The following is a 72089-nucleotide window of genomic DNA, read 5'->3' as shown; positions in this document are numbered from 1 at the left end:
GAGATTGCATGAGGAGGTTTGTGTATCTTAGCCTTATGGTTTTTTTCAAAAAAAAAGTCAAGAATCAAAAGTATGCAAATTGAAGAAAGCTTTATATGGTCTTAAGAAGGCTCCTAGAGCATGGTATGAAAAGATAAATGTATACTTGGTTGCACAGGGTTTTTGCAGATAGCTCAACTGACAATACCCTCTATATTAAGGGGACTCAGGATGTTTTATTGGTCATCATGTTATACATTGATAACATGCTGCTCAAAGGCCCTAATGATGATCATATTTCAACTTTTATGGCTGATTTAGAGAAGTCTTTTGAGATGTCAGATCTTGGACCATTGCACTATTACTTGGGCATTGAGTTTTGGTAGCGTAATGATGGCATTGTTATTCTGCAGATGAAATACATAGATGTATTGTTGAAGAGGTTCAAACTTGAAGACTGCAAACTTGTGGCTACACCTATGGAGCCAAGTTTACTACTAAGTCTTGACACGTGACTCTTTTAATGCTGGCTTATATAAAGAAGTTGTTAGATGCCTTATCTTTTTGTGTAACCCCAGGCTTGACAATCATTGTGGTCTCAATATTGAGCAAGATTTATGCATAACCCAAGCAAAAAGCATTGAGAGAGAGAGAGCTTGAGTTTCTTGTAAGCACACACACACACACACACACAAGAGAGTGCAAGACACGAGAGAGAGATGGATGGCTGATTTTTCTTCTATCTTCTTCTCTCCTCTACAACCATATAACTAAAAGATAAGAGTACATACATAAAGGTAAAGTACTCTCCTATAACATACAAAGTGGTCGGTCTATCATGTGAACTCAACTATATGAGCTGGCTCTATAACTATGCCATAACTCTAGTACTCTCCTATAACATACAAAGTGGTCGGTCTATCATGTGAACTCAACTATATGAGCTGGCTCTATAACTATGCCATAACTCTAGTACTCCAAAGTGACTATCATAAAAGCTATCATCCACTCGCGGTATATCAACCATAATCTCACCAACCATGCCAGTGACATAAGTGCAGAATTTATCACCCAAGCAGGTCATCAATGTCCGTCATCATCATAGCACTAGTTGAGCTCGATATCTCAACACTTCCCCTTGAACTCAACTCCACACACTGCACTCCAGGTAAGCTCCTAGCCCTGTGGAGCTTCTTCGTGCCTAATGCCTTCATGAAGATGGTAGCCACCTGATCCTTTGTGCTAACATATACCAGATCTACATCACCTGCTAGAACCTTCTCCCTCTCATCACAAAGTGATAGTGCACCACAATGTGCTTCGTTTTAGCATGGTATACTCATGTTATCACAATAAATGACAACTTCCCTATCCATGGACTCACCTATATCACCAGTAGCTTCTTCTGAAACTAAGTTACCTCACAAGCTGCCATAGCAGCACCCTTGTACTCTACCTCTGTACTCGATAAGGCAACTGTTGGTTGCTTCTTACTGCTCCAACTCACAACAACACTCCCAAATGAGAACATAAAACTGTTGGTAGATCTCCTATCTACAACACTTCCAATCCAATCAGCATCTGTGTACCCATGTAGTTGTATCTCTATACCAGCCTCCTAGAAAAGTCCATAATCAAAATTGGACTTTATGTACTTGAGAATCCATCTAGCCGCATCCAGGTGTGGCCTCCTAGGGGCCTGCATAAACTAACTCACAAGTCCAACATTATAACTCAAGTCTGGCCTAGTAATGGGCATGTAGATCAAGCTACCCACTATGCGCTTGTATGTAGATCAAGCTACCCACTATGCGATTGTATGTAGTGGGGTCCTCCAAAAGCTCATTTGTATCTCCAGAAAGCTTTGTATTCTGCTCCAATGGTACTGAATATAGGCTTACAACATATCAGACCATACGTGGACAACATGTCCAAGCCATATTAAATCTGCAATAACAAAATGCCATGAGGTGATCTCACCACCTCTATGCCCAAGAAATACCTATAGTTATAGTGCCACTTTTACAATGTGCCTATTTTTTCTTCTATAACACCATTCTATTGTGGAGTGTACCTGCATGTAAATTGTCTCTTGATTCCATGCTTCCTTAAGAAATTGTTGAACTCATTGGAGAAATATTCCCTCCCTATACCATCTGATCTCAGGCATTTTTATTTGCATGCCTTTTTCCTTTATGACCAAGGCTTTAAATCTCTAAAAGTGGGCAAACACCTCAATTTTCTCCTTTATGAAGTAAACCGACACTTTCCTAGTGTAGTCATCAATGAATGTAACATAATACTTGCAATGAATGTAACATAATACTTGCAACCTGCAATTGTTGTAGTCTTAGTCGGTTCCCATACATCTGAATGTATAACATCTAATGGTCTTGCACTTTCATGTAGGAAAGCATGTTTAGCATGCTTACTGAGTTGGCATGTTTCACATACTTTGTGCATACCATCAACCTTAAACTTTGGCAAACCTGCAATAATATTTGGGCTTGCATAGACTTCAGTCGTTGTACATTCATATGACCAATGCACTTGTGCCATATGTCAATATCTACAGTGACACATGTTCCATGCGACACAAACATGGCTGCCTTTACTTCAGGCATGTTCACATATCCAAAGTAAACATCCTGCCATTTTTGTTACCCTTTGTGACCAAGCGACACTGATTTATTGAAGTATTCCACAAAACATCCTTGAGGATTAAACCTCACTTGTAGACCCTGGATCAACCATCTGTCCACAATAGAAACCAGGTTCTTTGTAATATTTGGAACATGAAGTACATTTGCCAAGTACGTCATTTTGCAATCCTACAGGTTTTTTCATTTTCTGTATATTTCTAAACCACTTAGCATGACTGGTCATGTGGTTAGAGACACCAAAATCCATATACCATGTTTCTTGAGATCTTGACACATCTCCTCTTATGGAACTGAGTATGTGCTGCATCACAAACAATTACTCACGTCTGTCCATCACGTCCTTGTTTACTAGATGATGCATAGTTGCCTTGCTGCAACTTTTCACTTTTAATGTCATTCTGCTTTTTATAGCAATCCTTTGCCACGTGCCTTGGTTTGCCACAATAATAACACTCTATGCTATTTGCATTTTGATTTCTTTGCCAACCACCTCGGCCTCTTTGGCTTCCCCTACCTTGAGACTGGTCTCTTCCACCTGTGTAAGATTACTATTTGCATTTTGATTTCTTTGCCAACCACCTCGGCCTCTTTAGCTTCCCCTACCTTTAGACTGGTCTCTTCCACCTGTGTATGATTACTGCTGCTGCTGTGAATCATTGGACTGTTGTTATCCATACTTTTGATTTCCTTGTCGGCCAACACCTTGGCCTCAACCACAACCTCTACCTCTACCTGAAGTAGTGTAAAAGGCCTGTTTTGATGTGTTCTTACTTTGTGAACAAGAGTCCTCACCTAGTGACTTTCCTTCTATTATCAGCATAAACACCAAGTCCCGAGCTCAATCAGAGATGTGTAGTTCCCGGAGCTAGCGAGGATTATTGTACCTAAACCAAGAAGGGAAAGAGATGGTGATGCTCTTACCTATGTGCCACTTCCTTCCTTGCGTGTTCTTGCCTCCTTAGCTCTCACACAAACCAGAGCTATGATACCATAAAGAGAATGTGGGGGAGAGAGAGAGAGCTTGAGTTTCTTGTAAGCACACACACAAGAGAGTGCAAGACACAAGAGAGAGATAGATGGCTGAATTTTTCTGCTATCTTCTTCTCTTCTCTACAACCATATAACTAAAATATAAGAGTACATACATAAAGGGAAAATACTCTCCTACAACATACAAAGTGATTGGTCTATAGTGTAAACCCGACTATATGAGTTGGCTCTATAACTATGCCATAACTCTAGTACTCCAAAGTGGTTGTCACATAGCTTGTCATCCACTAGTGGCATATCAACCATAATCGTACCAACTGTGCTAGTGATATAAGTGCAGAAGCTACCACCCACGGGTTATCAATGTCCGCCGGCACCACTAGTTGACTAGTTGAGCTCGATATCTCAACAAACACTTTGGGTTATTTTATCCCAAGGAGGTAAATCACAACTATATACATTTACAGACTCGGACTGGGCTAGATGTTACGACACACGCACGTGTCCACCATGAGTGGTTTTTGCTTTTACCTTGGTGATTCATGTATATCATGGCTTAGCAAGAAGCAACCCACTGTGGCCACTTCTAGTTGTGAAGCTGAGTACACGGCAGTGTTTATTACAACTATAGTTGAGTGTGTTTGGCTCGGGCGCCTTATTGTTAATTTAGGTATTGGTGAGTCCTTAGCCACTACCATCTTCACTGATAGTCAGAGCGCTATGGTAGTTGTGAGGAATCTAGTTTTTCATGCTCGCACAAAGCACATTGAGGTGCACTATCATTATGTCAGGGAGAGATGCTCCACATAGGGGGAATTAGCTTGGCTTATGTGCCAACGCAGACAACTTGGTAGATTTATCATGCGAAGGCTCTCCCACCACGAGAGAAGTTTGAAGCTTCTCGCAAAGCTTTAAGCTTAGTTCCCTTTGGGGACTAGTCTGGGCTCCCTATCAGAGTCCAAAGAACCTGGCACATCTCTGTGCCAGCTCACCCCTTGTTCACATCATCACTCCTAGGGGAGATTTATAGCCATATTTGGTAGTGATGTGTGTGAATACACTAGGACCAATAGGGCCACTTTTTCCCTCTTTTTGAGGTTTTTTCCCTTGCGCTAGTATACACCCGTCTTGGGGCTTATTTGCATTAGGGCATTCTACTTTCATCTCTTAGAAGGGCGAAACTTTGATTTCGTTGGTTAATTGTATGAGCCCAAGAGGCTTAATTTGAGCTAAGAAATAGTAAAGAATGTTGGAAAATTGGGTTGCAAGAATGCACACTCACGCACACACAATGGAGAAGCTTAAGAGAGCACACAATGAGATAATAGATAAATAATGAATGTGTGCTGTACAAAACAAAGCAAATTAAAAGCCTATAACTAAAAATATCTAATGACTAAAATTACATGTTTTTTAGAGTGTGACCTCCTTAAGGATTATGATGTGATGAGATGTGGATATGGGTAGATGCGAGTGGATGAGATCTGATGCGGATAAATGAGAAAAGATGTGATGAGATGGAAAATGATGTTATTAGAATGGGAATACATATGAAATAAATGAGAATTGATGTGGAACAATATGGAAAGACGAGGCTTTGTTATAAAATGACTATTTTATGTCAAGAATGCTGGGGAAGCATTTTGACCCTCTTGTGAATGAGGTCGTGGGAGACCTAATCTGATAAAGTTGCAACAGCTGGACAGAGAGTCAATGGAGGACATCTCGCGTAGCAAGGTTGGCTGAGGTCTTGACCCAGCCTTGGTTTGACTTAAATGGTGAGCTTCTGGTACGGTGGATTAGGGACCAACGAAGCGGCCTATGAGTGAAGCACTAGGTGACCTGCGAAGGATCCTAGAGGGTGCTGACCATACGGTGCTCGGGCTCTGGGTCGCCGAAGATACCCACACATGCATCGGGGAAGATATTGGAACAAGGAGTAAGAATTGTTTTCTGAATTCGGGCATGGATCTGGTTGATTGACCTTGCTAGTCCTCCTCAATGGATGAGTCCATGGCTCTTTTATATGGATCTGTTGGTTGATCTTGCTGATCTTCAACAGAGATTCCATTTTGATTTTTATAAGTGAAAATATTGCTGGTTACTATGAGCTAGGAACTATCGAAAAGGCCCTTGAGTGGACAGGTGGTGAGCGTTGTTCTGGTTGCCAGTAATGCCGTAGGTACACCGATGAAGGAAAATTTGAAAATTAGGATTCAACCGGATATTTTGGAGGATTATGATCAGTGACACTATGGTTTCATTAAATGATTGTTTTAAAGATAGTTGATTCTGTGAAAAAGGCAATTTCATATTGGGTGTGTAAGTGGTGTGACTAGTTTTAATTTTGCATGAATATCCGGCTAGGGGGCCTGGGAACTCTTTTCCCTGGTACCCGGGACAAAACCTAACCAAATTCTTGTTGAAAATACAAGTGAATAGGGTGTGTGTGGGAACAAGCTCTTGGATAGAGGCTGTAAAAGAGAAGATGTAATTGTGAAAGAACCTGTGAAAAGGTGAGAAGAATCTACTGGGAGAGAATAATGGGTAGCATGAGGGAATTTAGGAGTGTGGAGTTATTCTGGGAGATAATCAGGGAAAAGAGAAGAGGTGGAGAGAATCAGGAAAAAGGTGGAGATATTCTGGGAGTGAATCATGGAGAAATCAATGGGATTTGATGCTTGATGTAAACTCTATAAATTGAGGCATAGCCCTAATGAGAATTTGCTGGTTTTTGAGTATCCATGCCTACATTAATCTATTTCCTAATTATTCACTAATTACGTCTTAATTATTTCTTAATCACTTTGTTAATCATGTTGATTCTAGTGTTTGATCCACCATAGCTCATCATTTTGCTCAAATTTCAACATGGTATCAGAGCCATGCCTAGAATCAATCAGATTTATGAGCCCATTAGTGAATTAATTAGGATTAGTAGGTAATTAGCAAAAAAAATCAATTTTTAGTGAGTTTTTCATCTTCCCCTTCACCCCCAGTCAGTGGAGGACTCCATTCTCTTTGCACACATAACATTAGGCTAAGCCCTTTTAGGCACTTATAGTAGACTCATAGGGCTACACTCAACTCAATTCTTGTGGGCCAATTCAGCGCAGAAATGCAGATTTTCGCAGAATGAAGGGCGCCGTTTTTCTGAGGGATTTTTGCCATTACTACTTGCTCAAATCAAATTACTTCAATTCCTCCTAGCCCAAGGGGTAATCAAGCATGCTCTACAAGCTGGTGAAGACAGAAATCAATTTCATCAAGTCTACAGTGAGATCCAAGCTCTTCATCAAATCTGCAGGTGACTTTGGTAAAACAGAGATTAAACTTTCATTATTTGGTCAAATCTTGTGTTTCTTGGCTTAATCCTCTACTAGACTCATTGCTATTGATGCCTTTGAAAGCATTTGAGCTCATTTAAAGTGGAAGGCACCAGATCTGGACTCCCCGCATACTCTATTTTTTGCACACAAAACAGAGCATTAATTTGCTAATCAGTGATTAATCAGTGCTAATCACTGTATTTTGGTGCAATTGAGGGTTCAAATTAACCATTAGGTACTTGATACAGATCCCTATAACTTCAGATTGCAAATCGGAGTTGGTTTGATACTCCAACCATCCCGTACAAATTGGTTACCCTTGATTTAATGTAATTTCTGGTAAAATTGTGCTGATAAAATTGTGAAAATCATCATTCTGCATTTAACCCTTGGTTAATGCCTGTAAATCTCACTCAAATTCAAGATTATTCACAGCCAGAGTTGCATTTGGAATGTGCATGAGAATGAATGCTATACGCATTATGTATTGGGCACATTTCATCAGTGTAAAAATGGGAACAGACACTGCCCTTGTCCAGATTAAGGCAAGAGGTAAGACCTCCCGCATAAATTTGGGTTTGCATTGCATAATGATACAAAATAAACATAAAAAGCCCAAAGGAACTGTCAGCAAAACATTGAAACATGTTGCTCACATGGAGCAAAATGACCTGACGGACAAGCTCATGGCCCCAGCCATGAAAGAAGAAGAATATCTCTTCCCAAGAAGAGGATCCACACCAAGAAGAAAAGCTGAAGGAAGACATGGACACGAGAAGAGAAGCTGCCACGAGAAGAGAAGCTGCCCCAAGAAGACTGAAAGAAGAGACGGACGCGTGGAGAGATGCTGCCACGAGAAGAAGACTGAAGAAAAGAGAAGATGTGAGGCTCTAAAGAGTGAGGAGCCATGTGAAAATCTCTGAGAGAGAGAGAGAGAGAGAGAGAGCCCACAACCCAATGTAACCTGCCCCAATAAAGTAAAACCACCTCTTAGCCACCGATGATGTAGGCCACGTGGTAGATGTATGTGTGAGCACTTTAGTCAAGGTCGCGGGCACTTATAGTAGCCTTGGACACATAGAGAGAGAGAGTGTCAAGGACTATGGAGTTTAGGGACTTGAGGCACTGGTCGCGGACTGTCAAGTAAGAGAGAAACTTGATACAGGGTCCAGGTGTGCTGAGATAACTTGAGGGGAGGAGTAGACACTGGTCGCGGACTGCCAAGTAAAGGGAGGCAAACTTGGTATAGGGTCTAGGTGTACTAGGAGTATTCACTTGAGGGGAGGTGTTGAAAATACAAGTGAATAGGGTGTGTGTGGGAACAAGCTCTTGGATAGAGGCTGTAAAAGAGAAGATGTAATTGTGAAAGAACCTGTGAAAAGGTGAGAAGAATCTACTGGGAGAGAATAATGGGTAGCATGAGGGAATTTAGGAGTGTGGAGTTATTCTGGGAGATAATCAGGGAAAAGAGAAGAGGTGGAGAGAATCAGGCAAAAGGTGGAGATATTCTGGGAGTGAATCATGGAGAAATCAATGGGATTTGATGCTTGATGTAAACTCTATAAATTGAGACATAGCCCTAATGAGAATTTGCTGGTTTTTGAGTATCCATGCCTACATTAATCTATTTTCTAATTATTCACTAATTACGTCTTAATTATTTCTTAATCACTTTATTAATCATGTTGATTCTAGTGTTTGATCCACCATAGCTCATCATTTTGCTCAAATTTCAACAATTCTTAAATGGATCCCATCACTACAGTGCTTGGGCGGTTGGCTAACCCACGGGACTAGATGGGGTTAGGCTGGTTTGATGGGTCCCTAAAATGAGACTCAATTTTGTTATGGTACGATAGATGAAGTAAATCTCGAATAAAAATTATTCTATGGAAAAGAATCAACCGCTATGCCTCTCAATGAGGAAAAAAGCATTGGTCTCTATGATCCAAGTGCAATCTTTTCCTTGATCTGACTATGGGGCTTATGGGTTTGGTCAGATCAGTTCAATTAGTTAAGGCTTTTGACTTCGCTAGAGTAAAATCATCCTGGAGGAATCGCCCATGCTTTTCGAGCAAGGGAAGTTTTTTCGGGTTCGGTTTTGGAAGAGCCAAGGGATTAGTCTCTTATCCGGATATCCGTGTGGGCGAGGCCCCGAGTGAGGGACCCTGCCCCACGCAAGAAGTGCTACTTCCGCTGCTAACACCCCTGAATTTGTTGCGCGGTGGGGACATGGATCTTTCAGCTGGTATCAGAGCAAATTGGCTAATGTGGATCAACCGAGAAGCCAAAAATGTCAAAAATTTATGAAGTAGCAGTAAAAGGTTGTAATTGTGTGATGAAATTCATACAAATTGACATTCAGACTAAAATTCATAAATTAGTAATTGGGTCTTCAGATGGAAGTACCGCAATTGCATGGAATCCTTGACTTGCTTGAGGCCTAGACATGATGGTATTTACCTTATAATTCCAAGGACCGTGACTACCCGTATATACCGAGGGTATAACTGCAGCTCTTTACTGGCAGTATATACGAGTAAATCTAAGACTTAAAATTATAAGCATAAATGCTATCCAGATGATGAATTCGAATGTGGTTGATATGATTTTAAAAACTCTGGTTGAGAATTGATGAGTTGATTTGGAAAATGATGATTCCTGAATTTTGGTTGAAAAGCGATAAGCTAAGCAAAACCACAATGAGATGAATGGGACGAGTCCCTGGTGATGATGCTCGTATAAATGGAATGATGATAATGACTTCAGCAAATCACTATGAGATTAGTGGATTGTGCTGATAGATTGCTATTGTTAACACTTGACCCAGTGGATCTAGTTAAGGGATGTCAAATTAAATCTGTATAATTGAAAATTTTCATGGAGGACTGTTCAGATGGAAATTCGGTCTAATGGATCATTATTGTGTTAAAGATATGAATGATATAATCTAAAAGAATTGTTATCTAATGATGAGTTCTATATAAGGGATCTTTTTCCTTGGATTCTGTTGGGTTCTCCACACTATAAGGAACCCCAGAATTAGTGGGATCTTAAGGGAAAGAGTTGTCCTCTAGTTGCGAGATAAGGACATCTCGCATTTTTTAAGTGGGGTAAGATGTAAGATTCTTCCTTGGATTCTGTTGGGTTCTCCACACTATAAGGAACCCCAGAATTAGTGGGATCTTAAGGGAAAGAGTTGTCCTCTAGTTGCGAGATAAGGACATCTTGCATTTTTTAAGTGGGGTAAGATGTAAGATTCCTCCCTCCAGCTTTTGAGGTGTGCAGGTGTAAGAACCTACCCTTCTGATCTTATAATTATTCCCCTCTCAAAGATCCTGTTTTACCTTGTTTTGGCTTAGAGCGAGAAAATATCTAGAGGGAGGTAATCCAAAATTGAGATATTTTTGGATATAAAAATCCTCCTAGTGTCTAAAATGGTTTCCCTTTAAACATAAATTCAAATAGAACTTTCCAATGTGCAATTGGAATGAATTGAAAATAGGTTAAAAAGGACCTTAGCCTAAGGATCTAGATTTTCAGAAATTTTTGGATTAAGGTTCTTATGGACCAATAAGATTAACCCAAATGTAGGGAGGAGATAAATTGAAGAATAAAAGAAAAACCCCCAAAAATTAGTAAATGCTCACATAAGATGAAGAGTTGACTGAGTATAAGGTTTATTAGTTAAAAATTAAGAGATATTTAAAGGAAATGATGCATTTTTGACACCTTAGTGTGGGGATCTCCCCTCATGAAGGAGGCACCTATTTCACATGTGTGGAGGAGTTTTAAACTAAAAAATAATGAGATATTTTTATCTCTCCTCTCTCCTATTTCAACTAGATCCAAAAAGTAAGCTAAACTGACCCGAAAATGGTCATAAATTGACCAAACTAATCTAGAAAATTCTAGAATCTGTTTGCTTGGTTAGAGGCTCACTTTTTCCTATAAATAGAAGCCTCCCCCTTTGTAAAAGCTTAATGGTGTTTATGCACTGTTACCCATCCTGAGCCATTTACATTGAATTTTTTTAATAATTCAATTGTTTTTGGCCTAATCCTCTCCAAAGTGAATTGGTGGCCACTCTTGCTTCAAACAAGAGTAGAACCCTCAATCCCTCAAGCCAAAGGAAAGCTTAGAACTCCATGTAAGCTAAATTTTCTTACTTTTTTAATTTTAAATCTATGGTTTTCTTGATTTTATTGTTTTACAGTTGCTATGCCTTTTAGGGAAAGGCCACCCCCTTCTCTTCTTTACAATTTAGCCTTTCTTAATCCTAGAAAGATTAGTTAAATGATTAATTAAACTTTTCTTATTGTTTACTCTCTTGAATTCTAAAAATTGAGTAGATTAGAGTCCTATACATCTAGATTGGGTTAATTTAAGTTGAAATTAGAATGATAAAAATGAGAAATGGTCAGCCATACAAAGGAGGCTATGTAAAATTTTTACAGAATTTTGTGGAAAAGAAAGTTGTTTTTTATGTTATTCCAAAAGAGCAACTCCCACCATTTGTGCATTCTAAAAGAAATATTCTAATTACTCCATGTACATATTCACCTATAAATATGCATGGATATCGCTGATATTAATTATTAAAATTGATTTTATGCATAGAAAGATGCATAAAGGATTTATTTTTATTGGATAATCCCAATAGCTCTTAGAATGGATGGATGAAGCTTTTGTTTTATCAAAATGTTAAAGTTAAGAGAGTTAAATTATCGAGAGCTCTCTAACCTTTGGATTTGCCACAAATGAAATGGAAATATATTAGTATGGATTTTGTCATAGGACTTCCCAAGGTACAAGTTGGATATGACTCGATCATGGTTGTGGTGGATAAGATGACCAAGGTAGTTCATCTTATTTCTATTAAGAAGACTTTTACAGATGTTGATATTGCCAGACTATTCCTTAGGGAGATTGTGCTTTTGCATGGTCTTTCTCATTGTGTAGTCAGTGTGATCGAGATTCTAAGTTTACACATAACTTTTGGACCACTTTATTTAAATCTATTGGCACTCATGAGTATGACTTATTATCCCGAAAATAAATGGCCAAGCTAAGCGTGAATGTGCTTCAAGCTTACTGCAGAACCTCGCAAGTGGATGAATTTTATTATCTCGAAAATAAATGGCCAAGCTAAGCGTGTGAATCACGTAATCAAGAATGTGCTTCAAGCTTACTGCAGAACCTCGCAAGTGGATGAATTTTACTGCAGAACCTCGCAAGTGGATGAATTTTATTCATTTAGTGGAGTTTGATTATAACGCTTCTTTTAATCAAAGTCTAGGAATGTCCCCATTTAAGACTTTGTATGGTCAAGAATGTGTTACTCCATTAACTTGGTTAGTCCTCTAATAAAGGTTGAGGTTGCAAGGTAAATGTTAGATGAAATACAAGCATAAGTCAAACTTATTCGGCACAATTTGAAGATGGTTCAAGATCGCCAAGAAGTAGGATATAGCCTAAGAGAAGTTCCTTAACATTAAGAAAATACAAAAAGTTAGCAAACAGGTATTGTGGCCCATATGTGATAATAAGGACGTAGGAGAACATGCATACAAACTCTTATTACCACCTCATTTACAAATTCATAATGTGTCTCGTGTTAGTCTTCTTAAGAAGTACATTCCAGGCTGATCCACATGTTTTGCATAATGTACTTCTTAAGAAGTACATTCCAGGCTGATCCACATGAATACATAGAATTTCATATAGAACATGAGAAGATATTGGATATTTGAGAAATACCTTTGAGAAATCAGGTTATCTGTGAAGCTATTGTTAAGTGGAAATTTTACCTAGTCGAGGATGCTACATGGGAACGACTTGACAAGGTTCATCAAAATTACCCTACGTTCTCGTGATGAGCACACCTTAATTTCTTTTAGTGGGGGACCTTGTAACACCCTGGTAGCGTCACTGGGCAAAAATATGGGTGTTACAAAACAACACCACTAATGACACATTCAAACATAAAATTACAAGTGTTGTTACGTGACATAATTAATGTCGCTAAGGTTTCACTACTTTTGTGTTGTTTAATGATATGCCTAGCAACACCTGCATCATGGATTACTATGTTCTCAAGGAGTACAAACCTGCCTTTTTTTCATATTTGCATGCTATTGTACCTCCTTGCAGCATTGAGCTATCTTGTGCTTAAGCATTGTTACACCAACTATCTCTCTCTTTCCATGCTTACATTTACTCATAGATCATATGTGGAATCATCTCTCTAGCTTCCACTTCCATCTCCTACATTTACTCATAGACTGATGGTGGAATCTACTCTAAGTGTTGTTGGAGGACATATCATGGTGGATGCCTAGTTCATTATTAGGAAGACATTAGAGGATGTGTGGTTACGATGGAGGGCACCACAATGGCTAAGATATAGGAGACTCTCAAGCCCCTATAGCAAAGCCCTGTTATTATAGGAGACAACTGGAGGTGCCAATCATGATCTTAGAGACTACCTTGGACTCTTAATACCTTGTGGGGCAAGGGGAAGAAGCCAGTGGTAGAGAGGTCGAGATGGAAGATGACACCAAAACACGGATAAGTAGAATTAAGAAATTATTTTTTTAATAATGTGTGTGTGAGAGAGAGAGAGAGAGAGAGAGAGAGAGAGAGAGAGAGAGAGAGAGAGAGAGAGAGAGAGAGAGAGAGAGAGAGAGAGAGAGAGTTATATTACCATGTGCATGAGACTAAAAGTAGAGCCGTGGAGAAGACTCTATGCATAGAGCATGCGTTGATTCTATGCATCCATAGAGCTAAATACATTGAGTTTATGCATGCATAATAGAGCTAAATACGTTGAGTTTATGCATGCATAGAGCTAAATGCATGCTCTATGCGCACAAGCATATAGCTGGCTTTTATGCACAAATGCATCTTTTTAAATCATTCCTTGAATTTGAAAACCAGATGATAAACAAGTCAAACATTCTTTTCAAAATTAATTCATCTTAGTCAAATCTCACACTTGAGATAGATATCTTACCATCAATGGATTCATTGGTTTCCCTAGGCCCTGTCACCTTAGTTGTTCACAATATCTTACCATCAATGGATTCATTGGTTTCCCCTGTGTAGGAACCATCCCTTGGGACTCCTTGTATAAATTCATGAGGGTTCATTTTTAGTCCTTAGATCCATTCTTCATTTCATGCAAACCAAAAGGAACCCCCTTTAATCCTCTTCTTATCATCATGGATCTAAATCATACTATTAATGTCTAAATCTCTTTTTTTGTAGGGATTTACACCTTTAAAAACTCATTTAATATTATTAAAGGATTGGTAATCATACATACCCAATTCATTCTTTGTAGGGATTTACACCTAAAGAAACTCATTTAATATTATTGAAGGATTGGAGCTCATTTAATATATAATTAAAGGATTGGCAATCATACATACCCAATTTGAAACATAGAATATAGAAAGTTCCCTAAAACTGCATCTTCAAATTGTGCTAAACAAGTTTGACTTGTGCTTATATTTTATCTAACATTTACCTTGAATCTCAACTATAATTAGAGGATCTGATCAAGTTAATGGAGTAACACATTCTTGACCATACAAAGCCTTGAATGGGGACATTCTTAGACTTCGATTAGAAAAAGCATTGTAAGCAAAGTCCAATAAATGAATTAAATTCATCCACCTGTGAGGTTCCTGCCTGCCAATAAGCTCTAAGTATATCCTCGATCACTTGATTCACATGCTCAGCTTGGCCATGCATTTTCAGGATGATAAGTGGTACTCATGTCCAAATGTCAATAGATTAAAAAAAAGTGGTCCAAAACTTAGAATCTCGGTCTCGTTGACTATACGATGGTGGGGAAGACCATGTAAACGCACAATCTCCCTAAGGAATAGTTTGGCAATATCAACAGACTTGGATCACTAGAAAACGCACAATCTCCATGGTGGGGAAGACCATGTAAACGCACAATCTCCCTAAGGAATAGTTTGGCAATATCAACAGACTTGGATCACTAGAAATTTAGATCAAAATCCCTGTCACCAGGTCATAGCCCGAGCTAAATTTAATAATGTAAACTAGTACTCAACTCGCGCGTTGCTGCGGTATGTAAAAGATAATGAGAAGAAAATGTAGGAATGGTAGCCGGAATATAAAGGGTCAAATCAGGAATACAAAGGATCAAATCGATGGGATTTTTTCCTCTTATTTTTTAGAAATCTAAGATTGATTTTGTCTATCCTCTCCTTGTGCCTTGGTTGTCCATGGTATGTAATGTAATGTAATAGATTTAATAATTGATACCCCATTTCCATCTGCCTTGCAAATTATACAAACAAGTCTTGTCGAAGAAAACAGGGTGGTCCTATGCCATGGCTCCGACAGTCCTGATGGTATGTTCAGAAACCGAGCTCATGGAGGGACACTGGTTTTATTTTCTCACCCATTTTCTTGGTATGTATGTATGTTTCAGGTGGCAGAGAAGCCAAGCATCGCTACTTCTGTCGCATCAATCCTGTCATCTGGTCGGGTATGTACCTTTTTTCCTGCATCATGAATGAAAACCCTAAACGCTAAACCCTAAGCCTAGAAGTTAAATCTACATCATGATTGGAAACCCTAAACCTTAAGCAAGGCTAAGCAAGTGAGCTTCAAACAAACACAGGCTTTTGTAGTAAGTCAATAATCAAGTGGAAGCCCTAAACCCCTCTTACGTGAAACAGGTGAACCGCTTCCCTGTTCAAAGAAAAGCTGTTTTGAGTGTGCCAGGATAAGAAAACTCTCAAACGTAAACATGCTTGCGAAGAACCAATCGATCCATTTCTTAAATTCAAGGGGACATCTCCTTAGTTCTGATTCATGTGGGTTTGTAAGGTTTATCCAATGTCCGTCCATAATGGGGTCCAGTACTTTGCACAGTCCTTGAGTACGAGGAACTTGCATTAGATTAGTAGGTGTGTAGAGACCTCCTGGGATAACACGCTTGTAGGAGACATGAAGACCCAACCGAGACACATTCTTTTTTCTCTTTTGAAGAGTTTAATTGTATGCTATGAGGGGCTAGGGTTCGAACCTTGAACTTACACAACATCGGCATGCCAGGGTGTTACCATGTGGGCTAGAGCCCATTGGAAATCCAAAAACACTTCTCACTTCTTACACTTTAATAATTGGTCAACATGCAGTTCAAGCATTAGTTACATATTGAGGTTTTTTAGAATTACATCCACCACGGAGAGGAGATATAGAGCCAGAAGGAGGTACCAACTATGCGGATATGGGCTGCCTTTGTAATCCCATTGCTATGACAGTTGCAGTCCTTATAGAGAAAGGGGGTACCTGTAAACGAAAGGGCAACTGAACACGGAAAATTTAATCAATCATGAAATTTGAAAATACACATAAGCATGCCAGATAAAACAAGATGACAAATCTGCACATTACACCACACTAGGGGCCAGAAGATGGGCTGACACCCCCCCCCCCACCCCCCTTATGGTTAGATTACCAAAAAGGAGTCTGCTTCTTCCAATACAACTTTGCGGGTGCCCAAGGTTCACCACTGGCTGCACCTGTCTTTTCCAATACAATATGAAAACAAGAAAACATAACATAAACTGAATTTAGTGACAATTCTCAGCACAAGCGAGTATTCCCGGCATCAAGCACATGTCGGACAACTATGGATAGCCCATAGCACTCCCACATCAGCCCGAGACAACTCAACATCATTGTCTTCTTCCTGTTTGGCTCATAGAGCAAGACGACTAGCCCTCAAAGGCTGTTTTCAGCAGTCAACCAACCCTCAGTAGCCTCAGAAGAAAGCGACCAGCAGTTGTACACAAGCCTGCAAGCCCCCGATCAGAAGGAAAACTGTCTAGATGCCCACGACTAGCTCTTCCTCTTTGTTTTTATCCTCTGTCCTGCCTCTATTCAAGCTGTAAATCAGCCAGCCAGCAGTGGAGAACATGCAGAAGGAGTCGGCTAGCACCTCCCATGCACTTGATGGTTTTTGCAATAGAAGGCTGTAAACAGCTTGTAGGAGCAGTCGACCAGCTCCTATGCACCCGGAAAAGCAGGCGCCTACCCTAGAACTGGAGTTTTCTCCCATAATAGGGCTTCCCTCTTGAAAATAGCCCACACGTGTGCTTTTCTGGTCCAAAAAGGGGGCACCTACTTGAAGGAGGTCCAAATAATGTCTAGTGCCCAATTTTTTTTCCGCCACGTGTATTAAATAAGTCTTGCTCAATGTGTACTCACTTATAAGTTGTCCGGTCACTTATAAGTGTGTGAACCTGCACCAATAATTATTAACATGTAAACTCATAAAGCTCTAAATCGAGTTTTTGGGAATACTTACCACCTGCAAAACATATGTAGACCACCGGTGAGTCCCAAACAGGTGTGCATATACATGTCTACAGGGTGCCCAGGAGTCCCCGGCCCCATTGACAACACAGGCAGAAATCTCAGGCATTGTCCAGGCAAAGAAGACAAGTCATCCAAAGATAAAATCTGTATCCGATAAAATGTCTAGGACTCATGATCCTTCCGGAACTTTCCCATAACATAATACAAAAGATCTCCAAGATAGCTAGTCCCAGAGAATTTCATCATGTCAGACTCCATGGACCATACATGTACACCATGTCAGGTCCCACAAGCCACACATGTACTATCATGTCAGGCTACACCAGCCATACATGTACTGTCATGTCAGGCTCCATATGCCACACAGACAGAGACACCATGTCAGGCTACTTTAGCCATACATGTATGTCATGTTAGGCTCCACATGCCACACATGAACCGTTGAAAAATAGAAGCTATAAGGAATTTTGTGACATTCCCCCCGGCTTCTAAGCAGTTGACCGCAATTGAAAAGCTTCCAAGCACGCCTTCAGAAGTTCTGGATAATCCACAAAATAATGCTCGTCCATCCATTTTGCATCCAGAGCCGAATAGTTTTTAAACTTCACAAAATACCTGCGCACTAGCTTGCCACCTGCATGCTTGTGCTCTTTATGAAAAACTATTTGCTCAGGTTGCAATACCTCCTCAAGTTCATCCACTTCTGGTGGATCTTCTAAAAGTGGTTCCATAGGAGGTGGTCCCACATAAGGCCTCAGCAAACTGACATGAAAGGCATTGTGTATTTTGAAGTGATCGGGTAATACCAATCTATATGCCACTTCATTTATTTTCTGCAAAATTTGGAATGGCCTGCAATACCTGTTTGAAAGGTTCGAAAAGCTGTTTTGTGTACATCATGAGGTACCACTCGAATTTGATGGTCAATGCGACTGAAACAAGCAGCTCCCTCAAGTTTATCAAGAATATCATCGATTTGAGGAATCGGAAATATATTAGTGCGGGCTGCATGTCCTCTCACAACATCATCAAAGTTCCCTTCACGGGATAGTTTACGAGCCTGCCGTGTAAAGACCCACTTGCCCTCATCATCGGAAACAACTTTGCCACGGCTTTATAAGCAACAGCCAACTCTCGAGGTTTGTCGATTCCCATCTATTGCTCAATTGCATCAAAAGTGACCACATCAGCCTTGCCATGAGACTTTGATTCAATGACTCTCTGTACATCAGGATCTCTTTGCAAAGCACGGAGCTCTTCAAGGTCATTCATCAAGGCATCAATATTCTGTTGATCCTTAGCCTTGGCAGACAACGGTGGATCGTTATCCGCCAAAGCTCCAACATGAGCCCTGTCTCTATCTTCTTCCCGCATGCGGTGAGTATGGGTGATAAGAGTCCTCCACTGAATGATCTGACTGGCTGGCCATAATGTATCTTCCAGTGTTTCAGAAAGAAAAGAATTTTTATGTGCCCGGAATCGCTCTCTACCAGTTTGTCAAATCCCCACCGGATCTCCTCGTGGAACGCTCCTGGTACGAGACTCGAATCCTGCAAACAAATAAACAAACAAGGGGGTGCAGGCCTGACTCACCTCCCAACCATGACAGCCGTGGGCAAGCTCACAGTCTTGGCTGTCCCCACCGAGCCACGAGCTGAGCTAACTAGCCTTACGTACCGACCAATCTCCTCCTCGCGACGTCCCATACCACCACGAAGCCACCCTTGCGGGCCTTGAGATTGTTGCCGGCCTCGGTTGCGTAAAGCAGGTGCATGTCTGCACTAGATCCAGGATCCAAGACAATAGAGCTCTCACAAATCTCGCGAGACTCTATATCACTAATGACTAACCTTGGCCACCCTTTTATAGGCTCTTGGCCGGTCATCGGGCGTCCACACTTGGGCGCCTACTCGTCCATACTTGGGTGCCGGCCCGTTAGTCTATCCCTAACTCAGCTCGCCAATCAGCCTGCCTAGCTCCAAGCTTCCCCAAACCTCGAAGCTAGTCTTGTGTGCGTGTAGCACACGGTAGATACACATTGTGCAATGACATACTCCCCTTCCTCTAAGAGCTCACTCCTGAGCTCACTAAAAAGCCAGGGTAATCTCTCTGAAGAGTAGTCAATGTCTCCCATGTAGTGTTCTCCTCAACACGATCCTTCCACTTGATCTTGTATTCCGTAGGGAGAAAAGAATATTTAAGAATATTTCTATGTGAATATTTTAATAAAATGATGTATGCATATTTATTAAAGGATAATTTAGAAAAAGAAATATGCCTTCCCATCCCTTGAATCATAAATTAAGTCAAGACTTGTGAGCATTTGAGCACTTCTAATAGATTCCTTCGCAACTTGTAACATTTCTTGCATATCTTGCAAAAAATTACGTGATGCATCATGTTGAAGTCCTGAGAATCCTACTTTAACAGGTGATCTAGGTTGAAAACCATAAGCATGAAAGGACTAAAACCTGTACTCGTATGCTTAGTACTGTTATATGCAAATTCTAACATAGGAATACATATGCTCGAAGCATATCCTCCAAAATCTGATTCACTCTTTCAGTCTGGCCATCAGATTGAGGATGATCTGAGGAACTCAAATTCAAAGTTGTTTCCAACTTCTCAAAAACAAGTTTCCAAAAATCACTCGTAAACTTAGAGTCTCTATCACTGACTATGTTCTGCGGTAACCCGTACAGTCTAAACAATTGCTCGATAAACTGCCGTGCTAATTGCGTAGCTGTAATAGTCTTCCGGGTTAAAAATCTAGCCATTTTTGTCAAGCGATCTACCACAACCCAAATAGAATCGTGGCCTTGATGTGTTCTTGGCAATCCGGTAATAAAATCCATGGAAATACTTTCCCATTTATTACCTGGGATTTGCAAAGGATGCAACAACCCAGCCTGTCTAAAGCGTTCAGCTTTATTTGCCTGACAAATTTGACACTTGAGAACATAATCTTCTACATACCCTTTCATCTTGGGTCAATAAAAAGTGTGTTTCACTAACGATAGTGGTCCTGTGTACCCTAGGGTGTCCAGCAAAAGGGGCGTCGTGACACTCCTTAAGAATCTTGGACCTAATGTCCGGGATCTGTGATACACAAATTTTGTCATTACGGAATAGTAAACCATTCCGAATCATCCATTGGCCTCCTGCAGCTTGAATGGTAGACTGCTCAGTCATTGAGTCTTGGTCAATCAATGAGCTCCCGTCCTAGATCTTCTGCCAAAATGGACCAAAATAACTATCAGTCCTGCAAAGCCCTCTCAATAACTGAAATAAGTTAGTAGAAATCTCGGTGAACGACAACGTATTCACCTCTCTAATTCGACTAAGCGCATCTGCAACACTATTCATGGACCCTTTCCGATAACGGATCTCAAAATCAGAATCTTGCATTAACTCAGCCCAACGAGCTTTCCTTCCTCTCAAATCATCCGCATCACACACATACTTGATTGACTGATGATCAGTCAATACCACAAACTTGGAGCCATATAAATAATGTCTCCAAACCTTGAGAGCATGTATCACAGCATAAAGCACCTTCTCAAGGGTTGGCCAACGAGATTGAGTGTCGTCTAGCTTTTTACTTTCAAAAGCAACCGGTCTACCATCTTGAAATAGAGCAGCCCCGATGGCATAGTCACTGGCATCAGGTTCAAGAACATAAGGCCGACTAGGATCGGGTAATGCTAAGATAGGTGCTTCCTTGACTTTATCTTTCGAAAGTCTGAAGGCCATATCCAAATCGTTATTCCAAGTGATAGGCTGATTTGACTTATGTCCACGACCTTTCAATAAGTCGGTCATCGCGGTAGTGTGAGCTGAGAGTACTCCCGCACAGATTTCCGAAGAAAAACAACAAAACCGAGCAAAGAACAAAGTTGTTTCACTGTTCGCGGTATAGGCCAATCCAGAACCTTCTGAACTCGGTCATAGTCATTGCTCAATCCATCTCTAGTGATGTTGTGTCCCAAGTAAATGATGTCTGTCATAAAAAACTCACATTTACTTAACTTAGTATATAGTCGATTCTGTCTTAAAATAGATAAGACAATCGTGAGGTGTCTAACATGATCCTCAAGAGTACGACTATATATCAAAATATCAACCAGGGACACCACCACAAATTTTTCCAAATGTTCACGAAAAAGATCGTTCATCATTTGCTGGAAAGTGGTTGGAGCATTGGTTAACCCAAAAGGTAATACGAGAAACTCGTAATGGCCATACCTAGTCCGAAAGGCGGTTCTTTCGACATGCCTTTTATGAATACGTATCTGGTGATAGCCAGTACATAAATCTATCTTCGTGAAATATTTCGCTCCTGCTAACCGGTCAATCAGGTCATCTGATCTAGGGAGAGGATAACGGTTCTTAATTGTTAGCTTGTTCAATCTCTTGTAATCTATACACATTCTCCAGGTGTTATCCTTCTTTCTCCCAAGCAACACAGGTGCACCCCAAGGTGATTTACTTGGACGGATCTGGCCCATCCTCAAATAATCTTCGAGTTGATTAGCCAACTCATCTTCCTCAGCTTGGCTCATCCTGTAAGGTGGAATGACTCACCTCCCAACCATGACAGCCGTGGGCAAGCCCACAGTCTTGGCTGTCCCCACCGAGCCACGAGCTGAGCTAACTAGGTTGACGTACCGACCAATCTCCTCCTCGCGACGTCCCATACCACCACGAAGCTACCCTTGCGGGCCTCGAGATTGCTGCCGGCCTCGGTTGCGTAAAGCAGGTGCATGTCTGCACTAGATCCAGGCTCCAAGACCATAGAGCTCTCACAAATCTCGTGAGACTCTATATCACTAATGACTAACTTTGGCCACCCTTTTATAGGCTCTTGGCTGGTCATCGGGCGTCCACACTTGGGCGCCCGCCCGTCCATACTTGGGTGCCCGCTCGTTAGTCTATCCCTAACTCAGCTCGCCAATCAGCCTGCTTCCCCAAACCTCGAAGCTAGTCTTGTGTGCGTGTAGCACGGTAGATACACACTGTGCACATGACACAGTTCCCCAAGTATCCGAATAGATTGCAAGGGTGTAACAATGCCCCTACACAGATAGGAGGGCCACGAAGTCTTTCCACATGCTCACTGCCGCTTAAACCAAAGGTAACCTCTTTCGAGGCGCGATAATAAAACGAGGCTTATCTCAGAATCCCAACCTTCTCTCACGGATAATGACTCCTTACAGCCATATCCAGCATCATATTAGGCACAATTGTGTAGAAAGCCAGGCTCTGATACCAATGTAAACGGAAGGGCAACTGAACACGAGCATGCTAGATAAAACAAGATGACAAATCTGCATAGTACACCACACTAGGGGCCAGAAGATGGGCTGACCCCCCCCCCCCCCCCCCCCCCCCCCCCCGCCTTTATGGTTAGATTACCAAAAAGGAGTCTGCTTCCAATACAACTTTGCGGGTGCCCAGGGTTCACAACTGGCTGCACCTGTTTCTTCCAATACAATATGAAAACAAGAAAACATAACATAAATTGAATTTGCTGACAATTCTCAGCACAAGCGAGTATTCCCGGCATCAAGCACATGTCAGACAACTATGGATAGCCAATAGCACTCCCACATCAACCCGGGACAGCTCAACATCATTGTCTTCTTCCTGTTTGGCACATAGAGCAAGACGACCAGCCCTCAAAGGCTGTTTTCAGCAGTCAACCAGCCCTCAGTAGCTTCAGAAGAAAGCGACCAGCAGTTGTACACAAGCCTGCAAGCCCCCGGTCAGAAGGAAAACTGTTTAGATGCCCACGACTAGCTCTTCCTCTTTGTTTTTATCCTCTGTCCAGCCTCTGTTCAAGCTGTAAATCAGCCGGCCAGCAGTGGAGAACATGCAGAAGGAGTCGGCTAGCACCTCCCATGCACTTGTTAGGTTTTTGCGATAGAAGGCTGTAAACAGCTTGTAGGAGCAGTCGACCAGCTCCTATGCACCCGGAAAAGCAGGCGCCTACCCCAGAACTGGAGTTTTCTCCCATAATAGGGCTTCCTTGTTGAAAATAGCCCACACGTGTGCTTTTCTGGTCCAAAAAGGGGGCGCCTACTTGAAGGAGGTCCAAATAATGTCGAGTGCCCAGTTTTTTTTCGCCACGTGTATTGAATAAGTCCTGCTCAATGGGTACTCACTTATAAGTTATCCGGCCACTTATAAGTGAGTGTGAACCTGCACCAATAATTATTAACATGTGAACTCATAAAGTTGTAAATTGAGTTTTTGGGAATACTTACCACGTGCAAAACACATGTGGACCACCTGTCAGTCCCAAATAGGTGTGCATATACACGTCCACAAGGTGCCCAGGCATCCCCGGCCCCATGGACAACACAGGCAGAAATCTCAGGCATTGTCCAGGCAAAGAAGACAAGTCATCCAAAGATAAAATCAAGGTCATGCACACACGAGTGCAGTTATATTCGAAGAAACACTCATCTGCTCAGTTGTATCCGATAAAATGTCTAGGGCTCATGATCCTTCCGGAACCTTCGCATAACATAAATACAAAAGATCTCCAAGATAGCTAGTCCCAGAGAATTTCATCATGTTAGGCTCCATGGACCACACATGTACACCATGTCAGGTCCCACAAGCCACACATGTACTATCATGTCAGGCTACACCAACCATACATGTACTGTCATGTCAGGCTCCATATGCCACACAGAGTCACCATGTCAGGCCACACCAGCCATACATGTATGTCATGTGAGGCTCCACATGCCACACATGAACCGTAGAAAAATAGAAGCTGTAAGGAATTTTGTGACATTCCCCCCGGCTTCTAAGCAGTTGACTGCAACTGAAAAGCTTCCAAGTAGGCCTTCAGAAGTTCCGGATAATGTGCAAGATAATGCTCGTCCATCCATTTTGCATCCATAGCCGAATAGTTTTTAAACTTCACAAAATACCTACGCACTAGCTTGCCACCTGCATGCTTGCGCTCTTTATGAAAAACTATCTGCTCAGGTCGCAATACCTCCTCAAGTTCATCCACTTCTGGTGGATCTTCTAACAGTGGTTCCATCAGAGGTGGTCCCACATAAGGCCTCAGCAAACTGACATGAAAGACATTGTGTATTTTGAAGTGATCGGGCAATACCAATCTATATGCCGCTTCATTTATTTTTTGCAAAATTTGGAATGGCCCGTAATACTTGTTTGAAAGCTTAGAAAACCGGCCTTCCTTACCTAGCCGCTTCTGAAGACGTGCTTTCTCAAACTCAAGTAATACCCAATCACCTTCCTTGAAAACCACCTCTCGCTTGTGTTTGTCAGCTGCCTTTTTCTGCTTAGCTTTAGATCTTTCTATGGTTGTCCGAACCTGTGCAAATGCAGTATCCAAATCTAGAACATACTCATCTGGTGCAAAGATTTCATCTTTTGTTTGTAAGATAGGTGGAAGCACCACCTTGCCATAGACTATCTCAAATGGAGCCTTATTAGTTGAAGAATGTACTGTGTTATTGTATGCAAACTCAACCAATGGCAAATACTTTTCCCTATCTGACTTTTGCTTAGATACATAACACTTGAGCAAGTCAAGCACAGCTGAATTTGCTATTTCACTCTAACCATTCGTCTGAGGATGATAGGCTGATGAAAAACTCAACTTTGTGCCCATATTATCAAATAATGCCCGCCAAAATAAACTGGTAGTCCGAGGATCTCTATACCCCACAATAGACTTGGGCATGTCTTGATGTTTGAAAATCCGAGCTAAGAACAACTTTGCCATGTGCTCTGGCTTGATTGTTTTCCTCACAGGAATAAAGTGTGCCTGTTTGCTAAAACGATCTATAATAGTCCATATAGCATCATTTCCATGTGCCGATTTCAGCAGATCCATAATGAAATCCATAGCAATGCTTTTCCATTTTTCCTGTGGAATGGGTAAGGGCTGAAGTAAACCAGGTGTCTTGTGTCTGTCAAACTTGACTTTCTGACACACTATGCACTCTGGCACAAAAGTTTCAATATCCCTGCGTAGAGGTGGCCAAAAGAAATATCTTTCCAAAGCTTGTGTAGTAGCCAGAATATCACGATGACCAGCATATGGTGGAGCATGACACTCTTCCATAACCTTTTGGCGTAATTCACGCACTACACAAATACGATTCTACATCATACCCATCTCTAATCGAATAAGCTGGAACAGCAGTACCATGAATAAGCTGAAAATCTGTGTCTAAAGCATACATATCTCGCATCCTTGATAAGTTCTGATGGTAGGCGTTAGTTACGGCATGCACTTGTGGCCTGCGTGACAAAGCATCCGCCACCAAATTCTTCTTGCCCGGGGTATGCAAAATCTGAAAATGGAACATGGACAAGAATTTTGCTCACCTTAGATGCTTTTCCGAGAGTTTAGGCTGTGTAAGAAAGTGCTGCAAACTCTGGTGATCTGTTTTTACCATAAATTCAGCCCCCAAAAGATAATGCTTCCATGTTTGAAGGGTATGAATAACGGCCAACAACTCTTTCTCATAAACCTGCAAATACAATTCCGCATGTTGCAAGCGGCGGCTTTCAAAAGCCACTGCATGTTCCTCTTGGTTCAAAACAGTCCCCAACCAATCTCCACATGCATCACACTCGACCACAAAAGGTCTATGCAAATCTGGAATAATAAGAACTGGCCCTGATATGATGGCATCCTTTAACTTCTGAAAAGCTGTCTTTTTGGGTTCCAACCAACGGAATGCTACTTTCTTCTTCGTTAGATCATGTAACGGTGAAGCTAAGAAAGCAAAGTGTCGAATAAATCGACGATAATACGAGCATAAACCAAAAAGCTCCTAACTTGATGCACATTCTGTAGTTCTGGTCAATCCTTGATTGCTTGAATCTTTGCGGGATCCATGCGTACTCCATCCTTGGAAACAATATGCCCTAAATAGTGAATTTTTGACAAGAAGAATTCACTCTTCTTCCCATTGATGAAAAGCTTATGTTTCCTTAGCTCTTCAAAAACAATGGCAAGATGCTCTTTACGTTCAGCCTCACTCTTTGAAAAAAATGATAATATTATCAAAGAAAGTTCTTGTGAATTTGCGGCGGTGAGGTCTAAAAATTATGTCCATCATTCTATTGAAAGTAGCGGGAGTATTCGTAAGTCCAAATGGCACAACCAAATACACGTATAATCCAAATGATGTTCGAAAAGCCGTTTTGTGTACATCTTGAGGTACCACTCGAATTTGATGGTAACCACTCTTAAGATCAATGCGACTGAAACAAGCAGCTTCGTCAAGTTTATCAAGAATATCATCGATTCGAGGAATCGGAAATCTGCAGGAGTATTCGTAAGTCCAAATGGCACAACCAAATACTCATATAATCCAAATGATGTTCGAAAAGCCGTTTTGTGTACATCATGAGGTACCACTCGAATTTGATGGTCAATGCGACTGAAACAAGCAGCTCCCTCAAGTTTATCAAGAATATCATCGATTCTAGGAATCGGAAATATACTAGTGCGGGCTGCATGCCCTCTCACAACATCATCAAAGTTCCCTTCACGGGATAGCGTGTGAGCCTGCCGTGTGAAGACCCACTTGTCCTCATCATTGGAAACAACTTCGCCACGGCTTTTTAACTAAGCAACAACCAACTCTCAAGGTTTGTCGATTCCCATCTATTGCGCAATTACAACAAAAGTGACCACATCAGCCTTGACATGAGACTTTGATTCAATGACTCTGTACATCAGATCTCTTTGCAAAGCACGGAGCTCTTCAAGCTCATTCATCAAGGCATCAATATCCTGCTGATCCTCAGCCTTGGCAGACAACGGTGGATCGTTATCCGCCAAAGCCCCCAACATGATCCTTGTCTCTATCTTCTTCCCACATGCGGCGAGTATGGGTGATAGACTCCTCCACAGAATGATCCGACTCGCTGGCCATAATGTATCTTCCAGCTTTTTAGAAAGAAAAGAATTTTACGTGCCCGGAATCGTTCTCTACAAGTTCCCCAAGTATGATACCTAATAGATTGCAAGGGTGCAACAGTGTCCCTACACAGACAGGAGGGCCACGAAGTCTTTCCACACGCTCACTGCCGCTTAAATCAAAGGTAACCTCTTTCGAGGCGCGACAATAAGACGATGGCTACCTTAGAATCCCAACCTTCTCTCATGGATAATGACTTCTTACAGCCATATCCAGCATCATATTAGGCACAATTGTGTAGAAAGCCGGCTCTGATACCAATGTAAACGGAAGGGCAAGTGAACACGAGCATGTCATATAAAACATGACATCTGCACAGTACACCACACTAGGGGCCAGAAGATGGGCTGTGAGGATTATGTTGTTAATCCTGCATATTGTGTACTAATTACTACTTAAGTAATTAACTTAGAACAAGAACCTTCAAGAGAACACTTGAGACAAGATTGAATTGACTTGTTGTTATTAAACTGAGTACAATAGGTCTCTTATATAGCAGATGAAGAGACACATTTGAAGAGGCATGTCCTTTGATGAAAGGACATGACCTTAGACGAAAGGGTACAACTTTTAGGCTAAGGGATGTGTCCAGTCGATGTAGAGGCACAACCATTCACTAAGGGATACAACCATTCGTCGAAGAGATGTGGCTATTCGATGAAGAGGTACATCCTTTGACGAAGAGTCGCAACCAGTCGAGGGTAGGGGTTCCCTTTGGCTGGTAACTCTTTGCATCTGCAACAGTAATCAGCAATGAAGAGAGAATCTGATATATAAACACGTCACAATCGTGACATTCCCTCCCATTTAAAATAAAACCCAGGGGTGGTTGTTGAGACTCTGGAAGAAGGGAAATGATTGAATTGCTTCTGCATCCAAAGCTCTAGCTGCTAGATCCCATGTCATGGCATTATTGTTGACCATAACAATCTTGCATATACCAAACTGAATATTAACTGCATCTGCAACTTGTCTCATCTTTACCGAAAGTATGAGAATCATATCTGGAACTCTTTTGTTAACATCATTGGTAACTTCGAGCTTTGTCCAAGAAAAGACTGAATCTTCATCTGCCTTTAGAGAAACCATAAGCAAACTGTCTTGATTTTCCAATATCAGGGTTGTGTCACCAAACTTTGCATTTGGTTAGTGACCATCATTTGGAAATCTGAAAGGGATTCCATTGGCTTGTCTGTAACACGGATGTCTTCAAGGGTTGTCGTAGATGAAGAAGAGGTATTGTTTAAAGGCTCTTTCATCTGCAAAGATAGTGCATCGAGACTAGGACAAGTATTGTCCAAAGAGGCAGTGACTGAAGTCATACTGCAAGAGTCTGTATGAGAATTATTCTTTGTACCATTCAAGGTAAGAACTGGAGCCTTCAGACTTGAAGAATCTTCATTCACCATTGCAATTGCATCGGTTATTGTGTAAGAGACAAAGACTTCATTCTGCAGGGGCGGTGACAAGGCTTTTGTTTTTGCCTGGACCACAGCCAAAGAAGTTGTGTGCATTTGGGATGCCACACATGAACCAGAACCTCTTGAATCGTCAGCTTTATCAGCGGGTATTAAGGCTTCCAGAGTAGGAGGAGCATGGCATGGCTCGCAAGGGGGAACTTGTCCAGCGTTGCGGCATTCACGACCGAGTACTCGACTAGGGTCGCAAATATGTGCCACTATGTGAGCCCACTGCGAAGAGATTGATGACTCTTCAAGGGGAGATCTTCTGAAAGCTTCATATTGCTGCTTTGGCTTCTGCTGCTAGTGATTCAAAGACGGATCTTTCTCATAACTGTTGTAATGTTGAGAATGTTTGCGACGAGCATGCAGAGGCTCGAACGAAGTTATTTCATGTCTGGTGGTCTCCACAAAACTGTGTTGAGGACAAGAAACCTGTTGTGGGTGTTGTACGCCGAGAAGTTGCTTGTCGGGAGCTTGAGGAGGCTTTGGCTCTCCAGGGATCAAGTGTGACGAAAAAGGAGCCAGAGAAGGCTTCAAGAGTAGTTGAAATGCCTTCATTTCATGCCCGAGAAGGAAAATCGGTGAAGAAAATGAGGATTTGAGGCCGCTTTCAACACTTTATGCTTGTTGTAATTTCTGGACAGCAACAAAATTCTGCACTGCAGGGTTTGGTGGAAGCCTTACATGCCAAGAAAGTCATTGCCAAGACAAGAGGGGCATACATGAAGAGGGCTGCATCCGGGGGGTTGGGGGTGCCGGTTCACATTAGCGTACGCCCGTTGGGTTTTTTTTTTTTAAGATTGTGCTGATCGCTGGCCGTGGGGTACTCCTTTGTTTTTTTTTTAAAAAATAATCGCTGGCCGGCGGCTTGGGCTTCCTTGCGCTGGCGGGTTTCCTTGCGTGCGCTAGCGCTAGTTGCCGTTGGGTGGCTGCTTTACGTGGCTGGTGGAAGCCACGTATATTAAAAGGCTTAATGTAAGCCTTAAGTTATAAGGCTTTTGGTTTCGTTTTTTTTATATATATGAAACGTCACGTTTTTAAAAGAAAACGTGAAGAGGCAGGATCGAAAGGTGGCGACCGTGCGTGGAGAGAAATGCAGCCCGAAAAGACGCGATGAGGGCCTCCAGTAGAATACAGGCATACTACAAGCACTTTGATGTGAGTTTCTGCTTCTCTGCTTCCCATCGTTTTTTTTTTGATAGAAAATTGGGAAAATGCTTAATCAAGCAAAATTGGCAAAATTGGGTAGAATTAAATGGGGCATTCTCTCCTGCTCTTCCATTCAACACTTGCTACACCCAATTTTAGGGTTTGGACGGGCTGATTTTAGGGTTAGGGTTTGGACTGATTTTAGGGTTTGGGTTTGGGCATCTCACAGGGCGGAAAAAAGTTTGCTGCTTGTTTACATTACTGCGAGCAAGGATTCACGCCAAGTCCACCATCGCTCTGCTTCTTCCATACAACACCGAGAGGAGAGTAGAGCGGAGAGGGTGAGAGGCTCACAACCGTAGGCCCGGGAAAATTTTTTGCTCTGATACCACTGTGAGGATTATGTTGTTAATCCTGCATATTGTGTACTAATTACTACTTAAGTAATTAACTTAGAACAAGAACCTTCAGGAGAACACTTGAGACAAGATTGAATTGACTTGTTGTTATTAAACTGAGTACAATAGGTCTCTTATATAGGAGATGAAGAGACACATTTGAAGAGGCATGTCCTTTGATGAAAGGACATGACCTTAGACGAAAGGGTACAACTTTTAGGCTAAGGGATATGTCCAGTCGATGTAGAGGCACAACCATTCACTAAGGGATACAACCATTCGTCGAAGAGATGTGGCTATTCGATGAAGAGGTACATCCTTCGACGAAGAGTCGCAACCAGTCGAGGGTAGGGGTTCCCTTTGGCTGGTAACTCTTTGCATCTGCAACAGTAATCAGCAATGAAGAGAGAATCTGATATATAAACACGTCACAATCGTGACATGGGCTGACACCCCCCCCCCCCCGCCTTTATGGTTAGATTACCAAAAAGGAGTCTGCTTCCAATACAACTTTGCGGGTGCCCAGGGTTCACAACTGGCTGCACCTGTTTCTTCCAATACAATATGAAAACAAGAAAACATAACATAAATTGAATTTGCTGACAATTCTCAGCACAAGCGAGTATTCCCGGCATCAAGCACATGTCAGACAACTATGGATAGCCAATAGCGCTCCCACATCAACCCGGGACAACTCAACATCATTGTCTTCTTCCTGTTTGGCACATAGAGCAAGACGACCAGCCCTCAAAGGCTGTTTTCAGCAGTCAACCAGCCCTCAGTAGCTTCAGAAGAAAGCGACCAGCAGTTGTACACAAGCCTGCAAGCCCCCGGTCAGAAGGAAAACTGTTTAGATGCCCACGACTAGCTCTTCCTCTTTGTTTTTATCCTCTGTCCAGCCTCTGTTCAAGCTGTAAATCAGCTGGCCAGCAGTGGAGAACATGCAGAAGGAGTCGGCTAGCACCTCCCATGCACTTGTTAGGTTTTTGCGATAGAAGGCTGTAAACAGCTTGTAGGAGCAGTCGACCAGCTCCTATGCACCCGGAAAAGCAGGCGCCTACCCCAGAACTGGAGTTTTCTCCCATAATAGGGCTTCCTTGTTGAAAATAGCCCACACGTGTGCTTTTCTGGTCCAAAAAGGCGCCTACCTGAAGGAGGTCCAAATAATGTCGAGTGCCCAGTTTTTTTCCGCCACGTGTATTGAATAAGTCCTGCTCAACGGGTACTCACTTATAAGTTATCCGGCCACTTATAAGTGAGTGTGAACCTGCACCAATAATTATTAACATGTGAACTTATAAAGCTGGAAATTGAGTTTTTGGGAATACTTACCACCTGCAAAACACATGTAGACCACCAGTCAGTCCCAAACAGGTGTGCATATACATGTCCACAGGGTGCCCAGGCGTCCCCGGCCCCATTGATAACACAGGCAGAAATCTCAGGCATTGTCCAGGCAAACAAGACAAGTCATTCAAAGATAAAATCAAGGTCATGCACACACATGAGTGCAATTATATTGGAAGAAACACTCATCTGCGCAGTTGTATCCGATAAAATGTCTAGGGCTCATGATCCTTCCGAAACCTTCCCATAACATAAATACAAAAGATCTCCAAGATAGCTAGTCGCAGAGAATTTCATCATGTCAGGCTCCATGGGCCATACATGTACACCATGTCAGGTCCCACAAGCCACACATGTACTATCATGTCAGGCTACACCAGCCATACATGTATGTCATGTCAGGCTCCACATGCCACACATGAACCGTAGAAAAATAGAAGTTGTAAGGAATTTTGTGACAGTACCTGGTCAAAACTCGCTAGTGTTTATTTTGCTTCTTTAAGGTTTTCTATGTTACCATTGTCTATTTGTTTGATTTGTCTTGTGAGAATAACTTTTAGGGGACGCTCTAGTTATATTCTATGTTAGTTGGTAGGCCATTTTGGCCTTATGCACAAGGTTTTTTATTTTCTAGATAAAGCACAATCTAGAGATATGATCAAAGTGTCTGACTTGTGTAGTTGGCGTTATCCATTTCCATGATTTATAGGATTTATAGGCATTTATCAATATTTTATCAGATTTATTGGATTTATGGACTTTTGAACAAGCTTTGGGAATGGAAGGTTAATTAAATATGGGTTTCGCGCACCTTGGACATCTTGACAGGCACTTGAGAACAAGATAGTCCTTGGATTATGGAGGGCGTGTGTCCTCCATGTCATGGTACTCACAGGAAAACCCGTCGTGTGGAAAACATGCTTAAAACATGTTATTCTATTCGTTGATATCATTATTTTTAATGGTCGATATGTTTATTACTAAAGGCCAGACTTTTGATTAATTGGGCACCGTGTGAGTAAAAGCATTCACACATTGTTTTTTTGAGCACTTGGGAGATTTTGGACATTACACATTATTGAGGTTTTAAACCTTAGTTTGGTGAAAAGCATTTACAAAAAAGTGTGTAGATGAAAAGCATGTGCATGTGTATATAATGTTGTGTAGCCTCTTGTGCAAAGGAGGATCATCATCGTGATTATGGGAGAACTTCCATCACCATGTCGTTCTCCTACAAGCTCCTACAAGCTATTGCACATTTGATTCTGTTACTATTGTACGACCAAACCCAAACCCTAAGTGTATGGACATGTATAGACGTGCTCACTGCACACATACATCATGTACAGATTGGGTAGAAACCGTGAAATTGTGCACAAATCCTAAAACTGCTTTCTAGAAGATTTGATTACCCTAAAATCAATAAAACAAGTTGTTATATGAGTTTTATTGTTAAAAGCTCTTTCTCATGACCTTCATCATCGACATGGCCATGTGAGGAGTGGAGGTTACCCATACATACCTTTTGTACTGTTGATGTATCAAATGTACTTGGTGTACTTGCAATTATTCCATGTGTACTTGCTGTTTTGGCTTTTGGATATGGCTTTGGCCTTTCCCTTGGGGCTGATTTTGTTGGATTATATCATCTCTAGAGGGTCTACATCACCTTTTTTCATGCTTGTATTGGCCATTTATGAGGCCCTGCATTGCCATTTCTGAGCAAGGATTATTCAACATTTTTTCTACCATTTTTTTGGGTATTTTTAGACATCTTTTGTAGCATTTTATGCTATTGCCATGCTGTCGGCTTGCTACAGCTGGCCGACCAGCATTCTGGGGGAATATAAAAGGGTTGACTCCCTTTCCCCCGAGTTCATCTCATTTTTCAGCATTTAGTTGAGGTCATTAGCAATTGTTACTGCTTCTTACCATTGTACAGTACCTACGGGCTTCCCTCGTGCTCAGATTTCAGCAATAAACATCAGTTTCCAGTATTTACAGGTCTTGTAGCTGGGCCTACATCTATGTTTTATATTTGCTTCACTTTCTCTCAGATTTCTATGCCTCTTTGGTGGATAGCCTTGGCTCTTGGCTTGAGGCCAGGTGGCCTTGTTCGCGCTACGTGCCAAGTCGAGACTCCAGATTATTGGATATCTTCTTGGCTGGCACCTGAGACTGTGTGGGAGCTTGGGGATCGTGCCTGGCACGCTTGGACTGATTTATGGCTTCATGCTTATATATGCTGTTGAGGTTCAGGTTGGCCTGTTGCTAAAGCTGTCGGCCTGTTATTGGACATGATTTATGCCTTATATATTCATTTACATAGTTGCGTTGAATATTTTGGTGCCCACACCTTGTGTCATGCCTCCTTGCTGGTTGCCCACAGGGTGCCAAGCCCTCATGGTGCTATTGATGATGTTGATAATGTTATGGCTGATGATGATAATGGTTCTATTGACGATGATGATGGTACTGTTGATGCTACTGATGCTATTTATAGTAATGAAGATGATGCTATTGATGCTAAATGTTGACTTAATCAAGGATAAATGCTGTTCATGCCGAAGATTAGCCATGGGACGGGCGTGCACATGACATCCCCTCATGCTAAACTTGATGACGGGGTGGACACTGTGTCATCCTTCCTCCTTGGACTACTGCCTTTGACTTTGACATGCTACTTTAACTAACTTTTGACTTTGATTGATATTTTTGTGTGAACCCCTTCCACTCTTGATCTCCACTTCCAAGTCTTGCTGAAGGACCGAGCATATGTTCCATTGCTATCCCTATGTCTGCTTTTCCCTTACCCTTAACATAGTGGTGGGTCACCTACCAGAACTGATCATGCTTGTTGCTAGGCCTTTGGAATTGATTTGAGAGCTCAATGATGTACTGGTTGTGCGTACACACCCTCGGGGAATTCTGCATCTAGCTTTGCTTGTTGTTGCAGACCACTCCATTTGCTACCTTGCTGCATTCTTTGCATCCCATGAAGCTGTGTTGAAGCCTGGCACAACCTGTATCTGGTCCATCTCAAGGAATCCCATGAAGTATGGCTGAGATTTGCTGTAATTCAGTACAGCCAGCTAAAAGAGAATCAATATAGAAAGTCGACCAGCCCTATGGAGCTTATGTGCAACTTGTCTGGTCCTGTAGCGCGTGTACAACCCGGCCAGCACTAAAGAGGAGAGAAGTAGTCGGCGAGCTTTGCCATAGGTACATCAACAGTCGACTTGTACTCTGTTCCAGCACTAAAGAGAAGTAGTCGGCCAGCTTCATATCTCCCTTCTTTGCTGTCCACAGCCCATGTGCTCTCTAGAGAAGCAGTCGACCAGCTCTCTTGGCTGCCCTTAGTTTGCTCCACACCCCAAGCATCCAGAAAAGCAACTCGTGGATGTCAAAATAAACTCCTTGGTCTCTTTTAGTAATTCATGGACTTTTGGTCCAGTGCCCAGGTGCCCAAACCTCATAATTGGTCCCGGTTCATTAAAATAGTCAAGTCCGATGTGAACACTCTTATAAAATATAAGTTTGTCCGCCCAAACTTTAATGAATGTGAACTTGCAACCATAGACTTTAGTAAACAAAGAAATAATAATAAAATAAGGTTGAGTGTGTACACATACCACTTGCAAAACACACAAAATTCACTGCCTTAGTCCGAAACAGGTGTGCACACGCGCGTCCAGGCGTCCTCGATACCCGTGGACATTCACAAGCAAAATACCATACAATGTCCAAGCAAACAAAACAAGTTACACATGCAAGTGCACTTTACAGGCAAATGCTTGTGCGCGACGATTTGGATTAAATCTCCCAACTTGCCATCTTGTACACAAAAATTGTCGTGACCATGGGGACCACCCATGCTAGATCCAAATGCTGTACTCACTAGAGCCATTGCCCTTGCATGAGCCCAGCTAAATCACCAGGATCACCAACCCTTCCATGAGTTAATATACTCACTGAATAGAGTCACCAACTCTTTCATGAGTTTATGTAGACACTAGGGTCACCAACCCTTGCATAAATGCATAACTACAGTAGTTAGAGTCACCAACTCTTCTTAGTGACTTAGAGTAAAGAACTTTAATCACTCATTAAAGTCACCAACTTTTACATGAGTGAATCATCATGCTCCAATAAATCCTTCGGCATGGCACAGATTTCTGGAGGATGGTGACAGACGCACATATGCTGGTGGCATGTTGAAGATGCTATTCGTGGAAGCCTTGGGAATGCTGACGAAAGTATGCACAAGGGAGCCGATGGCTGTAGGCACACTTGGACTGTTGGAAAATGCTGTGAACTGATTTGTGTGATGGATGATTTAGGCTGAATGGAAAGGGCTGCTTTTATATGGCCTATTTATGGTCGGTCCAGACAGCCCTGAGATAGGGGCATATGTAGGCTGCCGACTGGCTGCCTATGCCCTCTATGGCCAAGATATTGCCCTTATGGGCTGGCCTTTGGCTGGCCCATAGACCTATCGATGCACGTAAATGCAGCTACTGCAAGACCTATGCTATGGATCTGACTTCTACATGCCCTTTTCGATGAATTCTCCAAGTGGGTAAGAGGGTTGACACATGCAGACTGTCTATGGATGTGGAGACTTACCTATGTAGCTCGTATCTGACATGTCTTGGATTGGGGCTCACAATGGGGTTACGGCATACAAACTAAAAAAAGGTAAAATTCTAGTGATGAATGTTGCATTGATGTAGAGCTAGTGTGTCACATAACACTCCAATGTAGGGTGCGAGGCCAACCACTTCAAAAAGCTAGAGAAAGAGCAAGAAAAACACCAAGTAAAGCTTGTTGCTAAAGATGAAGAAGAACCTACTACTGAGGAGGAGATCGTTGCAACAGCCCAAGTCTCCCTTGATGAGGTAGACGATGAGTCGGCATTCTAGTTGTCCTTACGCGTGGGTGAGTCAATAAGGGTTCTATGCCCCGGGTAGTCCCCCGAAAATCTGATTGTATCTATGTTTCGGTGTGTTTTTCCTTCCTGTGTGTAGCAAGGGCCTTGATGCTATAAAGAGCTCCTTTTTCTCATTTATCCCAGTTAGGAGCGAGGGGGGTGACTAAAGTGCTGGACTTGCTACCTCGGTCGCATTATGTAATTGGAGCGCTATCATGGCACGGGAGGTGTGCACGATGAGTGGACTGAATACCCGTATATATCGAGGGTATAACTTGTAGTACCTACATTGAATCTTCTTGTTGGTCCTCCACTTCTGTTCTTCTACAAAAGCTTTGTCATAGTCCACACTGCTGCTTGCTTGACTCTCTTTGTTTCTTCTGTCTTTTCCAAGTAGTAGCAAGGCCACCATGTCTTCAAATGATGATTCAATGGTTTGCTAAAACCGGGTAACATCTGCATACTCTTTGTGAGAACTTCCACCTTGTCTTGATAATCAGGCTCACACTTAAGACTATTGAGGTGTTGAACTAGCTAGTGAGTAGAACTTGGCAAGGTGATCACTTAATTCTTCATTATCAAGCATTTTCAAATCGTAGAACTTCAACTTCAAGAAGACCTTAGAGTTAGTGATTTTGTTACCAAAAAGAGTCTCTTGTTTGTCCCAAATTTGCTTGGTGGTTTGCTTGAAGTCTATGTGATGAACGACAATGTCTGCCATAGTGAGGTCGATTAGTGCAATAGCTCTCTCGTTGTGTTGTCGCCACAACTTTTACTTTTCTGGCTTGATGGCACCCGCATCTTGTACAAGAGAACACTCTAGAGATTATGCTCCAGACACCCTCCCTCATCAAGAGGGTCTGCATCTTGGTTTGCCAGGTAGGGAACCCAGCGTCGGAGAACTTGTCGATTGTACTGGTTTATAGAGCCATAATGTTGTAGGCTGTAGCACAGAAAATGGTAGTGTCTCAATGATGTTGAGACAATATTAATGTAAAGAGGAGCTTTTGTTAGCAAGCTGTTGTGAAGCTGTTATGGATGGTGTGAAGATGAGCAGATGAGGGAGGTAGCGAGGGAATCATAGAGCAAAAGGCTGGGCACGGCAGGTTTGATTAATATATTTGATTGAGGAGTACAATGCCTTGTTGTAGGTATAAGACCTTATGTTATGACTCAACACACACACACACAGGTGTGTTGCCAAATCTCCTCATAAGAGGTGGTTCACACGCATACACACACAATAACACATATAAGGGTTGTATCACATGTCCCAACAATGCAAGTCTGATGTGGTTAGTCTCATCCACCTGGTCAGCGTGCTGTCTGATCTGCTGGCTGCTGCTTAGGGGGCCTGCGAGCGCCACACTTGGGTGTTTTTGCCTCTTTGCTATCCCATAGGCTGCTGAAAATTGCCCTCACATGGCCTCCTCTTCTCCTGCTCTTCATCCGCTTGTGTCTGTATGTAGCAAGGACATTACAAGTGCTTCAACTTCAACAACACAGAACGAATATGATTTGATGTTGACTTGGAGGCAAGAAGAGCCTAGACCCACCCCCCTCAACGAGTATGATTTGATGTTGACTTGGAGGCAATCAGGGAAGAGTCTAGACAGCAAAACATCCCCCTGCCCCCCCCCCCCCCCCCCCCCCCCCTCCCTCCTGGCGGCCCCAGTCCTCCTCCTCCTGCAGACATTCCAGTTGATGCTCACAGTTTTGGCATCATCCCAGGTGTTGAGGATGCTCAAAGTAATGTTGCTATTTTTCTGTCACATTCCTTTTTTTTTTCACATCCTTCATCACAAGCTCCACTTTTGCATGTAGTAGCCTTGCTATAATGTGGCAATCATAATTTCTTTCCCTCGGAACCTTGAACCCTTTTATATAGCGGACTGGTGAAAGAGTTTTCAATACGCATCACTTTTTTCTATGATCTTTCCTGTTTATGAGGGACTTGTTGTAAATATGATAGTGGAATTTAGTTGCAAATGAAGTGCCCTTTAAATTGGGGTGCATGAAAGGCTTAGCTTGCAGTGAGATTCATCTCTTTGTCTAATGATGGTTTTTTTGTGGCAGGCTGTAGTGAAACGATCTTATTTGGATGTCCATGAATTTAATGGAAATTTCAAGGGCATGCCAGTGCGTTACAAAGTCACTTCAGTTATTGGACATGTTTTCAGGTACCCCATGAAAGCTTAATCAAGGTTTTGGGAGATTTCACCAGTTAGAAAATGCTAAGAGGTAGCTTTAAATTTCTGGATATGCTTCTTGCCAGGGTTGTAAGGAGCTTAAGATATGTATAGTGCCTTTATTGCCCCCCTTTTTGATTTCCAGGGGCAATAAATTTCTGGATATGCTTCTTGCCAGGGTTGTAAGGAGCTTAAGATATGTATATTGCCTTTATTGCCCTGTTTGTATGCAGTGCCCTACTTATCAGGGCAAAGGATTTTAAGGACCTTTGGGGTTTCATCTTTCCTCACATATCCAATAATCTAAGACTCCAGATTGATTCTCTTCTTGAGCACTGCTGGCATTTTTATGTTGCTCAACCTCCATTTTCTCCACCCAATGTAATCAAAGGCGTCGTTAACTTCGAAATTGGCAGCTACTCATGATGTTAGCATAGCTCTCTAATGAAACTGTATGCCAAGGCTTTTCACACTTATGGACCACAAACACGATCATATTTAAGTTTCAGTATGTAAAAAATTAGGTAAATACTGCCTGAGTTTTTTCTTGAACCTTTGGAGACAACCAATTCTGGAATGAAGATTTCCTCATGCTGTATAAAGTCTAGCTGCTCTTCAATTGTATGTTAACAGCATTGATCATCTTTGTAATTGAAAAATGTCCAAAATTTTGGAATGATGAGTTTGAGCACTTCTTTCCCATGTGTGAAGCCTCTGTTTGGTAATGGGAAGACGAGCTGTCACCCTCTTTCTTTTGATGCTACTGTTCCTGATGTTTCTAATTGGCCTATTATAACCGATTCCTTTTTTGATGAACTCCAAAGCATTCTCACAGGACACTGTGATACTATCTGAACGATCCATTTGATTGGGTAACTGAGGACAGGAGCTGTGTGGTTGTTGCGAAGCTGCCTCATATGTTTTTAGGTTTTGTAGTGGATGATCTCATGTTGTTCAAAGTCGCCTATACCAATGAAGATTACTCTTCTCACTTGACTTCCTTGCCATGGATACACCATTTCAGCACATCAAATGCCAGCTGATTGTATATCTCTGTTTGTCCATCTGGATTCTGACTGCGGGTTCAACTTGGAAGTGACCTCTTTAAAAATGTGTGGGTGGAGTGTCTCTAACTGATGCAATATTCTTGCAATGGTTGCTACCTTTTGTTTTTGCGTGAGATCAATATATTCACTGAGTCTGTCTACAATGGTGAGGCATTGGATATTCTGCTTTCTGCACTGGGTGGCAAGTAAGTGACCAAGTAATCCACACTTTCTGGCCCATTTGAGGCCAAGAACAGATTTCTTCCAGGTTTTCTAATGTCCCTTGTGAACCCTTGTCCTCTCTGAATAGAGATTTTATATTTGTTGCGATGGAGTGTATAACTAGCACGATATGATTGCTACAACCACTTCACCATTGCTGGCAAGAGTTTTGTTGTAAGAGATTGTCTATGACAACCTGATCTTGCTTGATAATCAATTCTGAACACATTTTGGTATACTTATGTTTTTTCTGTGTAAGATTTTGTTGGCCTACACATTCTAATGATTTTATAATGTGGTAGGGCCTAATCTTGTTATAGGTGCACATCTTTATTGTTTCTTATACGTTATGTTTTTGATTCCCTTTTTAGTATTTTTATTTTTTGTTGTCTGCTTTTCTTTGTCGATCTTCGGTATTAACTCAATGTTCAATTTTTTTTTGTGGTAGTGTGGACTTTCCCCCGAGGTTTCAAAACTGGGAGACTACAGATCCAAAAGATCTGTTTCAAGCTCCTGTAATAAAATCGGAAGCAAATCCCAAGGTATTGGCCATTTACACAAGGAAAATGTGTTGAAACTGTAGTTTGGGTGCGTATGAGTGGTGTATGTGCATACTCACCCTTGTGATTGCATGAAAAAGGTGTTCAATTGGTAGTGTGCTTGTGATTGCACGTGTATGGTGCATGTGTGTGCATCTAGGTATTTTCCTTGTTTTAATTATTTTGATGGCCAAAGATTGAACGATGCCTTACCTTTAGGAACCTGGTATAAGCATGGAGTGGATGCGTATGAGCGTCGTGTGGCATGGTAACGAAAAACACGTTTTGTGCTTAGAAACCTGCGAAATGGTTTACCTTGAAACGTTTCTGAAACCTCCAAATTTTTTTTTTTGGTGCCCAACTTTTTAGGTTATCATGCAGCTTTTTTAAAAAGCCTTGTTTCAGCCCCCTCTATGGAGCTTGTTGCAAGGTCGTTTTAGTCTGTTTATTTAACATCATTTTCACCAAAATTGAAGGGAAGTTGCATTTGGGAATTTCCCCTCAATTTGGTGAAAATGAAGTGAAATTGCAAAAACCCCAAAATTGGATTGTGGGGATTTTTTAAATGCCACTTCATTTTTTGGGAAATAGATGTGATATTTCTAAAATTTTTAAATCCAACTTTGGCATTTTTGAAATGTCACTTCAATCTCTAAAAGCTCGAAACATTTTTGAAATTTGATTGATATTTTGACTTTTTAAAACGTATTGTCGCCTTTTTTCAAAATGTTTCTCTGTGGTAGATATTCATGTCTTCAAACTTGATGACCTCTACTTTGATTAATCTACTTGGCATGTGGTGTTTGCATATGCAAAAGGCACATGTGTGCAAACATCTACAACAGGAAGCACGCGGATGCGATTATCTTGTTCTTTGGCTTGATTGCGATCGCGAAGGTGAAAACATATGTTTTGAAGGTAAATGTACATTTTCTTACTTCCGACTGTGAGACCATTAATTAGTTTTTGTTGCATCGTGGTTATTATGTTTTTAGCTTCCCAACAGCTAGAGGATCTTAACATCATAGTTACAGGAATTTCAGAAATGCCTGATTTGAAATGGGTTTCAGAAACGTTTCAAAAGTTTCATATTTTTTTGAAACGACAAAAAAAAGTTTCAAACAAAAATGCAAAAATACATACACACACACACACACACGCACACGCACACACACATATATATATTCTTTCTATCTCTAGCGGTGCATTTACCCTATCAACTACTTATTTGCTGTACTAATTCTTTCTATTTGCTACTTCCCTTAGTGCTAGGCTTCATTATGTGTGAGTCTACCTTGCATCTCCAGAGGTTTGACAGAAACTTAGTACGAAGGGCTTTGTGTGAATATATGCTCTTATGTGTGTGTGTGTGTGGAGTGCATGTGTGAGAGCATATCTTGATACAGTGTTCTACACCCACTATTGGGCACTGATGACGTTAGTGGGGATGTCGTAGTTTCTAGTCCATACTATATGCATAATGGAGTTGATAGTTATATAGTGTTGTGGGTTGACTACCATGAGTATATAACATGCACGTTCCTAAAAGGTGAATTTGGGCATGTTCTTGGGTTCATCTAGGTATATATATATATATATATATATATATATATATATATATATATAAACATAGAATGTACAACAATAATATATATAAACATAGAATATACAACAGAACAAGAAATAAGTTTTTAGGCCTTAGCCTATTTCAGTAAGCAAAATACTTGAAAAACATGACTCATGAGAAAACACATTGGATTCATTATTATTCAATGTAAACAGTGATTCAATGCTAGAAAACAACACCCATATTCATCTCTCTAGAAAACACATTGGATTCATTATTATTCATTGTAAACAGTGATTCAATGCTAGAAAGCAACACCCATATTCATCTCTCTAGAATCCACATTCCATACATGATACTAGGCAGCCAAGAGTATGGTACTTCACTTAACACAAAGATAAAAAACATCTTAATAAAGATAAATCATGATGACTCCCAAGAGTCATGACAATCACACACTGTCCCACCAAATCCAAAAAAGTACATAGATGAATGACTCAAGGCTCATGAGAGTTCAAGACTCATCATCCTGCTCATCATCCTCATTATCCTCTCCATCACGCTCATCCTCACTCTCACTACCACTGGCCTAGTCCTCCTCAAATGCCTCATCCTCATGATCTGCTAGTGTCGCATTGGTACTAGCAAGTGCTTGGGATCGTGTGCCATGAGATGTAGCTATAATCTCCTTATTCAAAATGGAATCGATATCTCTCTCTTGCTGAGGGATGTCGGGGATCTCTTTGCACTTTATGATATCAATCTTGTCAGGATTGACTTGGCGAGGCTCGATGGGGCTGCCTTTCTGCTCTATTAATCGCAAGTTGCAATGATAGAACACAAGCCTCTCCAAGTGTGCAGTTGAGAGCCTATTCCTCTTCTTGGTGTGGAAAAGTGTCCATGTACTCCAGTTTCTATCACAAGGTCGTGAACTAGTCTTGTGAGAGAACTCTCATGGCAATGCGTGTCTACAAATAAAAATCAACATTTATCATTGAATAGAAGTATAAGATTGTCGATATTCGTAGAAAAGTTATACTTAGTAACTTGTTACATACCAAGTCTGGAGTACCAATGCCATATTTCTCCCACTAAGACACACGCTCCAATTGTGTGTCCCTCCTGACTTCACGCCATGCAGGAATACCTTATGTAGCCCGTGAAGGATACAATGTTTATGGTAGTGGTCAAAATGTATGTCAAATGCCATTGCCAGTTGAAAATGTGCATGCACAACACATGCAACATGGGTTGCAATTTTCTGTTGGTGCAGGTATTCCGTATATCTCTCATGCCACTCATGCCTTCGAGTGTGCTCGTGAGGGAGAAGCTATGGTTGAAAATGTATCAATGCATGTTGAGGGGCCAGCCATGTCTCATGCTTACAGGGCACATGTATCTATGCCTTATGCATCTCCTTTTGGTTCTAAAATGATGCCAGTCATAGGGGCTGTCCCAATGGACAAACATGGGGGAAAACATGTTGAGATGCAGGCACATGCATCAAAGTCTCGAGACTTCAAAGCCGGAGACAAATCTGTGAAGTTTGACGCATATCATGGGAAATATGATGCATCATTGCCCAGTTTGATATTGCTTTCAGTGATGAGGATTTCACTCAGAAATCCATGATCCGGCATGTAAGCATGTTTATGAAAGGCATTGCTGCCCATTGGCGGCTCACGGAGAAGCTCTCACCGAATCCTGTTAGATCATGGGAAGAGTTCAAGGAGAGGTTCTATGCTCAATTCTTGCCTCCCAATGCATTGAATGAGATAACAATGAAGTGGGATTGGGTGAAGCAAAATGAGGAAGAAACAGTGAATGCATATGTACAAAAGTTTTGGAAAGTGCTTTTGGAGGTGTCTCCATTTATGCATGTCACTGAGGTGGAAAGGAAGAGAAGGTTTCAATCGGGATTGCAACTCGTGTACAAAGCGGGATTACAAATGTATCCTGGTCACACCTTACATCAACTAATCGCAACCTCCACTACCATCGAGCAATTGGAACTCAAATTGAGTCCATCCAATAAGGCTAAACCCTCATTTCAAGGCAAAGAGAGGGCTGTCCAAAACCTGCAAAATAATGGACAACCACCTAAAAAGGACCAAAACCAAGATAAAAATGGTCCAAAGACTGAAAATAACACTACCAAGAAGCGTCCCTTCAAATTGAGAGACTATGGTCTCACTTCGGAGGAGAAAAAGCAATATATGAGCGAGGGGGAATGCTTTACTTGTGGTAGCACCGAGCATATTGCAAACGCATGCCCAAACAAGAAGAAGCGTGATAATGTAAATGCATCAAAGCCTAATGTGCATATGGTTTCGAATTTGCAGGGCAACACTTCACATGATAGCAAAGACAGGGTTGTATGTAAAGCTTGGGGACAGCTTAAGGATCAGTCCGCTTTGTTCATGTTTGATGATTGTGCTTCTGAGAATTTCTTATCTACACATATGGCAGCTGATTTGGGTATTGAAGTGGAGGACATGGGTCCTCAAATTGAAGCAAGGGCTGCCTTTGTTGGTAGAGAAGTGCAAGTCATGTCTATCATTGACAAGTTGCGCATACACATTTAAGGCTATGTGGATCATGAGGATTTTCTTGTGGCGCCTTTGAATGGCTGTGATGTATTGCTTGGAAAGCCTTGGCATACACGTATTGATCCAAGCAAGGCTTACAAGACCAACAGGATCACCTTCATGCATAAAGGCCGAGAGCATGTAATTGATGCTGGTGAAGAGGGTGATACCCTTCCCCTTGTATCTTATGTACAAATTAAGAAAGTAATGAAAAAGAGTGTTTTTGCGTACTTGATTTTTGTACGGGGTCATGTTGAGGAAAATAATGTACATGTAAATACTCTTAGTAATGATAGGCTGAAATTCTTGCAAGAGTACAATGATTGTTTTGTTGATGACTTACCAAATGAGTTGCCACCCGTACGACCGGAAGATCATTGCATTGATCTTGTTACAAGACTAAGTATTTTATCTCTTTTTCTTAAGCATTGTGATTATGTTTAAGCATGTTTGATCATGTTTTACTCTGTATGTGCATGTGTAAGTTTGTACACACGTGTGGGTGCAGATACATGCTTGGTGTGTGTGTGTGTACATGTGTGTGCATGCTCATATGTTCGTAGTACAACTGCATGTATGTGTTTTTGGATATCTCTCTCTTACTGTGTTGCAAGTACAGCAGCTGAGAACTCTCTTTCTTTTGGGGGCAGCATAGGAGTGGCCAAGGGGGACAGCCGGGTAACAAACCCTGCAGCAGCAGCCGTCTAGGTGACGTGGTGTTGCCACGTGGCACCTGACTGCAGCCAACTAGCAGTCCTGCAAGCATAGCCGAGTCGAAGCCAACGCAGCCCGTTAGCAGCCAGCGCAGCATGTACGGTTGACGTGGCAGAGGCGGCTGCCAGGTGACGTGGTGTGAAGTGGTGGCTGACATGGCACAGGTGCTACCACGTGGCAGAGGTGGAAGGACTATAGGCAAAGTAGCGCACTCGCGAATCCCCAAAAAGCAAGAGAAAAAGCCACCGAGCAGCTAAACGCAAGAGAAAAAGGCATCGAGGAGCAAATCGCGAAGAGAGAGGAGCAGCGTGGAATCGAAAAAAAACGCTAAGTGCCATGCGTTGTATTTTTTTAAAATAAAGTAGAAAAAAATATCCCACAACACAAATTGGGTGAAAACTTCAAGGAGATCTTCTCTACATGGAGCAAGGGGATTTCTTCTCGAGATTGTACAAGGGCTGCGCCGACCTCGAGTGATAAATAAATACCTGTGTGGACGCCACACTTTGGGGCCAATTGGTCTTTTGTGGAGGAGCACTCTAGCTCCACTTATTCTTTTTCTTCTTCTTCCAAATACCTTCCGATATGCCAGAAGCTGAAGATGACGATGCAACCTATGAAGCAAAGATGCAGAGCTTGATGGAGGGATTATTGGAACTCGTGAAGGACTCATGTTTTCCACAAAACTTCAAAGCTGATTCTAAACCATGGAAGCAGGGGTCTGAGAAGAAAGCTAAGCCTCAACATTTGGCTCCCATCCACCCAAATTTTCAGCCATACCCCGATTCTTCTTCTTCTTTTCCCCCACCTATCCATGCAAACCCTTTTAATACTTCTCATCCTGGTTACTTTGGCGGAGGCTTTGTCTTTCATCCATGACGGGTGTACCCAACATGGGCATGACTGGGAGCTATGGTATGCAACCAGGTATGAATGGAGGTATGCCAAGAGGTATGTATGGAACTTTTGGTGGTGGTGGTGGAAGTGCTTTTGGTATGCCTGGTATGGGAGGTGGTATGATGGGCATGGGATTTAATGCTGTGGGCAACTCTTTTCTCAAACCACATCCATATGATAATCTTGTTCAGGGCGAGAAGCCAAAAGATTATAAAGAGGGTGGTGTTGCAGTAAAGTTTGATACTTTTAGTGGTGCAAAGGATCGTTTGAAGGCTCTCACCTTCATTCAACAGTTTGATGCGGCATTTTCTGGTGGTAGCTTCACAGAGGCATCTAAGGTACGAAAGGCAGCTTCTTTCCTATAGGGAAATGCTCTTCAATGGTGGTCGACACTTCTTCATCAAGGAATAGCACCTAGCACTTGGGTGGAGTTCAAGCAAATCTTCTCTTCTTTATGGTTGACACTGACTTTTGAGGTGGATGTTATGACAGCTTGGCATCGATTAGATTCCAGAGATTGTAGCAATCTGGAAGAATATAACAAGAAATTTTGGGATGCTCTGCTATGCCCACATCTATTGTCAGTGAACAGAGATCCTCAAATGACGAGTTTATTTTGGGGAGAATTGTTCGAGAACATGAAGACTTCGTTGAAATTCTCATCGTCTTTTCATCCACAAACAGATGGGCAATCGGAAATTGCCAACTCACTTGTATTGGATCTTCTAAAGTGTTATGTTTCGGATCATAAGGAGTAGTGGGAAAAGTATCTTCCTTTGGTGGAGTTTGCTTACAACAACACCATTCACACTTCGACAGGTAAGGTAAGGCACCTTTCGAGATTGTGGAAGGCGGGAAGAAAGTACCTCCGATCCTACGTACAAAAGATAAGATCTTTGAGGCAGATCGTTTTGTGGAGAATATGGATGAGGCTTACAAGAAGGTCAAGGTGGCTCTTCAAAGGACTCAAGAGAAACAGAGGAAAGCAGCAAACCTTCACCATCAATCAGTGGTTTTTGATTTGGGTGATTGGGTGCTTTTGAAATTCGAGAAGGCTAGACTCAAGAAAATGAAAGGTAAACAAAGCTTATATCCTAAATTGAGTATGCGGTACTATGGGCCTTTTCAGGTGATTGAGAAGATGAGTGATGTTTCTTATCGTCTTCAGTTTCCGGATCTTTGGAGGATTCATAATGCATTCCATGTGAGTCTTCTTAAACCTTTTAGAGGTGAGGTGCCTATACATTAGGTTGATGAGCAACAACCAGAAGTCGACGAACTAGATGAGATTCTTCAACCAGAATAGATTTTGGCACATAACGAAAGAAAAGTCAAGAGGAAAAGTTTCACGTCGATATCTGGTGAAGTTTGTGAACTATTCACCTATGGATTCGAAGTGGATGGAGGAGGGTGACTTGGCAGTTTCACCGAGGATGCTACAACTTTACCTCGAGGCTTTTGGTTTGGAGCCTACCTTAGAAAGTGCTTCAACAAGTTCAGCTGTGGATTCCGGAGTACTACCTGTTACTCAAGAGGGGGGTGACTCTGATCCCTTGTCACAGAGTTCGCTTGGATGAGATCTGGAAGTCGCTTGGTGTTCTTATCAGCACACCCGAGATACTGAACTGATAGTATATCTGCCTATGGGATTTCTATGATATATGTGTACTAGTCGCACGGTTTGATTCATGGATATACGAATCTTTTGAGAGAATGGGGATGCCTATTCTAGACTTTCATTTGATAAGCATCAATGTTTACTCATGTTCATGATGTATTGCTGATCGTGGGTCTTGTGGGATGGCCATGAGCGGAGCAGGTAAAGCATCCAGGGGGACATGACTATTTCACGAGGTGGATGCTCTTGATTTATGTTATTCATATGTTCTGTTTTTGTTGGCAGGACATAGCTTTCTCGTTGTGCTCTTAGGTTCTGTTTCAGTTTGGCAGATCCTTTGAATAAACAATCGAGGACGATTGCTTTGTTTTAAGAGGGGGTATGTTACAAGACTGAGTATTTTACCTCTTTTCTTAAGCACTGTGATTATGTTTAAGCATGTTTAACATTCACTGATCATGTTTTACTTTGTATGTGTATGTGTAAGTTTGTACACGTGTGTGGGTGCATATACATGCTTGGTGTGTGTGTGTGTGTACATGTATGTGCATGCTCATATGTTTGTACATCTGCATGTATGTGTTTTTGGGTATCTCTCTCTTATTGTGTTGCAGGTACAGCAACTAAGAACTCTCTTTCTTTTGGGGGCAGCATAGGGGTGGCCAAAGGGGGCAGCCAGGTAGTAACAAACCCTGCAATAGCCGTCTAGGTGACGTGGCGTTGACTGCAGCCAACTAGCAGCCCTGCAAGCATAGCCGAGTAGAAGCCAGCGCAGCCCGTCAGCAGCCAGCGCAGCATGTACGGTTGACGTGGCAGAGGCGGCTGCCAGGTGACGTGGTGTGAAGTGGCGGTTGACATGGCACAGGTGCTACCACGTGGCAGAGGCGGAAGGATTATAGGCGAATTGGCGCACTCGCGAATCCCCAAAGAGCAAGAGAAAAAGCCGCCGAGCAGCTAAACACAAGAGAAAAAGGCATCGGGCAGCAAAACGCGAAGAGAGAGAATAGTGTCATTAGAGAGAGATACACCACCATCTTCAGTGGACATCCCTTACTCCGCTAGATCATGGAGTCCGCATACCAGCGCAGATTTGGCCAGTTCTTGCTAGACACACAGCGCCATAGAGAGACACTGCTAGGACTCGTACCACAGGGAGAGGTGGGCGACAGCTCCAGCTCATTGATTTTTTCCAGAGATCTATCCCAGTGCCTACCCTGACACAGGAGGGGGTTACACTTCAGCGCGCTGCGGACCTCCGAGCCAGACGGAGACCAAGAGCACTTGGCTACCAGACTCCTAGACTACATCATAGGGAGATCACAGAGATACGGGCTCGACATCAGCACCATATCCAGGAGTGGCTAGCTCACTTACACTCACACCCGGAGATCATGCTCCGAGGTATTTTTGCCTCGCCATCGCCTATGTATCACATATTACACCCCCATTATGGTATTGGTTGGAGCTAGACAGATCTGCATTGCATTCTTGTATACCCTGCGCATATAGGTTGCATACTGAGCCTCTAGCAGTAGTGCTCCATCCAACACCCCCCCCCCCCCCACTAGCTCAGTACTCTCATAGTTTATTTCATGTTCATTTTGTCCTTTTTTTTTTGGACATCCAGTAGACATTGACAGTTGTACATTGATTTCTCATAGGTCGAGTTCGGCCTCTAGTAGATGTTAATACAGCTTTCTTCTTCTTTTTTCTTTCTCTCTCTCAAGTTGTATGTGGCTTCCTAAGACATTTATATAACATATATATTCTATCTACCTATCTCAAGAAGGCAAGTTGTGGGTAAAAATATCACATAAGAAAGATGACTTGTATTCCAATTCAAAGATGCAAAAGCCTGTTTAGCAATACTTAAGAAGAGGGCAATGAGTACTGAGGATGAGTCTATGAGTTTTTGCATTGTTTCCTATAGTTTGGTCTCTTGCAACATATTATCAGTTTCTGTATTTATACCTCACCTTCCAAAAGCCTCAAGGTTGCTTTCAATAGGAATTTATGAACTGTTTCTTTTCATGTTGAAAACAAATTTTATGCTGTTTTCTGAATATTAATTGTACTCATTTTCTAATAGTGATCGAGAGCACAGTAGGAGTCATGAAGAAAGTTTCTGGCCAGCAGGTTTTTCGAGCTCGTTTCTCTGCAATCAGTGAAAGGGATATCTTCCATGCTATGGACACTCTAGTCGATCCAAACAAAAATGAAGCATTGGCGGTTGATGCACGCCAAGAGATCGACCTTAAGGTGGGAGTAGCATTTACACGCTTCCAGACACGATATTTTCAAGGCAAATATGGAAATCTTGATTCTAGTGTCATCTCGTACGTTCCTTTCCTCTGTAATGATAAGGATAGGTTGTTATGATTGAAAAATTTCCTTTAAAGCTAGGTTCTTGTTGGTTTTAATGAACTAAACACAAATCTGACATGTCTCTGCACTTTAAAGCAGATTGTATTTTATTTGTGTAGGTATGGACCATGCCAAACTCCAACACTAGGTTTTTGTGTTGAGCGTCACTTACAAATAACTACTTTTAGCCCTGAACCATTTTGGAGTATACGTACCCATTTGATAAAAGGAGGGCATCAACTCCAGTTGACATGGGAACGCAATAGGGTTTTTGACAATGATGTAAGTTTATTATTTATGGGTGGATTGTTTTACTTTTTAAACATGCCCTATTGGCAAGTTGGACCGAATGGCACTCACATGAAACTACATGTAGTTTTTGAACAGGTGGCAGTCATGTTTTACAAGATGGTAGCTGCTGCAGGGTCGTTCAAAGTGAAAGATGTCTCTAAAAAAGAGGAGCGCAAGGCGAGGCCAACAGGATTAAACACGGTGAACATGCTCAAGGTAACTAGAATTGATTAAATGAGAAACTAGAAGGCTTTCCCTATTGCATAATATTAGGGGTCTTTTTGCTGCTTTAAGGTACACTGGAGAAACTAGTTTATAAAATGAAAAATCACGTGGACGTTATCTCTAGATTTGTTTTTCTTTGGCCCTAACTGACACAAATAATAGGCATGACACAAGTCTGAAACCTTTTTTCTCTGTCGTGTAGGATTAGGGTTCAGGGGAATCTAGGGTTGCACAAGGATTAGACAAAGGATGGGGCACAAGACAAGATTAATCATAAGCAAGATTAATTAAAAGGACAAACCCTAGCTAAAACACTAGATCCACAAGCCTGGCTACATCTTGCTCAATGTTATATTCATTTACACAGGGTGGCTATTATATAGCCCAAAGTACATGATAGGATAAGGATGACTAGTCACACTGGATGGCATCCCTGCTTACATAATCCATACAAGGGGTGGTTCACATGCCCCTACCCATACACCACTTCTTTACATTGAATTTTCCCAACAAACCCTCCCTCAATGAAAATGAGTCATGAGCTAAAAGTGGCCTGCATGGGCCTAGCAGAATATCATGCTTGATGACGGAATGATGGCAACTCTAGGATGTCATGCCACACGAACAAACACTAATAGGATGGTCTTTAACGGAATCCTCGAAGCCGGGTTGAGGACGAAGGAATGGAACCCTCCCATGAACTGAATCTCGAAGGTGAGAAGCGAGGGATGGATACCCAAAATGTGTCTAAAACCAAGTGTGAATGACTGATTGCTCCATCATAGATACATAAATGGGTAACAAAAACTAGAAGTGTAAGCGGCATAAAACGGAAACCCCTTTAGATGTAGCATAAACACAAGCAAAAACATAAAAGCCCCAAATACAAATAGAAATCCCTGATTGGACATAAGAACCCCACAATAAACAAAAAACCCCCCAAATTTTATGAAAGCTCTAATGGTGGCTAGAAGTCCCTAATTAATGTTTGCAACCCCATTCTGCTGTGGAGTATAAGGAGTAGTATACTGATGTTTTATACCTCTACTCCCAAGAAAGGAATTCAGCATGTGTGACATATATTCCCCCCCTCGGTCAGAATGGAGAGTCTTAACCTTGAATCCTGACTCTGTCTCAGCAACTGCTACAAAGGCCAAAAATGCATCATATACCTGTGATTTCTGTGTCAAAGGATAGACCCAGCATATACGAGAGAAGTCATCAATAAATGTTGCAAAATAGAAGCAACCACCTAATGACTTCGTCTGCATGGGACCACTTAGATCACTGTGTATAAGCTGCAACTTTGCAGTTGCTCTTAGAGCCTGATCACGTGGGAAGGAAAACCTATGCATTTTTCCCAAAATACATCCTTCACAAATGTGATCTGGAGGCTTCTCCATGAGAGGTAGATCTGTAAACATGTTATGTCGCTGCATAAGCATAAGACTACCAAAATTTACATGCCCCATGCGAGCATGCCATAACTCCGCATCAACCATAGCTGGAGTAAGAGTGAATGCATTATAAGCAGACTGATCCACTGGCTGAAATGCATCCAATTGATAAAGTCCATGACATAATGTACCAGTAAGCATCAAAGTCAAAGCATTAGCTTTGTCTCTGACCATGCATTTATCATCATCAAAGTGGACTTGCATACCACAATGTGCTAAAGAAGAAATGGACAACAAATTCTTCTTTATCCCTGGTACATATAAGGCATCTGTAAGGCGGAGAATGGAGCCATCAATGGCTGTGAGCTGAATCTCCCCGATGCCACGAACTGGATATGAAGCATTGTTGGCACACTGAACAGTTTTGCCAACAGGGGCAGGGCCAACATGACAAAACAAATCCCTGCGAGATGTGATATGCTTTGAGGCACCACTATCAAAATACCAAGTACATGCATGCTCTGTCATACTGAGTGCCTGTGAAGACCAAGAGGCATCATAGCTGCATGTATAAAAACAGTAATCCGTGTCCTCAACAAAAGAAGCAGTCTCTGGAGGAGCTTTAGAAGCATCATTAACATACATCCCAGGTTCCTTTGCCTTCTCTTTGGCAATCCTCTTCCTACATTTAGTGATGTAGTGACCTGGCTTCTTACAGTAATGACATTTGCCCTTCTTCTTGGGTTGTCCATCACCTTTCTTGGTATCCTGAGATGAACCACCATCACCTGAATTCTGATTTGAACTCTTTGGCTGAGTTTTTCCTTTCCCCTTTTGACCTGTAGTAAATGCTTGTTCAGCACTTGTGTTCATATTCATATTCTTCCTCATTTGCTCTTCTTGTAGCAAGAGAGCAACAAGTTTTTGATACTTGAGGGGTTCAACAGCATTCCTCATGCTGAGGTTCAAAGAGGTATGAAAAGCCAAGTAAGATCTTGGCAAAGAGTGCAAGATGGTGGACACAAGCTGTGTCTCAGGAATAATCTCATCCACATTGATGAGTTGCTCTCTCAAATCTTGCAGCTTGTTTAAGTGGCTAGACATATCATCTCCTTCATTCATTTTCTGATTTTCCAGCTCTCTTTTCAAAAATGAGATCCTAGCCTCATTACGAGCAGCATACATCTGCTCCAAAGTCACCCATGCATTCTGTGAAGAGCCAGCTGAACGAATATGAGGTATAATAGACCTCTGTACTGACAATGCAATGAGTGACAAAGCTTGTGCATCCCTGGCATCCCATGTCTTCTGAGCATTTGTTCTTTGAACAGGCAATGGCTGCCCTGGAGCCTGTACCTGTTGTCCTCGTCCACGAGCACCCCCTTGGGGAGGAGTCTCTGGAGCCAATGGACCTGGACGTGGTTCATCACCACTAACAAAATCCCAAAGACCTTTTGGCACAAGCACATTTTTCAGCATAAAACTCCACAAGGAGTAGTTCGTGCCGTCCAATTTGTCTTCCTTAGACAAATACGTGAATACATCACTCTGCTGTTGATTTGCCATTATGCCTATGCACAATGTTGTACCTGTGTATCAAAAAACCCAATAGCAAGAACCCTGAAAACAACTGTACTCCACTGAATACAGTTCACCCAAATATGCCTGCACTCTCAATCCTCTGAATGTGCAGCTCAATGCACCAATGACTGAGTAGAGCAGCAAAAATGGTGTACACAATGCTAAAATGACTGAGTAGAGTAGCAAAAATGGCGTACACAATGCCAAAATGCCCCAAAAATGCCCAAAATTACTGCACCCAAAACCTTGCAAGAAACCTGTGGATTTCTTTGCAAGAAAGTCTGCCTGTAGTGCCTGTAGATTTTCACAAAGAAAATAAAAATACCCAGTATTCAAAACTTGTAATTCTTACCACAGTGTGATGTTCTGAGTAGGTTGTGGTAGTTGTAGGTAGTTGTAGTGCAAAGTACAGTTGACTGTACTGTGCAGGTACAATCCACCATATGAACAAGTGCAGGTACAGTCCACCAAATGAACAAGTACAGGTACAGTCGACTGATGCTTTACGGAAGTGGTATTGAAGCAGATACTGTACTGAACAGAAGGCGACTGCAGACAGACCTTCGTAGCAAGTACTGTGCAGGTACGTTTACTGTACTGAGCACAGTATGGAGCAGGGCGACCAGGTACAGCTGGTACAGGTTTTATGTTTGTGCAGTCGACTGTATGCAGGCAGGCAGGTACAGTACGAAGGGCGCTGACAGGTGCAGTCGGCGCTGACAGGTACAGTCGGCGCTGACAGGTGCTGTAGACGGCGCACAGTGTACGGGCAGGTACCTGTACGGAATGCTGCTGTCGACGTCTGGTACGGAAGCTGCAAGCTGTAGTGTACCTACTGAAGGCGGCGCTTACTGTGTGTGTACGGGCAGGTACTGATGTACGGGTTGGACAGAAACTGAAGGCGGCAGAGTACGGGCAGGGCAAGGGCAGGCCTTCAATGCTCTGATACCAAATGAAGGCCTATGCACTGTTAGGGTTAGGGTTTGGAGATGGTACAAACACAGGCGTGGAGAACAACAGTGAGAGAACACGACTGCTTGTATTCAGATAATTCAAAATGTGAAGTACAATAGCCACATAATAAGTGACCTAAAGAGATGTGTTCACATGTCCGGCCATAAAATGTGCCGGGTGGACCAAAACACTTATAAACTGCTTATAAGTGAAACTAAGCTAAACTGGGGAAAAACCCTCCACTAACTGAAGTAAAAAGTGCCCCAGTAATCTACTGATGATCACTAGCACTCCTCTGGGTGCATACACAGCATAAAACCCAACACTTTGGGTCCTAGATCAAGGAGTTAGGGATGCGCACACTTTGCTGATGCTTTGGTCTCCATGTGTCCTCTAGGAGAAGGACAACTGACGAATGATCTGACTGCGTGGTGCCTACAAGAATACCTATCAAACCACCTCTGCTACAAGCCCACTCATCCACATAAAATGTGTCAATGGGCGAGAGGCTCGGTCCCTTCATCCTCTGGTCTTATCTGGAGAAGCGAAGGCTTCTCGGTGTGTGGCCAAACTTTGGTAAGTGCCATGGATCCTTTGCCCCTTAGGGAGAGGGTCAACTCCCCCCAAGCCGTGTACTCACTCCGTGTGATAGTATCCAAGCCTCCACCCTACCTGTCCTCTGGGTCCTCCAACATGTTGGAATCTCCACCTTTGCACCAAAAATCTGCTTGGGGAAGTGTCTATCTCACCTGGGCCCAGACCTCAATCCGCCTCACCACCCTATTGGGGGCATGAATGTTGAGGAGACCCACACGGTCTTCCCCAACCCTGACTATAATCCATTGCGCTCTCCCCTGAATAATGATGCTTGAATCAAGCACCAACGAAAGCAACAGCTCACTGACCGAAATGCACACCCCTCCCTGGTTCCCCTCAAGGCCGAAAGCGGGGGACCAAAAGCTATGGTTGTGTCCGGGCAAAATCTATGTGCGCCTTGCCGGAAGGTGATGTTCTTGCAGGAACAAGAAGTCAATTGGTCCTCCTATGCAAGCTCTCTGAAGCTCCCGAAGAATACCCCTCTTCTACAGTGAAAGCCACCCCCCCCCCCCCCCCCCCCCCGCCTCCCACCCAAAACCAAATCCCATGAACATTCCAAGAGACGATCCGCATAACTAGGGATAGGAGGAGGAGCATTCTTAGCCTAGATCACTCGCTGAAGCTGCGCTCCCCCCCCCCCCCCGCTCGCGCTTGACTGCACGCCTTCCCCCCTCTCTCGCCATCGCGTCTGCTCACCCCCCCCCTCCCCTGCCTGGCTGTCCTGCGCGCCCCAGCGCTGCAGTGCCCGCCCCTGCTGCTCCTCCTCTCCTTCGCGCCCTCCCGTTTGTCTCCAGCGCCCCGCTCCCCCCTTTTTTTTTTCGCCACCGTCGCCTTATCTTCCCCCCCGCCCCCTATTGCGCGCTGTTTTCGGCTCCCCCCTTGGGGGTCTTTTTGTCTTCGCCGCCTGCCTCCCCTTTTTTTCTGATTTTTCTGCCCCCTGGTTTTGTCTTCCGCCTTCCCCTTCCGCCCTTTGTGTGCAGCCCGGCTCTTGCAGGACTCTCCGCTTTCGCTCCGCCTTCGACTTAGCTTCAGACACTGATGGAGGCTCCTCCCGCCCCACCTCAGAGGGACTCTCCCGCAGCCCCCTCGCCCGCCCCTAAGGATACCCCCATTAGACTTTCTCTTTCGCCAGAAGAGGAAGCGAGCCTCGCCGCAGAGGTGGAACGCCTCCAGGCACACTCCACCATCTGCCGTATAGTCAGCACTCGCCCCAGCAGAGGGGAGATTCGGGATCTTCTCCAAGCCCGCCTTCTTGCAGATGTGGGCAAGATCCTGGACGTTCAGCTACTGGGCCGTGGTCACTACCAGATCGAGTTCGAGACTGCCCAGAGCGCGGCCAAGGTCCTAGCCATGAGTCCCCTAGACATCAGGGGTGCTCGGGCATTTTTCAGACCTTGGCAGCATGGCTTTGACCCAGCAGCGGCGGCCGAGCAGGGAGAGCGCCTTTTCCATGTTACAGTTTGCTTCTCTGGACTCCGCCGTGAGTACCTGCCGCTCCTTTCTAGGCTAGGAGCATTGGTGGGTTCGGTGCTAGAGACTGGCCCCACAGCAACTTCAGTGGTGGCCAAAGCAGCTGGGCTATCCTCGGTCAGAGTTTTGGTTCTAGACATCTCCTCCCTTTCGAAGGTCATTCAGCTACCTCGGATAGGGGGGGGGATGGATTGATCAGAGAGTGGAGTTCTCGGGGCTCCCGAACCAGTGCTTTATTTGCAGGCAGGTCGGCCATCTGGCCAAGGCCTATCCTCGTAGGAGACCCCGACCCTCACCGCAGCAGTAGGCCCCTGGTGGCCCGCCCACAGACGCGGCTCGGCAGGCAGCCTCCGGGACACCTGCTCAGGCCACAGAGACCTCGGAGTGGCAGCCTGGACAGAGGCGCCGTCGAAGGAGACAGCCACAGCAGCACGCCCAGAGACCGATGCAGCAGCAGCCACAATCTCAGCATCACTGGGTTCCCGTGAGGAACAGCTTTTCTCCCCTACAGGAGGAGACCCTTGCGACGACTGAGGACCAGGAGATGCCAGCACCCCCTCCTTCACCCCCACCCCCCCCACCCCCATCCCCCCCTACCGCCTCGCTTCCACCTTCGCCGCCTCCCGTCCCCACTCCGGTTTTGGCAGCGGCTCCTTCTCCACCTCCCTCGCCCCCCCCCCTCCTCCCCCCCCCCCCGCCTCAGCTCCCCGGGAGGCCCTTGCAGTCCCCTGGCGTTCACCTGCAGTTAGGAGGGCTCTGAGCACCGATCTTGATCGAGCACCGCAGAGGAGACTTACCATGCCGATTCGGGCTTCACGGATAATCATCTATCCGCAGTCGGCTGAGTCGCCTCGGCACTAGACAGCGCTCGGAGGCTTTTGATTACTCCTTCACACGGCTTTTTGGAGCAGAGGGCCCCCATGAGCCAGCACCCATCCGACTTCATGTAGTGATACCTCCGGCCCGCGGGGAGGCGGCACTTGATTCAGCGGTGGCCTTCTCGTTCCCTCTCTGTGGCCCATGTGACCGGGAATGGACTCTGGAGCTCGCTCTTAGCACCTTGAAGACTCAGGCAGTTGAGTTTTCTTGCCATGTGAGCGATCTGGAGGTGACAGATGTGATAGGCCGACTATGGGAGTTGGCTCATTTTTTATTGGATCCCGGGAGTGTGGATGCCTCAGGGATTCGTCACTTGGTCGTTCGCATAGTGGCAGACTTAGCACGCAACCGTGGATATGTATGTATACACGAGGTTGCTCTGTCTGAGCGGGAGGCAGTCGCCATGGGTCACAGCCCCACTGGCGCCTGATCCGTGATTCTTGCAGTACACCGGGTGGGCAGATTCGCAGCCGCTCGGATGGGGACTACTCTCCATCCAAGCCGCTTGCGAAGGCCCGCCGTACGGCTGAGACAGCATCCACCTCAGCAGGTCATCCATGAGGATCATCTCATGGAATGTACAGGGCCTTGGCGGAGCACATTTTATACGCTATCGTGGTTGCTTGAGGCAGGAGCTTCAGAGATGCCTGGTTGGTGGCAGCATTGATATTTTGATGATGCAAGAGCACCACTTGGGTGAGAGCAGGATCCGGAGATATGGTTCGGTGATGCCTGGTAGATGGGACACCTTTTGGTCTGCAGGGTTTGGTCCTTTGGGTGGACAGGGAGGAGTATGCATGGTCATTGCAGATGTATGGCGGCAGGCCATTGTGGATCGAGGGATCATTGTGCTTGGTAGAGCACAGTATGTCATTCTGAGGATGCATGATGAGCTACTGGGCGTGCTCAACGTCTATGCGCCCAACCATGCTAGTGCCAGAGCAGAGTTCTGGACCCAGGTTACGGATGCATTGCCAGAGGCCGCACATTGGTGTGTCGGGGGAGACTTCAACATGCTTGAGGACCCGGCTGATAGGGTGGGAGGCAGTCATGTTACAGTGCACTGCACGGAGCTTGCAGCTTGGGACCGGTTTTGCATGTCACTGAGGATCACTGATGCATGGCAGCATGGGGCCTTCTCCCGCTCTCAGGACAGTCTTAGTTTCTCTCGGTCGGATCGCCGGCAGGGAGGGACTAATCTATCACGGATTGATCGCTTTTATGTGGGCGACTGGTTAGGGGAGCGAGGGGGCTCTGTCGGCATTCTCGCTGGCACCTCATTTTCAGATCATGCGCCAGTTATCTTGACATTGGAGGAGAGGACATGGGAGCCCAGCTTGCAGTTGAGGATCCCAGAGAGGGTACTTACAGATCCTAGTCTCGCTGAGGACATTGAGAGGATCTGGCATGATAGTTAGTGCTCTGACCAGGATGCAGCAGGCCAGTGTGCCCAGGGACTCATCGAGCTTAGCTCTTTTCTACACGCTGCAGCTTTGACACGGCTGGGAGAGATTCGCGAGCGAGAGCATCGGCTGAGACGTAGCCTTGCCTCGCTTCAGCGCCTTCAGGAGCAGCAGCCTGCATGTGAGTGGGTGGCGTCCCAACTGAGCCAGGCACGCCAGGAGGTTAGAGAGGCAGAGGAGCAGAGACATGAGTTTTACTATCGTCGCCTTGCCGGGCCTCTCAGTGGACGCAGCTTGGTGATAGAATGACTGGGGAGTTTTTTGAGATTACTGGATCCCGCCATGCTCGAGCAGGAGTCCGTCTGCTTGGGAGGCCGGATGGATCGGTAGCTACTGAGCCCGAGGAGATCAGAGCCATTGCCACTGGATTCTATAGAGACCTGCTTTCAGCGGAGCCAGCCACTGAGGATCGGGATGCTTGCAGACAGACAGTGTGGGCCCATGTGCAGAGGAGGGTCACAGATCGTATGCGTACAGTTCTTGGTGCGCCTCTTTCAGAGGTTGAGCTTGCTGAGGCCTTGAGGGTCCTGCCGCGACATAGTTGCCTAGGGGAGGACGGACTGACGCCGGCCTTTTTTATGCGCTATTGGGACCTTTTGGGGCCAGGCCTCCGCAGGGGCTTTCAGTATGTTTTGGACACTGGGGTGATGCCACAGAGCTTTTCAGAGGGCTTGATCTTTCTTATCCCCAAGGGGGAGGGAGTATCAGATGATATTCGGCATTGGAGACCTATTACAATCCTCAATACTGTCTACAAGGTCTTAGCAAAGGCCTTGAGTTTGAGGATCCAGCCCTTCCTGGGGGAGTTGATTCATGCTACCCAGACAGGATTCGTCAAGGAGCACAGTACCCTTGACAACATCTTCACCTTTTGGGAGGCGACGGCTTGAGCTAGATTTCTTGGTGAGGACTTGGTCGTGATGCTTCTCGATTTTGAGAAGGCATACGATAGAGTTGATTGGGGTTTGTTAGAGGGCACTATGCTTCGCCTGGGCTTTGAGCCAGGTTGGATTAGAGGGGTGACGGCTCTGTATTCCACAGCTCGTAGCCAGGTGTTGATTGCAGGAGGACGGGGACCGGGTTTTGAACTGACCAGATCAGTCCGTCAAGGGTGTCCCCTCGCCCCTTTTCTTTTTCTCTTCTTTGCGGAGGCTATGAGCATGTATTTGACGGCAGAGGAGGTTGGTTTGAGGAATCCAGCTCCCTGTCCGGGGGGAGGACCTGCTCGATGCTGAGTTTGCAGACGACACGGGCTTATTTTTGCATGGCCAAGAGGCCAATCTTCTTCGAGCAGAGCATTCGCTCCAGGTTTTTAGTGCAGCTTCGGGAGCATTGATCAATTGGCGCAAGACAGTGGCCTTTTGGATCAGTAGCACTCCCACTCCGGCATGGAGCCCGGACCCCGGTTTTAGATGGATTCCTCCTGGCACAGCAGTGCGGTATTTGGGATGCCAGATTGGACTAGATTTGTCACTTGAGCAGCAGATTGCCCCGCTTCTTCTGAGCATTTGGAAGAAGCTTTTGTATTGGAGTACAGCTCGACTATCCTTGGCTGGGAGGGTGGTGGTGGCAAATTAGGTGCTGTTAGCGACCATGTGGTACATTACGTCTTGCTGGATCTTCTCGAGCTCTTGCATCAGCCAGGTACAGAGGCTGATCGGGAACTTTCTTTGGTCTGGGCGGGACGGTCAGCCAGCCCGGGCAAAGGTTGCATGGGCAGTTATTACACTTCCGTTGTCTTAGGGAGGCTTGGGCATTATAGATCCAGTCGATCAGAGTAGAGCCTTATTGGGGAAGCTTATTGTTCGGGGGCTGCTTCCAGGCGCTGAGCCTTGGAAAGAGCTTCTCTTGCAACGGCTGCAGGCTCGGGCTCCCCCAGCAGGGGGCACTTGGGCACCAGAGATTCGATGGATCTTCATAGAGATGAGGAGGACAGGCCTCAGTAGAGGATGGGAGGACAGATTTGCTTTGAGCATCCCGAGAGCTTGGGAGCTGCTGAGACCGGGGCTCTCTCAACGACCTCCTCCTTGTGTTGAGGAGCGGGCCAGACAGCCGCTCATCTGGAGCCCAGCGGTTCGCACAGAGCAGGGTCATATGCTGGGTTCTCGGCCTCGTCTAGCCTGGGGACCTTTGGCGGCAGGCCCAGCACGTAGTTTTGGAGATTGGCAGGCCTTTTGCAGTCTCCCAGAGGAGATCCAGGTGGAGAGGCTGAGTCACTTGAGAGGGGGGTTGATTATGAGCGATGACATTCAGGAGGCACTCACAGAGGAGTGGTTCACGCCTATCGAGCTAGTGGCCCCACGGTGGATGGGAGCCTTTACACAGTTGGAGATCCTGATTGCTGTCAGAGCTTGCACTGAGGATGGCAGATGCCTCTACTATGAGATTCAGGATGAGGGCAGACTTCAGAGAGTGGAAGTGGAGTCGCCTTTGGTTGCAGAGTGCACCTTTCGGAGGATACGGGTAGTGGCCGCCGCTTCTCGGAAGTGGCATATTGACCCAGACCCTGCAGATGTGCTCCCGGATTGGCGCATATGGGCATATGCAGCGCGCCTCTTGGCCTGGCTACAGTGGGACCCTGGGGAGTACGAGTGGCATGATCCTTATGCATCCCTTGAGGCCACAGAGATCACCTTTTTCCAGTATACTGTTCGGCTGGGGCGGCATATTTTGACGGCGAGGAGGATGGTCTCTCCAGCTGCAGCGAGGCACTGGCGGCTACAGGGACTCTCACAGGAGTTCCTGGAGGATTTTTGGACCCGGCTCTGGGCTAGTCGACAGGCCCACGGGATCTCGACTTTCTAGTGGCTGGTCGCCCACAGGGGGTCAGCAGTTGGCACCTGGCTTGTCTACAGCGGTCTTCCGGCGGCCTGCGTCCTATGCGGCCACCCTATGGAGACACAGAGACATTGCCTATGGGATTGCCCTCAGGCGCAGTAGATTTGGCTGCGGATGCTGCGTATTCTGGCCCCCCTCCTCCAGAGGGTATGTTTACGTGGGGTGCCGCTGCTTGGTCGACTTCGTCAGGGCTTGCTATGGGCTATGAGATGGAGCAGGACAGTCAGGCCATCAGATTCATTAGGGGCCAGCCTCGCCTTGTTCCGTCACCGGATTTCTCATCCGCCAGCTGGACACAGGAGAGGGATTTACGATGGGAGCTCCTCAGCAGCCTCACCATCTGGTTCACCTGGAGGGCCCGATGTTTCAGGGCCTTTGAGGGGAGACTGGAGCCACCAGCAGAGACTGTACGGGGGATTTGGCAGGAGTTGATCCACACCCTGCGAGGACAGTATGACCGCATCCGGGGCGACTCGGATGAGGCGATCTTGCGGCACCAGGCCTTTCACACCACCTGGCGCAGCGGCCCCTTCTACACCCTACACGCGGGATCCCCCCGTTGGCATTACAGGCCACCTGTTTAGCTTTTCCCCCTCCTATTGTATGATCTAGCCCCTCAGTTCTTTGTACTGATGCTTGTACTTTTCAGCACCTAGGGAGAGTCTCCCGGGCTGCCTTGCTTTGTTCACTACTCTGTTTTTCTTGTGAGTAGGAGAGGATCTTTTGTAGCCCTACGGGCGTTTTTATATAACTAATGAAAGGATCTTTTCTCGGAAAAAAAAAACTAGGGATAGGAGGAGTGAGACGTGCTTAAGGCACCCTCTCCATGGAGAGTCATCGGGGTCAGTTTGGAGGGGGGATAATCACAATCTGTTCAGGGCCAGATGGGGGCCAAATGATCTCTGATCCTGTCCTCCATAAAGCTCCACTCTGCTCTAGCCCTGCGGTACGCCTGCACTTTGCTCCATCTGTCGCAATAAAGGAATTGAAAGAAGGGCCTCGAAGGGATAGTGACTGCCACATGGAGGAACACAAACAATATCATCTCTAAGTGCGGAGCATCAACGTCTCTATCCTGATATCGGAGGAAGGAGCCTGAGGAGGCAATGCAGACTTTGATGGACGGGATTGTGGTGGGGGAAATGGTACAGAGGAAAACTGGGGCGGGGGGGCAGGGTAAAGCGGAGGGGGAAGGTGCACATATGGGAGGGCAGGCGGATTGCGTAGCAGAGGAGGGGCGGAAGTGGAAAGCGAAGGGGAGGTGAAGGCGAATAGGGGGTGGTGCCAGCAAAGGCAGGGGGGGGGGGGGGGGCTCCAGCGTTTACTCTGTGCAAGCTTCTCTTTGACCAGTGCGTTTTGACCATATTTGATCTGTTTTATATATTTCATGAATTTATGAAGAGTTCTGACCGTTTTTACCAGTTCATCCAGTGTTGACCAAGGCATCCGCTCTGTATATGTGGGCCATATGCATTGTATTCTGTTAATTAGATGAGAGAGTTATGGATGCAATGTTGCTTATATGGGAACATGCTTCTCTGGTGAACTGCAAGTACAAGACGCTCGTCTCTCTGAAAGCCAAACTCATGCATTGGTATTGGCATTCAGTTCATCTTTGACTGACTTTTGACTCTGTGCGCATGACTTGGCACTGGACCTAGCCTGGTTCTTCTGGTCCTCACCAAAGGTGTAGCATAAATTGAGCTCCTTTTGCTATGCGAATCATGTACATTGAGCAATGGCTCTTGTTCTTATGGAATGAAAAATATCTCAAAGGGAGTAATCATGTGGCTTATCTTGCAGGTAGCATCTAGTGCTCTTGGGATGGGACCACACCATGCCATGCAAATAGCGGAACGGTTATATACACAAGGCTATATAAGGTAGGAACTCTATGATGTCTGGTCATTTGCTCCTGTACGATTGTATAGATTTAGATTTCCACATGTGAAGGCATATGGTTTTCTAAATGCTAAGCCTGTTATGTATGTCATAGAAGCTAATATGTTACACTTGATATAAGCTTGCAGTCTTCTGCCACATGTAAATACAATATTCTTTTTTCTTCTTTGTGGTGTGACTTATTGCTCTGGGATAATCAGTTACCCTCGAACCGAGAGCACTGCATATCCGACCAGTTTTGATGTGCGAGGCATTCTGTTGACACAGCAGAGTCATCCTGTATGGGGTGAGTATGTCCGCTCACTTTTGGCTACTGGACCTCATGTGCCCAAAGGGGGAGTCGACGTCGGTGATCATCCTCCTATTACGCCAATGAGAATGACGACAGAGACGGACCTGGGAGGCAGTGATGCGTGGAGATTGTATCAGTATGTGACACAACATTTTCTTGGGAGTGTGAGCCCTGACTGCAAATATTTCAGGTACTTTTTGTAAACTTGTGGACTTCTACGGTAATATGGGTGTTTTTACTGACATGACTGTAAGATACACATTGACTCAGGACTAGAATAGAGTTGACGGGTGCTGGGGAACGGTTCTCATGTACTGGGCAGAACGTTCTGAATCTGGGGTTCACCGCCATCATGCCGTGGCTTGGTGTTTCCGAAGAAAACTTGCCGAGTTTTTCTATAGGTGAATCTGTCCAAGTTGCAGAGGTAGAGCTATATCAGGTATTGTCCAAGGCTCAAGCTCTATTTAGTGTTGTGTAAGCTTACTTGTAATAATTGCAAGTGAAGCTGGGTGTTAACTGGAGGTGGAGTGTTCAGGGACGAACTTCACCACCTGATTATCTGACGGAAAGTGAGCTAATCTCTTTGATGGAGAAGCATGGGATTGGCACAGATGCCTCTATTCCCGTGCATATAAACAACATATGCGAGCGAAATTATGCACAGGTGCAGCGATTAGCTGTTGATTCCTGACAAGTGAAGTGATTAATTAGTGAGTTTTAAGGTACTTATAAATCTTGTATTAATTCCCCAACCAACTTGGCAACCTGCTAAGACATTAGTGTTTTTTTGTTTCTAATCAAGGGTTTCAGGTTCAAACTGGCCGGCGCCTGGCTCCCACCACACTTGGGATCACTCTTGTAAGAGGATATCAAACCATTGATGTTGACCTCTGCCTGCCTGATATACGAAGTTTCATAGAACAGCAGATCACTTTGATTGCCAAGGGGCAAGCTGACCATGGCCGTGTAGTCCGCCATGTCTTGCAGGAGTTTATGGCCAAATTCTCATACTTTGTGTCTCAGGTCCTCACATCTATCAATATTCTCTCTGCCTTTTGTGAGCTCTTCCATAAACTTACTAAGATGACTCTTCTTACAGATTGAGCGCATGGATACACTCTTTGAGGCACAGTTTTCTCCACTTGCTGATTCGGGCAAAATGCTGAGCAAATGTGGTAAATGTGGAAGATACATGAAGTACATTGCCATGCGGCCTGCACGCTTGTACTGTTCTGCATGTGAAGAGGTCTATGGGCTTCCACAGAACGGCAGCATCAAGGTGAGAGAATGGTTCTCCAACTGTGTAAACCTGATATATGCTGATGTAGCAGCTAAAGCGTTTTTTTTTCTTGTGATATATTTGCAGTTGTACAAGGAGCTGACTTGCCCATTGGACAATTTTGAGCTCGTTCTAGTCTCTTTCTTGGGGCCAGATAGCAAGTCGTACCCTCTTTGCCCTTACTGTTACAACCATCCACCTTTTGAAGAAGTAGATGCCATGGCAGTGGCTACTGGTACTGGGAAAGGAGACAGGGGGAGCAAAGTAGGTGGTGGTATGCCATGTACGTTTTGCCTGCATCCAACATGTCGGCATTCTATGGTGAAACAAGGTGTGTGTGCATGCCCAGAGTGCAATGGGACATTGGTTCTAGACCCAGTGAGTGGCCCTAAATGGAGGCTTGATTGCAACAGATGCAATTGTTTGGTGTATCTACCACAAAATGCACACCGTATTGTGACAACCGATGAGGTGTGTGTCGAATGTGGATCCACTATTCTTGAAATTGACTTCAATAAAGCATCAACACCCCTTGCAGACGGCATCACTTTGCATAGAGCATGCATACTCTGTGATGACCTGCTGCATTCCCTTATTCAAATGAAATATGGCAGATCCTTCACCAGAAAATCAGGGAGAGGACGGGGTAGGGGAAGAGGGCGTTCCCGGGGAAGAGGAAGGGGTAGTAGAGGCAAGACCGAAGACCCTAGGATGAGCTTTCGAGATTTTTAAGCCTGCCAAAGCTGCATAGTGTAACTGGCAAAAGCCTGACAGGACATTTTCTCAGGCTGATGAGACTGTTGTGACGAGAGTGTGGGATGGGATAATACAGTCTTTGTAACTATTATAATTGAGCATAATTAAGTCACACAAGTGAAGCATGTTAGACGCTCTGTATCCTCATTGGTTTTTCCATCTCCCACATGTGTAGTTGGGAAGAAATCTGCATGCACGATTTTCCTCGTGTCAAGGGACACTAGCATCTTGCCAAACTGATACAAGCTTGGCTTCATTTCGCCAGTGCTTCCTGCTGCAGCCATGCATCTACATGTGCATTTTCATGTTGTCTCCTAATTGGAACCTTGTCATGAGGAAGGTTTTCTTTTTAGTTATGCTCAATGCACAGCTTATTGCTTCCCACATGAGTGCAGACTAGCGTTGGTTTTTGTGCTTTGGTTGCTGATCCATGTGCTTTATGCTTCATATTGTTAAGGGGTAGAAATGTCTTGCAAAAGCGCTTCTGTCTCAAAGTCAAGGAAAGTACAGTGTGGGTTTTCAATAAAGCACTAGCATTATTGTTATTTTTAGAAGGCTTTTCTCATTACATGCGAATATGCATGATGGATATGTCTTGATTGGATCACATTGTCTCATACAAACCTTTGTGATCTCTTTGCTTTTTTTTCCACGAGTCAAATCTTTTCAAGGACTTTTGTAATACCTTTGGACATTTTTGGCCTTTGAAGATGTAAATATAACTTTTTTTAAATGAATGAACTCAGATGCTGAGCCAATTGAGATGGGGCAACAGTTGCTACCAAGTAGATAGAAATGGGGATATCATATCTAATATACAGCATGATTGGAATGGAAGAAGGCTGCCCCCTTGCCCACACTCTTCGGCGTCTATACGCGAGCCAATAGATTCATCTCAAGTTGGTTTGGGAAAGATCCACCGGAGATGAGACAATGGTCTCCGTCCTCCTTTATGGACATGATGTAGCACTATTGTCACTGACAAGGGAGGCCTTAGATGAGACAATGGTCTCCATCCTCCTTTATAGAGACGTAGCACTATTCTCACTGACATGGCAGGCCTTACAGAAACGTTTGGATTCATTACACTCCTTTTGTTGAGGGTGAAACTTAAGTACGTATTTTGGGAAGGCCAACATTAATGGTTAAGCGGAGCATTCCAAATGGAACAAGCGGCAAACACAATGGTCTTCATCCTCTTTTATGGAGATGATGTAGCACGTTTCTCACATATAGCGGAGGCCTTCAGATGCATTTCACTCCTTTTCTAGAGAATGTACTCTAGCAAAGACTTTAGGTTATGTGAACAAGCGACATGCACGAGAAGCCATGGGATAGCATCATTGGGACGTCTAGGGGCAATGATTTCGAGCACATTTCCATCACGTACAAACACACTTTCTTAAAGAGCCCAAAGCGAGGCTAATGTTTGGGGCACTATTTTGAACTGAAGATCTGACATCTCTCCTCTCAAGCTTGATAGAGAGGAGGTTACTTATGCTTACATCTCGTACATGGTAAACTCTTTATTCCCCGTCATACCAATGGATGCCTCATTTCAACTTATCACTTACCTACTAAGGGCATGTTGCCGTTCGAATTCAAGTGATCTAGCACATAGCATCTGTGGAGGGGCATGTGCGCTTACACAATCAGAAGTTCATTCAATTTCTATGGATTAGTTCACAATGTTGTCACACCGGATTGAGGTTAAGAGGTGGTGTTCATGTGAGAACAATGACAGTTATGAGTATGCATGGTCTATGTATGATATACGATTCAAAGGAGAATGATGCTTTGATGTCCATTATACTTTGAGATGCATGCTTGTCTTCAAAGCATCATAAATGAATTAGTATGATTTTTCTTGATCATAAACAAGCTTAAAGAAATTAATCATCATTTTTAACTAGATTAAAATCATAATAAAATACTTAATCTTTTTCTCTAGCTTGTCAAGCCTAGAGTTTTGATTAAGATAATGAGAATTAAGATCCATCCTTCTAACAAGGATCTAATGATAAAGATGATTAATCTTTCAAAAGGAGAGATTTATTAATAAAAAAATATTATAATTAAGCATAAAAATTAACATTAAACCATTTAAACAGTATGAATCATTTTATACAAAGCGGGAACTTCCGATTCTAGAAGAATAGGACTTGTTACAAGAGTCACTAATATACTTGGGACTCACGATATTGTTTTGAAACCAATGTTTCACTTTGATTTTTGATTAGATAGATGTAGGAGATGTCCATGGGTCACTTTGGCTTCTAGTAGAGACTCTCTCTCTCTCTCTCTCTCTCTCTCTCTCTCTCTCACACACACACACACGCACACACACATACACACAACACACACACACACACACATAATGGTCCTTATTAGCCATTGAAAATAAGGCGTCTCAACTACTTTAGATATCGAGAAATGTGGCTCTTAAAAGACAACTCTCAGATATGTATGAGTCCAAATGTGCGTCTCACAATGATTGTACGTACTACATCCAAAAAACAGTTTTAATCTTCATGGACACTCATAAAACAAGGTTAGCATTCATTTAATTACAATCCCACTTTTTCCTAGAAGTATTTGTGTAGATAAATTAACACGTCTTATTATATTCCCAACCTTTAACCTTATTGGAAAGATCCTCAAGCTACATGTCTGCCAAGCTGCACTTTGGGCTTCCAAATCTTTCCAAATTGATGGATTTGTATAGGAGTCAATTTTATGTAATATTTTGAGTGGATTTATTGTGAAGCCAAGGTACCTTTAGAAACATATGATATATGCCTTGAAATTTTCCATTGGTTAGGTAGGTATCTGATGGCACCACTTAAAGATATAATACAGGGCTTTATAGGAGCAACAACTTAGGGAGACTGGAAGCACTTATTAGTTGTGTGACCAAAAACCATTGCCTTTTTGATGTCCTATGTGCATTGCCTTTTGTTGAGATGGTTTTGGGTCTCTCTTTATTAATACATTGTTCAAAATCCTTTTGGCCTCTTTCACAATCCATCAAGAGCTACAATGGAAAGTCATAGGTTTCTAGCCTTTTTCTAACAAAGTACATGCAATTGTAGAAAGAGGGCTTGGAAACCTTCTAGCTTTAAACACAAACAAGGATGCCTTAGTCACCAAATATTGGCCTTACTTGCTCCAAATGGGAACAATCTAAGGCTTGTTGGTATTTGATGGAAAGATTAGATGATGGCACATAGCAATCCACACGGAGGTGGTAAAGTGTTGTTGATCTCACGTAGTCTGATGATTTGGTCACACAATTTCATAATATCAAGATTATGATAATGTGTAGAGATCGTAGATGAGTAGCTCTACTAAGAACAATCAAGTGCACAATGTCAAATGGAATATGAATGCAAACTCTTAGTTTGATGTAAGAAAAAAGTCAATAACCGTAAATTTCTTTTATATAAGTAGCTTCAATGATTTTTTGTCATGGTTTTAAACTTCATGAGATAAAAATTTCCATGTGTAGACTTTAGGGGGCTTTTCATAATTCTTTTATGCCAATGTGCATGATAGATACTCTTGATGTATTAGCTTTATCTCATAGACCAATCAAGCTCTTAAGTCTCTATATGAGTACAAGTCTCAATCTTATAACCTAATTGTGCTTAAGTCTCTTGCTTAATTAGTTAGCAGTTAATCATCATATGTATGCTTAGGCATCACCCACCTTAGATTAGCTTAATCATTAGATTATTATAAGATTAGTACTAATCACTTTGTACATATGATATCCATGATTTTTAACATGGTATCAAAGCCTTCCCTATCCCCACATCACTAATCTCAACTGACATTACCTTAATTATTTTACTAATCAACTAATTATCCACTATTCATAACCTTATCTAATCTTTCTCTTTGTGGCCTAAATTTCAAGTGCTTGCCATTGCTCATTCCCTCATCTACTAGCCAATCCCTTTTAGGAGATTGTTGCAAAACCATAGGCAAATCCACATCTCAGAGGAATTGGCAAAATTTGTGTTGTACGGCCACATAGAAACGTTTCATCCATGACTAGTTTTTTTTCCTATTCTCCTTTTGTGCTCAAAATTGTGTCAAGACCTCTTAGGGCTAGCTTAGCAATGGTATAAGCTCCTCAAAAACCAAAATTTAGTAAGGTTCATCCACTAGAGTGAGCACAATAGAGAAGAAAAACCAAATTTCCTTCTGCGTATTTTTGCTCTTTTCATAGAGATTTAAGTTGGTTTCTTGGCTCTATCCGAATCTCCTTATCAAGGGAAAAAAGTTAATGCCAAAAACCCCATCAAAGTTCTCACCATTGAGCTCAATTGAAGCCTCCAATATTTAGCTATGTTAATCACTATCATTATGACTAGAACTTAATCACTATCATTAGCAATCAATTAGTAAAAAATGAGCTTAATTAAAGTAAAAATTGGATAACTAGAGTACTATTCCACTATGGAAACCCTCTCTTGTATTAAAATCCATCTCATTCACTTGCATTACTTAATTTAAGTGATTTTTCATCGCACTTAGTTCATTTTCGAACATACTTTGCATCTTAGTCATGTGCATCAGCTTGAAATCATCATTACATGAAAATCTAGAGTACATTGATAATCTTATACAAGACTAGACAGTGCGAGTGTAACAATACATAAGCTTACTGGTAAGAGCTTCTCAAATGGCAATCATTTTGTGTCGGAGTTTGGTCAAGACCCGGCACTTATGTGGTTCTGGACCACCTAGTCAGCTCCTCAGAAGCAACGACTAATGTAATTGTGCCCAATGTAACAAGCCAACACTGATGCGTTGAGCTGCCTGTTTGCCTAATTAGTCATGATGCTGCAAACAGGTTAGTTCTTAGGTCTATCATGATTCCACATAGGAGTTCATGTCTAGACAAGAATGCATTTAACACATAATGGATATACAACATACAAAACTATGTAGTGTAGAATAGAGACCAACCCATGAGACATTCTTCAGTATCATCTTGACCTCTCAACAATACAATTTATCGGCAAAACTCAGCTCATGAACTCTTCAGCTCAACTATCCACTCAGTTCTCCAATCCTCTAATCCACTCTTCAGCTCAACTATCCACTCAGTTCTCCATTCTCTAATCTCCTTTTTTACTTACACCCTCTAGGTACTACCCGTTTAGTAAGAAAATGTTACAAAGTTGTTACAAAAGTAAGAAATCTTGAGTCATAATAGTTTGTTACACAACGGGACAATCTAGGCGGCGGCCAAACGGGTTGGTTGGCCGCTAACACCTAGCGATCACGGTGGATGCTGCATGCAACAACGAAGCCCAAAGTAGTTGTTGCTGTGAAAATTTTTTATTTTTTTTGGATCCGAATTGTCTCTGACAGACGGCTATGGCCGGTTCCATCCACCTTCCTATCCTTTCATATGTCGTCTGAACTGCACATCAACGGGTCGTGCCTCTCTGAGTACTTTGCTTTAATCCTTTTCTCAGTATCTACTGCCATGCCTTGCAAAAGCATGGGGCTTTGTCTGTTTCGAAGTGATGGCATCATCTTCAAAGAGAGTTTGCTCCAGCTCTCCTAGCCCTCTTCTCCCGCCTCGGCTCCACTTCCATCCATATGGTGGTGTTCTTGATGGTTCTAATCTTGGCACCCCCTTTTCTCTATTTGCTAGATGACTCCGTTCGTGAGGGGAACTAGCACTATTGCTCTTCGAATGAGTCGTTGCCTCCTCACCTAGATCTGCGAGTCATAAGAGCCCACTGCTTCCCCGCACGGCTCTGGATCTGAGGGAAGGGCTTCAACCTTGTCCTGTT

General features: G+C 43.5%; 1 protein-coding gene across 4 annotated transcripts; it reads left to right on the top strand.

The window, feature by feature from the left end:
* Window positions 1–15249: 15249 nt before the first annotated feature.
* On the top strand, window positions 15250–66420 carry LOC147623557 (DNA topoisomerase, type IA, core). 4 transcript variants are annotated; one of them, XM_086820106.1, is made up of 15 exons: window positions 15250–15354; window positions 15435–15491; window positions 38682–38785; window positions 40511–40604; window positions 41420–41519; window positions 50075–50321; window positions 50469–50631; window positions 50737–50856; window positions 63848–63927; window positions 64147–64428; window positions 64509–64677; window positions 64774–64902; window positions 65049–65261; window positions 65338–65517; window positions 65605–66420. In XM_086820106.1, exons 1-15 carry the CDS (start codon window positions 15334–15336, stop codon window positions 66247–66249), a joined length of 2604 nt encoding a protein of 867 aa, XP_086676232.1. In that variant the 5' UTR covers window positions 15250–15333; the 3' UTR covers window positions 66250–66420. The 4 variants fall into 4 exon arrangements, with proteins under 4 accessions (XP_086676232.1, XP_086676233.1, XP_086676235.1 ...); XM_086820107.1 differs by having other exon boundaries at window positions 15270–15354; window positions 50122–50321; XM_086820109.1 differs by lacking the exons at window positions 15250–15354; window positions 15435–15491; window positions 38682–38785; window positions 40511–40604; window positions 41420–41519 and adding an exon at window positions 48638–49386 and having other exon boundaries at window positions 50122–50321.
* Window positions 66421–72089: the final 5669 nt, after the last annotated feature.

The sequence above is a fragment of the Cibotium barometz genome, chromosome 26 (genome assembly GCF_041138505.1).
Source record: "Cibotium barometz isolate CiBa-2024 chromosome 26, ASM4113850v1, whole genome shotgun sequence".
Classification (NCBI taxonomy): Eukaryota; Viridiplantae; Streptophyta; class Polypodiopsida; order Cyatheales; family Cibotiaceae; genus Cibotium; species Cibotium barometz.
The sequence above is the reverse complement of the archived record's forward strand: the minus strand, read 5'-3'. Positions and strand labels throughout refer to the sequence as shown.

Excerpts from the sequence above, each read along its gene's own strand:
- LOC147623557 (XM_086820106.1), top strand. The coding sequence starts at position 15,334 with ATGGCTCCGACAGTCCTGATG. Across the intron at positions 38,786-40,510 it reads GTTATTGGACATGTTTTCAG|TGTGGACTTTCCCCCGAGGT; the intron begins GTACCCCATGAA and ends TTTTTGTGGTAG. Across the intron at positions 64,429-64,508 it reads CCTGACTGCAAATATTTCAG|GACTAGAATAGAGTTGACGG; the intron begins GTACTTTTTGTA and ends ACATTGACTCAG.